The sequence below is a fragment of the Lynx canadensis genome, chromosome B4, assembly GCF_007474595.2.
Source record: "Lynx canadensis isolate LIC74 chromosome B4, mLynCan4.pri.v2, whole genome shotgun sequence".
NCBI lineage: Eukaryota > Metazoa > Chordata > Mammalia > Carnivora > Felidae > Lynx > Lynx canadensis.
In genome coordinates this window covers 98,538,005-98,602,342 of record NC_044309.1, presented here as the reverse complement: position 1 = coordinate 98,602,342, position 64,338 = coordinate 98,538,005, and the positions used below count along the sequence as shown (strand labels likewise).

Below are 64,338 nucleotides of genomic sequence, written 5' to 3'. Positions count from 1 at the left end.
AACATTGAAAAAAAAAAATTTAAAAAAAAAAAAAAGTGTGCTTTAAAAAATTATGATGTACACAATTGAAAGCAGCAGACCTCACAAGACGGTTTCATTCATGCCATTATGCTTTTAATAAATATTTAGTACCAGGCAGTGTGTTAAATAGTTGAAAAAGACCCAGACTCTGCTTCCAAATAGCCTGCAGTTTAAGAGAACTAGCAAAGTGGTAACTCTTATATCATGTGGTAAAAACAAAACCAAAATGCTAATGCAGCATGTATGGGACAACTAACACCCTTTTTGAAGACCATGGAATCCTTTTTAGAGAATGTGACATCAAGAAGGTGAAGCATACCGGTGACAGAGCACATTCTGAACAAAGGCAAAAAGCATGTAAATATACCAGGAGGTCTGGAAAGGCTAACAGTGTTTTCATACGACCAGAGCCTATTTTAGGGGTGAAGGTGGCCAGTAGTAAAAGATGGAATTCCTTTATTGTGTTGGTACTGTTTACGAAAATTGCTGTATTAAAGCACAAGATACATAATGCAATCTTAAATTAGGAAGAAATTTTAGACACTTATACTCATCCCATGTATTTGACGTGTGCTTTGACACATCATTAGTAGGTGATCATTATACCTCTGCTTAAATAATTACACTAACGAGGAAGTCACTGTCTCTTAGGTAACCCATTCTATTGAGCTGGACACCACACTCAGTAGTATTTCTTTAGGACCTCCTATGGTGTCTGAGTCCACGATAGGTATTAGAGCTACAAATGCTGAACAAGCCAAATATGTCATCTATCCACATGAAGTTTTAGTTAAAGGTGATACAGACAAGTCATCAAATAATTATAATGCAGAGTAGTAAATTCTATTTTTAGTTTATTTCAAAAAATCCTTTCTATGTGTCAGGCATTATTTTATTTTATTTTTAATTTTTTTTTATTGTCATAAAATAGACATTAACATAATCTTTACCATTTTAATCATTTTTAGTGTAAAATTCAGTGGCAGTTACATTCACAGTGTTGTATAATTGTCACTACTGTTTTCAGAAATATCTAGCGCTATTTTAAAAGCTTGGAGAATATCAACTCATTTAAATCATAAAAGCCTTAAGAAACTGACGCTATTATTATCTCTGTTTTACAGATGGAAAAATTCAGAAAAAGAGGTCAAGTAATTTGTCTAAAGTTACCCAGCCAGTAAATGGTAGAGCTAGTTTTCAGACCCAAGTGACTCAAATGGAAGTACAGAGGAAGGGCACAGGAAGGCATCTAGTTTGTGTAGAAAGAAGTTGGGTTTGAGGAAGATGTTCTGCAAATATTCAGTCTTTCAGATATGTGAATGAATTGGTCCACATCATGTATTTTATATAAGAAGTATTTTATTTTTTTATTTTTTTATTTAGTTTTCTTTTTTTATTTTTTATTTAGTCTTCTATAAGAAGTATTTTAAATGCATTACATTCTAAATACATTTTTTTCAGAAATTATAAGGTGGCATGTAATATTTGAGGATTATTTAATCATTGTTTAACATTCTATGTATTAAAATCACAGATTGTGATTACAGTATATCAGTACTGTAGGGGCCAAGGGCACACTGCCCCAAGATGGGCCACTTGGCATGAAGACTACTTTGAATTAAAAAGCAATCAAAACCCAGTAGATTCAGGAAAAGCTGTTTACCCCCCCCCCCCCCCCCCCGCCCCGGCCCAACAACTCCCTAAAAAGAATTTAGATGGAGGACCTTCTCTAGGAAGAGTTATCACTGTAGATTACTACATTATACTGTGAACTAGGTATGGTAGACAGGGCCTGTTTTTTTTGTTTTAAAATTTTTTTTTAATGTTTATTTTTGAGAGAGAGAGAGAGAGAGAGAGAGACAAAGTTTGAGTGGGGGAGGTGCAGGGTGAGAGGGAGACACAGAATCTGAAGCAGGCTCTAGGCTCAGAGCCCGACACGGGGCTGGAACTCATGGACTGGACCCTAAGATCATGACCTGAGCCGAAGTTGGACGCCCAACCAACTGTGCCACCCAGGTGTCTCAAGCAGGGCCTCTTTGATCAAAGTCCTCTATGTCCCATTGTTTCTGAAAGGCCCAGCAAACATTTATCAAGCATTTACTCTTTTCCATTTTCCTGTGAATTGCATTCCTTCTCTTTGAGATCCCAGATCTCTATTTCTTCTTAGTTCAGAATGACATACATATCTCATTTTGCCTGACTGTCTTTGGAATTCCTATGTCTGTTTGGATACCCCATACATACATAATTAAGTTTGATTTTCACCTGTTAATCTGTCTCATATCATTTTGATTCTTAGTCTGGCTAGAAGGACCATGAATAGGAAAGGAAATCTTCCTCAACAGTACCAAAAGATGTGTGTGTTTTCTCCTCAGTTCTTACAGTTTGTGACTTTTTGAAATTTGAAATTTTGGCCTATTAATCTAGCACTCAAAGAAGTTTTAACTTTCTTAATTTTGAAAGTGGTGATATAATTTAACACATTAAACTTCTTGAAGGCACTGGAATTGTTAGAGGATATTGACAGAATCATCTGTTTCTTTCCAAGCAATGTGAAAAATAAATTACCACTAAGATTTTACTAAAATTCTGCTGCAGATGTTCTTTTTGAGTACCCATTTACTTTTCAGTTGTGTCTAACAGAGATATTGCCTTTACTTGAAAAATATGAGCAATTTTAGGATATAGACTTTAAGCTTATCTCAGATGACTTTGGACTTAAGTTTTCACTTTCTGTACACTGTGCTTGAAATTTTAGGGAAATAATGCTCTAATTCTGTACTCGGATTTTGATAAGAACTAGCAAGTTTAAACATACATTTTTATGTACACCTAAGGAGAATGATCATGCATTATGGCTAAAGCTATGATGTATGTTATTTTGTTGTCTGTAAAGATGTTACTGGAAAGACACTGTTTTTACTTTACTCTTGCTCTTTCACTTTTCTGTCACCTTCACTTGATTGATCTTTTCTATAACCCAAAAATTCAAATTATGATAATCGTGTGTGAGAAGTGTTATAAGAGAAAACCAAAATGATGGTACAAATAAAATTCAACATTTGAAATGGAAAGATGGACTTTAGTTCATGAAAATCTAAATAAGGGACAACTGAGAAAGATATTTGCTAGATAAATGTCAAAAGATTAAAATCAGCAATGTGCCATAAGGCACATTTAAGAATCACTTAAAATTCCTAAGAAAATGAACAGCACCATTAGAAAAATAGATGGAGATGAGTAGGCACTTGACAAAAACAAAACAAAACAAAAAAATGGAAACTCTAGGGGAAATATTCATGCAGCATCTATTATTTTCACATGTAGGTGAAATTTGTAAAACCAGATTCCAGGTTGAGTTTGGGTCTCAGGAACCAAAATAGTTTGCCTCTATCTAAAAGTCAAAGCCATAAAATTGAATATAAACCTGGTAATATTTACATTAAATTTTGACTCCTAAATTTATATAACTTCTGTATTCTTGAGGTCAATATTTATTGAGAGTGGTTAAATGTATGCAATAACTCCTAGGAATCCTTGACCAAAGGACAGCATTCCTCATGCTGTCTTAATAACTCTCAAAAAGTATATTTGTAAGTCTGAATGCAGTTAAAAAATATGTTTAAATCTACTAGTAGTTCAAGAAATGAAAACTGGGGCAGCGGGGTAGCTCAGTTAAGCGTCCGACTCTTGGTTTCAGCACAGGTCATGGTTTTAAGGTTTGTGGGATGGAGCCCCACATTGGGGTCCACACTGATGAGCCTGCTTGGGATTCTCTTTCTCCCTCTCTCTCTGCCCTTCCCCCTCTCATGCTCTCTCACTTTCTCAAAATAAAGAAACATAAAACAAAGAAATGAAAATAGCATCTACCTCACAGGATTACTGAGAGGATTATGTAATTGTTATATGTGAAGCACTTAATGCTTGACACATTGTAAACATTACTTAGTACTAGGCATTATTATTATTAAGTTAATATTATTAATAAATACTATCTCATTTTTATTTACATTGACAAGGACTAAAATTAATTTTTAACAGCATGGTGTCAGACATGTTATGCATTTTTAATACATATTTATTAAAATATTTTTATAAGGAACAAATCTAATATGTACAACTCCACGTGAGTTCTTGGTGCTTTTTGGACAGGGGACATTGGCAAAGTGGTGCATGTCTTTCCTAAGGAGAAATGGATATTCTACAGGAGTGATGATTATGGGATTTGTTTATTTCTTTTGTTGCAATGTATGAACCTGGGTAGATTTAATTACAGAATATATTACCTGGTTTTAACTAAGCTAGCCATTACAAAATGGTCATATGTTTTGCTGAAAGGAAACTGTAGACTGATTATAGTTGTAAAGATACAAGCAAGCAAACAGTATCAGTTGTTTGATTATTATTATATTCCTGGCATAATCATCTCTTTAGCATTAATTAAAAAAATTTTTTTTAACAATTATTCATTTTTTTTCCAATATATGAAGTTTATTGTCAAATTGGTTTCCATACAACACCCAGTGCTCATCCCAAAAGGTGCCCTCCTCAATACCCATCACCCACCCTCCCCTCCCTCCCACCCCCCATCAACCCTCAGTTTGTTCTCAGTTGTTAAGTTTCTCAGGATCCACATAAGAGTGAAACCATATGGTATCTGTCTTTCTCTGTATGGCTTATTTCACTTAGCATCACACTCTCCAATTCCATCCATATTGTTACAAAGGGCCATATTTCATTCTTTCTCATTGCCACGTAGTACTCCATTGTGTATATAAACCACAGTTTCTTTATCCATTCATTAGCTGATGGACATTTAGGCTCTTTCCATAATTTGGCTATTGTTGAGAGTGCTGCTATAAACATTGGGGCACAAGTTCCCCTATGCATCAGTACTCCTGTATCCCTTGGATAAATTCCTAGCAGTGCTATTGCTGGGTCATAGGGTAGGTCTATTTTTAATTTTTTGAGGAACCTCCACACTGTTTTCCAGAATGGCTGCACCAATTTGCATTCCCACCAACAGTGCAAGAGGGTTTCCATTTCTCCACATCCTCTCCAGCATCTATAGTCTCCTGATTTGTTCATTTTGGCCACTCTGACTGGCATGAGGTGATATCTGAGTGTGGTTTTGACTTGTATTTCCCTGATGAGGAGTGACGTTGAGCATCTTTTCATGTGCCTGTTGGCCATCCGGATGTCTTCTTTAGAGAAGTGTCTATTCATGTTTTCTGCCCATTTCTTCACTGGGTTATTTGTTTTTCAGGTATGGAGTTTGGTGAGCTCTTTATACATTTTGGATACTAGCCGTTTGTCCAGTATGTCATTTGCAAATATTTTTTCCCATTCCGTTGGTTGCCTTTTAGTTTTGTTGGTTGTTTCCTTTGCTGTGCAGCAGCTTTTTATCTTCATAAGGTCCCAGTAGTTCATTTTTGCTTTTAATTCCCTTGCCTTTGGGGATGTGTCAAGTAAGACATTGCTACAGCTGAGGTCAGAGAGGTCTTTTCCTGCTTTCTCCTCTAGGGTTTTGATGGTTTCCTGTCTCACATTCAGGCCCTTTATCCATTTTGAGTTTATTTTTGTGAATGGTGTGAGAAAGTGGTCTAGTTTCAATCTTCTGCATGTTGCTGTCCAGTTCTGCCAGCACCATTTGTTAAAGAGGCTGTCTTTTTTCCATTGGATGTTCTTTCCTGCTTTGTCAAAGATGAGTTGGCCATACGTTTGTGGGTCTAGTTCTGGGGTTTCTGTTCTATTCCATTGGTCTATATGTCTGTTTTTGTGCCAATACCATGCTGTCTTGATGATTACAGCTTTGTAGTAGAGGCTAAAGTCTGGGATTGTGATGCCTCCTGCTTTGGTCTTCTTCTTCAAAATTACTTTGGCTATTCAGGGCCTTTTGTGGTTCCATATGAATTTTAGGATTGCTTGTTCTAGTTTCGAGAAGAATGCTGGTGCAATTTTGATTGGGATTGCATTGAATGTGTAGATAGCTTTGGGTAGTATTGACATTTTGACAATATTTATCTTCCAATCCATGAACACGGAATGTTTTTCCATTTCTTTATATCTTCTTCAATTTCCTTCATAAGCTTTCTATAGTTTTCAGCATACAGATCTTTTACATCTTTGGTTAGATTTATTCCTTGGTATTTTATGCTTCTTGGTGCAATTGTGAATGGGATCAGTTTCTTTGTCTTTCTGTTGCTTCATTATTAGTGTATAAGAATGCAACTGATTTATGTACATTGATTTTGTATCCTGCAACTTTGCTAAATTCATGTATCAGTTCTAGCAGACTTCTGGTGGAGTCTATCGGATTTTCCATGCATAATATCATGTCATCTGCAAAAAGCGAAAGCTTGACTTCATCTTTGCCAATTTTGATGCCTTTGATTTCCTTTTGTTGTCTGATTGCTGATGCTAGAACTTCCAACACTATGTTAAACAACAGCGGTGAGAGTGGACATCCCTGTTGTGTTCCTGATCTCAGGGAAAAAGCTCTCAGTTTTTCTCCATTGAGGATGATGTTAGCTGTGGGCTTTTCATAAATGGCTTTTATGATCTTTAAGTATGTTCCTTCTATCCCGACATTCTCGAGGGTTTTTCTTAAGAAAGGTTGCTGAATTTTGTCAAAGGCCTTTTCTGCATCGATTGACAGGATCATATGGTTCTTATCTTTTCTTTTATTAATGTGATGTATCACATTGATTGATTTGCGAATGTTGAACCAGCCCTGCATCCCAGGAATGAATCCCACTTGATCATGGTGAATAATTCTTTTTATATGCTGTTGAATTTGATTTGCTAGTATCTTATTGAGAATTTTTGCATCCATATTCATCAGGGATATTGGCCTATAGTTCTCTTTTTTTACTGGGTCTCTGGTTTAGGAATCAAAGTAATACTGACTTCATAGAATGAGTCTGGAAGTTTTCCTTCCCTTTCTATTTCTTGGAATAGCTTGAGAAGGATAGGTATTATCTCTGCTTTAAACGTCTGGTAGAACTCCCCTGGGAAGCCATCTGGTCCTGGACTCTTATTTGTTGGGAGATTTTTGATAACCGATTCAATTTCTTTGCTGGTTATGGGTCTGTTCAAGCTTTCTATTTCCTCCTGATTGAGTTTTGGAAGCATGTGGGTGTTTAGGAATTTGTTCATTTCTTCCAGGTTATCCAGTGTGTTGGCATATAATTTTTCATAGTATTCCCTGATAATTGCTTGTATCTCTGAGGGATTGGTTGTAATCATTCCATTTTCATTCATGATTTTATCTATTTGGGTCATCTCCCTTTTCTTTTTGAGAAGCCTGGCTAGAGGTTTGTCAATTTTGTTTATTTTTTCAAAAAACCAACTCTTGGTTTCGTTGATCTGCTCTACAGTTTTTTTAGATTCTATATTGTTTATTTCTGCTCTGATCTTTATTATTTCTCTTCTTCTGCTGGATTTAGGCTGTCTTTGCTGTTCTGCTTCTATTTCCTTTAGGTGTGCTGTTAGATTTTGTATTTGGGATTTTTCTTGTTTCTTGAGATAGGCCTGGATTGCAATGTATTTTCCTCTCAGGACTGCCTTCGCTGCAACCCAAAGCGTTTGGATTATTGTATTTTCGTTTTCGTTTGTTTCCAATTATTTTTTAATTTCTTCTCTAATTGCCTGGTTGACCCACTCATTCGTTAGTAGGGTGTTCTTTAACCTCCATGCTTTTGGAGGTTTTCCAGACTTTTTCCTGTGGTTGATTTCAAGCTTCATAGCATTGTGGTCTGAAAGTATGCATGGTATGATCTCAATTCTTGTATACTTATGAAGGGCTGTTTTGACCCAGTATGTGATCTATCTTAGAGAATGTTCCATGTGCACTTGAGAAGAAAGTATATTCTGTTGCTTTGGGATGCAGAGTTTAAATATATCTGTCAAGTCCATCTGATCCAATGTATCATTCAGGGCCCTTGTTTCTTTATTGACCGTGTGTCTAGAAGATCTATCCATTGTTGTAAGTGGAGTGTTAAAGTCCCCTGCAGTTACCACATTCTTATCAATAAGGTTGCTTATGTTTGTGAATAATTGTTTTATATATTTGGGGGCTCCTGTATTCGGCACATAGACATTTATAATTGTTAGCTCTTCCTGATGGGTAGACCCTGTGATTATTATATAATGCCCTTCTTCATCTCTTGTTACAGCCTTTAATTTAAAGTCTAGTTTGTCTGATATAAGTATGGCTACTCCAGCTTTCTTTTGACTTCCAGTGGCATGATAAATAGTTCTCCATCCCCTCACTCTCAATCTGAAGGTGTCCTCCGGTCTAAAATGAGTCTCTTGTAGACAGCAAATAGATGGGTCTTGTTTTTTTAACCATTCTGATACCCTATGTTTTTTGGTTGGCCATTTAGTCCATTTACATTCAGTGTTATTATAGAAAGATACGGGTTTAGAGTCATTGTGATGTCTGTATGTTTTATGCTTGTAGTGATGTCTCTGGTACTTTGTCTCACAGGATCCCCCTTAGGATCTCTTGTAGGGCTGGTTTAGTGGTGACGAATTCCTTCAGTTTTTGTTTGTTTGGGAAGACCTTTATCTCTCCTTCTATTCTAAATGACAGACTTGCTGGATAAAGGATTCTCAGCTGCATATTTTTTCTGTTCATCACATGGAAGATCTCCTGCCATTCCTTTCTTGCCTTCCAAGTTTCAGTAGAGAGATCGGTCACAAGTCTTATAGGTCTCCCTTTATATGTTACAGCACGTTTATCCCTAGCTGCTTTCAGAATTTTCTCTTTATCCTTGTATTTTGCCAGTTTCACTATGATATGTCATGCAGAAGATCGATTCAAGTTACGTCTGAAGGGAGTTCTCTGTGCCTCTTGGATTTCAATGCCTTTTTCCTTCCCCAGTTCAGGGAAGTTCTCAGCTATTATTTCTTCAAGTACACCTTCAGCACCTTTCCCTCTCTTCCTCCTCTGGAATACCAATTATGCATATATTATTTCTCTTTAGTGTATCACTTAGTTCTCTAATTTTCCCCTCATCCTCCTGGATTTTTTTTATCTCTCTTTTTCTCAACTTCTTCTTTTTCCATAATTTTATCTTCTAGTTCACCTATTCTCTCCTCTGCCTCTTCAATCTGAGCCGTAGTTGTCTCCATTTTATTTTGCAGCTCATTGATAGCATTTTTTAGCTCCTCCTGGCTGTTCCTTAGTCCCTTGATCTCTGTAGCAAGAGATTCTCTGCTGTCCTTTATACTGTTTTCAAGCCCCATGATTAATTTTATGACTATTATTCTAAATTCACTTTCTGTTATATTGTTTAAATCATTTTTGATTAGTTCATTAGCTGTTGTTATTTCCTGGACGTTTTTCTGAGGGGAATTCTTCCATTTCATCATTTTGGATAGTCCCTGGAGTGGTGGGGACCTGCAGGGCACTTCCCCTGTGCCGTGGTGTATAACTGGAGTTGGTGGGCGGGGCCGCAGTCAGTCCTGATGTCTGCCCCCAGCCCACCGCTGGGGCCACAGTCAGACTGGTGTGTGCCTTCTCTTCCCCTCTCCTAGGGGCAGGATTCACTATGGGGTGGCATGGCCTGTTTGGGCTACTTGCACACTGCCAGGCTTGTGGTGCTGGGGATCTGGCGTATTAGCTGGGGTGGATCGGCAGGGTGCACAGGGGCAGGAGGGGCAGACTCAGCTCGCTTTTCCTTCAGAGATCCGCTTAGGGAGGGGCCTATGGCACCGGGAGGGAGTCAGACCCGCTGGAGGGATGGATCTGCAGAAGCACAGTGTTGGGTGTTTGTGCGGTGCAAGCAAGTTCCCTGGCAGGAACTGGTTCCTTTTGGGATTTTGGCTGGGGGATGGGTGAGGGAGATGGCGCTGGCGAGTGCCTTTGTTCTCCACCAAGCTGCGCTCTGTCGTCCGGGGCTCAACAACTCTCCCTCCTGTTGTCCTCCAGCCCTCCTGTTCTCGGAGCAGAGCTGTTAGCTTATAACCTTCCAGATGTCAAGTCCCACTTGCTGTCAGAACACACTCTGTCCGGCCCCTCCGCTTTTGCAAACCAGACTCGGGGGCTCTGCCTGGCTGGCGGGCCGCCCCTCCGCCCCGGCTCCCTCCCGCCAGTCCGTGGAGCGCGCACCGCCTCGCTGCCCTTCCTACCCTCTTCCGTGGGCCTCTCGTCTGCACTTGGCTCTGGAGACTCCGTTCTGCTAATCCTCTGGCGGTTTTCTGGGTTATTTAGGCAGGTGTAGGTGGAATCTAAGTGATCAGCAGGACGCGTGCGGTGAGCCCAGCGTCCTCCTATGCCGCCATCTTCCCAGGATCCAACATTTATTCATTTTTGAGAGACAAGAGAGAGAGCACGAGGAAGAGAGGGAGACACAGAATCTGAAGTAGGCTCCAGCTCCTAGCTGTCAGCACAGAGGCCTACACGGGGCTCTAACTCACAAACTGCGAGATCATGAACTGAGCTGAAGTTGGTCGCTCAACTGACTGAGCCACCTTGGCACCCCTCTTTAGCATTAATTTTTAATTCATTATTATGTCATCCTTTTCAGGTTCAATTATTGTGTGTTTTAAGATATATATTGCTTTATTATAAAAATACATATGATGCATGTAATTAAATGATACATATATACTTTTTTTTTAAAAGTAGGCTCCATGCCCAATGTGCAGCTTGAACTCATGACCCTGAGATCAAGAGTTGGATGCTCCACAAACTGAGCCACCCAGGCTCCCCAATACATTTTTACTTTGATTCAAGTTTAGGGTTGCCAACTTCCTGGTTTGTTAGGGAATTCCCTGGGTTTAGTGTGTTTTTCTGTCCTGGAGAATTCTTCAGTCTTAGTCTTTTTTTTTTTTTTTACTCAGAAGGATGCATAATCAAAAAACTATAGAGACTACTGTCTAAACCATTTGTTCATGATTGTTTCCAAGGGGTAAGGATGGAATAAACCTGGCCCAACTAAGACTGATGAGTGTGATCACTTTACCTTTAAGTGATTAGCCAAATTTGTTTAAAATCAAACATAGACTAGTAGAACAAGAGGATCCCCAGAAAACAATACACTGTTTAAATCCTAAGTTAACTGCCCTCAGTAATTTGAAAAGGCCAAACCCACAGGAGTTTGTCTTGTAGTTGCAAACTGAGTGAAATAGGAGGGTTATTTAAGGTCACAAAAGATCCTGCTCAGAGTAAAAGAACTGCTGTGATGTCAGGCCTCCCAAGATGCCCTATGAAGAGTCTGTGGTTGTGATCATAAGGAATAGAAGAAACAATTCCTTGACCGAGAATTTTTTCTTCTTGCCAATGAGGGGAAGCCCCACTAAGTAAGACAGGGTGTACTCCATTTACCCAGCCTCAGTGTAGATAGAGAACTCTGCAAATAGCCCCTTTTCTGAGAAATCCCACTACTTACAAGTTCCTATAGCAGAGCCAACTTAATGTTCTGACAAATATTTCTTCAAAATCAGTGAATATGATTCTATAAAAATTCATTTTTTTATGTGTTCTGTAGAATTTAAGTTAATCTGATTTAAGGAGACAAGATTTTGGATGAATAAGGTATCTGCAGAAGTAAGGAGGTGATTATATTAAAAATCAGAGGATAGTTTTAATTATTTATGAGAAAGTTTGATTAAAAAAATCCATGAGGGGGGCGCCTGGGTGGCTCAGTTGGTTAAGCACCTGACTCTTGATAATGGCTTAGGCCATGATCTCATGGTTCATGGGATCTGTGCTGTCAGCACAGAGCCTGCTTGGGATTCTCTCTCTTCCTCTCTCTCTGCTCTTCCCCTGCTTACTCTTTCTCTCTTTCTCAAAATAAATAAACATTTAAAAAATCCATGAAGGCAACATAATAATACAACAGATAGTTAAGTATATGTGTATGTGTCAGTTTACCTTTAGTGTATTTCAAACTGCAAGTTAATTAATTATGGATTTGAATCTTAACAATGCAATAGTTAAACAAACAGCAATAGTTTACTAAAAAGATGATGATTCATTTAATAGTTTACTAAAAAGATAATGATAATTCATTTTTTTATTTAATAATTTATTTTCAAACGCATGATGTCAAATAGCAGTGTGATGGTTAATTTTATGTGCCAGTGTGGTTAGACTATGGTGGCAAGTGTTTGGTGAAACACTAGTCTAGCTATTTTTATAAAGGTATTTTTTAGATGTGATTAACTTTACAATCAGTTGGCTTTAAATTTTTTTTTTTTTTCAACGTTTGTATTTATTTTTGGGACAGAGAGAGACAGAGCATGAACGGGGGAGGGGCAGAGAGAGAGGGAGACACAGAGTCGGAAACAGGCTCCAGGCTCTGAGCCATCAGCCCAGAGCCCGACGCGGGGCTCGAACTCACGGACCGCGAGATCATGACCTGGCTGAAGTCGGACGCCCAACCGACTGCGCCACCCAGGCGCCCCTCAGTTGGCTTTAAGTAAAGCAGATTACCCTCCATAATGCGAGTGGGCTGTTTCCAATCAGTTGAAGGCCTTTAGAGCAAAGACTGAGATTTCCAGAAGAATGAATTCTGCTTTTAGATTACAACATAGAAATCTGTCTAATTTCACAGACTTCAGGCTCAAGACTGCAACAGCAACTCTTACTTGCCCTGCCAGCTTGTCCTATAGATTTCAGAATTGCTAGCTACCCCAATTGTGTAAGCCAATTTCTTAAAACCTCCCCTCTCTCTTGGTCTCTGTCCCTGTCTCTGTCTTCCCTGTTGGTTCTGTTTTTCTGGAGAACCCTGACTAATACAAACAGATTTGAAATATAAGATCACTTTGTTTTTTTTTTTTTTTAAAGAATAGCAACAATCATCCAGCTATATGGAGATTCTTAGGTATTTGGCAATATAAACAACTATTAGTCATGTTAAAAATATATTTCAAAATGGTTTTTAATACCTATAGCTGAGGAAAGTCAGCGGTTGCTTTAGCTGAGAAGAAAAAGATCTAGATAGTTTAGTCCACAGGAGTGAACAATTCAACATAACTGATTTTTAAAACCGAATTAATTGAATAATTTTTTTTTGTCTTCAGACAAAAGAAATGCTGCAATTGACTAATTCTTTGGTTTGTAGAAGTGTTGTTAACTGTATACTACAGTTGTATAGATTTAAAAAGGTATATTATTTTATACAGGACACATTTTAAAATAAAATCTCTAAGGGCTTAAAATTTAATCGATTTCCCTTTAAAAAATTTTTTTTTCAACGTTTTTTATTTATTTTTGGGACAGAGAGAGACAGAGCATGAACGGGGGAGGGGCAGAGAGAGAGGGAGACACAGAATTGGAAACAGGCTCCAGGCTCCGAGCCATCAGCCCAGAGCCTGACGCGGGGCTCGAACTCACGGACCGTGAGATCGTGACCTGGCTGAAGTCGGACGCTTAACCGACTGCGCCACCCAGGCACCCCTCGATTTCCCTTTTAGTTTAATCTGTTCTCATCCATTTCCCTAACTATTGATTATGCCCATAATATGACATTATACACTATCTGATACTTTCCTTAATAACATTTTGTTTCTGAATAATGTTGATGGTATTCTTAAAGAAAACTACTGGTGTATGAGGAAAATATCTAATATCTGAAATGTTCTTTAAGTCTACTGTAACTAAAATGACAATCTAGAAAATTAGAGAATGGAACTTTTTTGGTCCAATGTAAAATTGTAATTTTTATTTTTTATTTTTATTTTTTGTTTTCTGAATATAATTTATTGTCAAATTGGCTTACATACAACACCCAGTGCTCATCCCAACAAGTGCCCTCCTCAATGCCCATCACCCATTTTCCCTCTTCCCCACCCCCCATCCACCCTTAGTTTGTTCTTTGTATTTAATAGTCGCTTGTGGTTTGCCTCCCTCACTCTCTGTATCTATTTTTTTTCCCCTTCGCTTCCCATAGTCTTCTGTTAAGTTTCTCAAGATCCACATATAAGTGAAGCATATATCTGCCCTTCTCTGAGTGACTTATTTCACTCAGCATAATTTTTTAAAAAAAACTTTTTTTATTGTAACCCTTCTATACTACAATACGCTGTTGTTAAAATCAGACATTAAACTCAGATAACAAACAAAAGTATAGAAATTTTAAGAATTAAACTGATGAGAGTTACATTTAGCCATAAACTATTCGTTTATTGTCATGTCTGAGAATTTTTCTTGTATGTAAATGATGATTAAAATAGTCTCAGAAGAACAGAAACTAGGCACAATGAATTACATGATATCTGCTGAGGTGCCTTCCCTTGTGGACTCCAATTTGGATATTCTGTCAATAAAACACAACAGTTAAAAGCTCCATTTAGTTTCAGGGGGAGGAAGTAATTGAATCAATATTGAAATAGTTTGATACGTACTTTCAGGCTTATCAAGTTCTTTATTACCTAAGATAGAAAAAATATTAGAGAATTAAAGACATTCACTTGCTTTTCTGGCCTTTTAAGTAAGATAATAAACTTAGGAAACTTGGTTTAGCTTTAAACTTAATTTAACTTAAGAAAATGAAAGCTTCCTCCCCCAATCCCACAGTGGTTAAAAATCTATATGGTATCCCTGCCAGCAGTCATGTCAACAGATATTTCTAGAGCAGCTCTCATGTTGAAGGCAAAAAAGCCTAAACTCAACTATATAAAGGAGTTAACTTTACTTGTGGCACTCTGCCATGGCCTTTATTCCCTGAAAAAGAATGTAATTCTTTCATGTTGACTTTTTAGTACCCAGAGCCCTCCATTAAATATTTCATTCCTTTCTGGTGTGGCTCTTGTTCCAAAATTTGCTCTATGTCTTTCCCTCATCATTTTTTCTTTTCCCTGTCTTTAACAAGATCCTGCATTTTTTAGGAATTCATTTGTTTATTTTTTATTCATTCATTCACTTTTTCAGTGTCTATTATGTATCGAACATAATTATAGGCTTTGGGTATAAATAGTTATCAGGAAAAAATAAAGTTTCCTTACAGAAAAGTAAGGGGAGAAAAATCTATCATCAATTTTAAAATAAATAAATAAAAATGAATAAAATTTATCATTGCAGAGAGTGATTAGTGCTATGAAAAACACAAACTAGGTCAAATGATAGAAAATAATGAGGCCTTAACTATAATAGTAGCCAAAGTTTATTGAGAACTTCTTTAACTTGGGGACAAATCACTCACCTTCTGAGTTAAGCCATCTGACTCTAAGACCTATACATTTAGCCCTTATGCTATATCTCCTCCTGTCTCTCAAAAAGGAAGTCAGCAAAACTAAAAATTGAGTTTATATAAACACTGATCAACATAAAAGAGAAAAGGCACAAATCAAAAATCATAGGCTTTAAACAAGTGGAAACCAGAGCAAAGATGTTAATTCTTTCCCAATTTATCTATAGATTCAATGTAATTCCAACCAAAATTTCAAGGTCTTCTGTGGAATTGATAAGCTTATCCTAACATTAATTTGCAAGAGCAGAGGTCCAAGAAGAGCCAAGTAATTTCTGAATAATTTAGAAAAGAAACAAGTTGGGAAAACACCTCCTACCAGGCAGCAAATATTAACGTAGACTTTGAAGCTGTGTGGTGCTCTCTTGGAGACCCATTGTTAATAACTGCTGGAATCTTGGGATGTAGAAATGTATGACAGACAAAAGTCCTTATTAAGCACAACTAGAAAATCCAGATAAAGTACAACAAAAAAGTGTTTAAGAGCCTCAGAGATTTCCTAAAGCAACAAAGACTGGAGGGTCAAGATTTTAGAGATGTAGATCCACGGAGAGATGGGCTGGTGTTATGAAAGCTGTTTTTTTCTCTGGAGCCATTTGTTCATTTGGGGCACAGGTATAGGGCTAAAAATCTGGGCTTTGCCCAGACAGAGGTTGATGTTTGGGAAATAGAACCAGCAGAACTTTTGTTAGTCTTGTAAGACTAGAGAGAGAAAATTGGAGAATTGAGTAGTTCAAGATCCAGGTGAAAGGTAAAGGTGGAGGAGAGGAAATGAGCCAAAGAGATGGCCATTTTGTATTCAAACTATTTGTTTAATTTGGAAGCTATGAGGGGCAGGAGGCTAAAATCCTAGGGTGAAATTTTCTGGAAAGCAAAGCAGATTTTTCAGTAATTTCAGAGTGCTAAAGCAATAAGTATTGGAATTCAGAACCCATTGGGAAAAGGCAACATTGAACACACCAGTGTCTCAGTGGAAAGTCCTAGAAGTCTACACCCTTAGAACAGGGTCAAACAGGGGCGCCTGGGTGGTGCAGTCGGTTAAGCGTCCGACTTCAGCCAGGTCACGATCTCGCGGTCTGTGAGTTCGAGCCCCGCGTCGGGCTCTGTGCTGCCTGCTCAGAGCCTGGAGCCTGTTTCCGATTCTGTGTCTCCCTCTCTCTCTGACCCTCCCCCGTTCATGCTCTGTCTCTCTCTGTCTCAAAAATAAATAAACATTAAAAAAAATTTTTAAAAAAAGAACAGGGTCAAACAGTGGAAAGCCCTAGAAGTCTACACCCTTAGAACAGGGCCAAACCCTTACATGAATTCTAAGCCAGCGTTGACTAAGTTGTGTTTGGATTAAGGTGAACAACCCCGACTCTTTCTGTTCAGCAGAGGAAAAGGAGAACTCTACATTTTTGTTTTACACGTGTTGTTAGATGTTTAAAAGAAACTTAATAGGCGTACACCAAGGCGTACATTTCTGGAAATGCTGGGAGCTTCCATCAGAACAAAAACCTAAGTTGCCAAGTCTCCTCTAAAGGGTAGGCCCAGAACTGGCACAACATGAAGGCCTTATTCAAGGGGAGGAGAAATAGTCTCCACTTTTTGGGGAGGAGTGGCATATGTATAAGGAGGGGAGGAATCATTATTGGCCATCTTTAAAGACAATTCACCACACCAACAAACAGAGCATATTACCAAAACCAAGAGAAAACAAAACAAGCTTGGAACTAGAAGCAGAACCACAGGTGATCCAGATGCTGGAGATTTCAGAAAGAGGATGGAGTATTTGCAGGTGGTATTTATGGAGCTTAGTGTGTCAAAGGGAGGATAACAAAAAAATGGTAGGGGAGAAAAGGAAGAGCCAGAACGATCATGCCTGGGCTTGTTGACCTTGGAAGACAGTCATATTTTTCTCTAATTGGAGTAAGAAGAAATTGAGGAATTTTAAGAAAAGTGATTTGATCTCGATTTTCTGTAACACAATTTGGAGAAGAAGAGAAGTGGGAAACTACTAGTTCAGGCGAGAAATAACAGTGGCCTAGATACTGGACAGGAAGGAGAAGTAAAAAAAAAAAAAAAAGAGAAAGTGCCAAATTATGGAAAGAGTCCAAATGTCCATCTACTGATGAATGGATAAAGAAGATGTGGTATATGTGTGTGTATATATATATATATATATATATACACACACACACACACACACACATATATATGTATATGTATACGTATGTATACGTATATACATATATATACACACATATATATACATATATATATTTATATACACATATATAATGGAATATTACTCGGGGATCAAAAAGAATGAAATCTTGGCATTTGCAACAACATGGATGGAACTGGAATGTATTATGCTAAGTGAAAAAAGTCAGAGAAAGGTAAATATATGATTTCACTCATATGTGGAACTTAAGAAACAAAACAGGCACATAGGGGAAGGGAAGGGAAAATAAAATAAAAACAGAGAGGGAGGCAAATCATGAGAGACTATTAAATACAGAGAACAAACAGGCTTGCTGGCCGGGTGTTGAGTGGGAGGTGGGATAAATGGGTGATGGGCATTGAGGAGGGCACTTGTTGGGCAGAACACTGGGTATTAAATATGTAACGGATGAATCACTAAATACTACTCCTGAAACCATTATTACACAATATGTTAGCTAACTTGAATTTAAATGAAATTTGAAAAAGAAGACTGTATCATTGTTATTTTTATGCCCTTTTAATTAAAAAATATTAATTTTCAAATAGGAGATATATAATCAATTTATGTTTTAAACTGCTTTGAATGAAATTTAAAATTGGAGGGGCCATACTTCCGACTCATTGTTTAACTGATGTATAATATGAATATGGAAGCATGCGTACCTCATAAATGGAAAGATTGATATATTACTACAAAGTGAACAGATGTAGATCACCGTAGCATAGGTGTAGAAAGTCATTCTTGCATCCTCTTCTACTCAGCTAACTCCTCTTTCCTCTCTAAAGGTAACCATATCCTGACTCCAAATGCCAAAGGTAGGTTAGTTTGGCTGATTTTTGAACTTTATAGAAATGAATCATTTAATATGCATTCTTTTTGTGTCTTCTTTTGTGGCACCAAATCTTCTCTTCCTACTCCTCTCCTTCCTAATCCCCCTCCTCCTCAAATTTTCAGGTCATCTCTCTTCCCCTGTTTCACTCAAAATTCTTTTTCAATCCAGAGTATAGGCACTTATCCTTAAAAAAATCTCTGTTGTGAGAACCAAAAGGCTGATAATGGAAGAGAAACATAGTAGCTTTAAATCGCAATTCATTTGGGCATTGGTTAATGCATTACTTCTGAATGAGCCACTATTTTAACAATAACTAATAAAAGGAGGTGATTAGAAGCAAATACAAATATACCTCAACGAATAGTTATTTTGAGTATAGTAGCAAACTGGATCATACTTATATCTTACTCCTTTCTGTCCTTTAGCTTGAAAGGAAAAATAATCAGTGAAGAAAGGAGGGATCATCTGAATTTTAAATATGATAATTAGTTCATGGGACACCTGGGCGGCTCACTAGGTTGAGCTTCTGACTTCAGCTCAGGTCATGATCTCACAGCTAGTGGTTTCAAGTCCCGCATCGGGCTCTGTGCTGACAGCTCAGAGCCTGGAGCCTGCTTTGGATTCTGTGTCTCCCTCTCTCTCTGACCCTCCCCCACTCATGCTCTGTCTCTCTCTCTCTCTCACTCTCTCAAAAATAAACATTAAAAAAATTTAAACATAATTTATGACGAATGATTTATATCATCATATAGCAGCAATCAAATCTTATCAATAATTCTATATACACTTGAGGATCCAAATTTTAAAATACAATTAATTCATGGAAACTTTGTTCTCAGAATAAAATGAAATTTTTTTTCCTTTTTGCTTACGGCAGAGCTTGTTTTCGCAGGTTTCTTCTTTTGCACACAAAGAACAGGATACTCCTTTAGTGTAAGGGGGCCTATTTGGAAAATTTCCTCTGTAAAAAAAGAGAATCATTGGTTAGCCAAAGGGCTATTAATTTCTCTCAATTTGTGCATGAATTTATGCACGTTGTTTTGGTCACTCACTCATGAATGTTTAAAAGGAAAAATAACAATTTTTGTCCCAAGTTTATGCTCCTTTATTTTGTAAAATGAAACCATTAGAACTGTTCTTTACAGATGTCCCTAATCCACACAACAGTTATATTCTTGAATATTCTATAGAATACAAATTAGGTGTGAATCCAATATAATTATGCATGGGATAGCCACAAAGTTTTTGTAGTAAACACTGTGATTATCTCTTGATTTTATAAATGGAATAAATACAATTTAAATTGCAAGTGGAAACATGCTTTATATACAATACACTGGTTCTCACGTAGTTCAGTTTGATGAGGTACCAAAAAGATGTGCAACTATTATGCCTGCTTTTCAGTAAGGTAAATTGTTACATTTAAGAAACCTCTTCTCCACCCCACACCCATCTCTGTATCTGTGGAAGACTTTGAAAAGTATTACGTACCTAGAGTACACAAAGAAAAACATTAATAACATGAGTAGTAGTATTCCATTAAAGAATATGCTGCAATTTATTTATTCATCTGTTGATGGACATTTGGGTTATTACAGATTTTGACTATTACAAATAAAGTTACTGTGCACACTTTGAACATTCTTCTACAAGTCTTTATGTGGACCTACGTTTCCTTGGATAAATACCTAGAAGTGAAATGAATAGATCATGTGCTAGGTGCATATTTAACTTTTTATGTAACTACCACACAGGTTTTACAAAGTAGTTGTAACACTGTATATTTTTACCAGCAGTCTTGAGAATTCTAATTGCTTTACTTCCTTGTCTGGATTTGGATTGGCCAGTCCTTAGCCATTCTAATTGTGTAGTGGTATTCATTGTAGTTTTAATGTGTGTTTCCCTAATGATTAATGATGTTGAGAATTTTTTCTTGTGCTTATTTGCCATCTGCATTTCTTCCCTGTTAATCTTTTGTCCATTTAAAAAAAATTTAAATTTTAAGTTTTCCTAATACTGAATTGTGAGAGTTCATTGCATATTCTCAATATAAGACCTTTATTATAGATGCTTTACAAACATTTTCTCCCTGAGGCATGTTTTTTCATTTTCTTACCAGTGTCTTTGAAAAACATTAATTTTAAATGTTAATTAAGCCCAACTTATCAATTTGTTCTTTTATGGATCATGGTTTTGATGTGATAGCTAAAAAAAATTGGGGGCTATCTTAAGGTCACAAAGGCTTCATCTGTGTTTTCTTCCAACAGTTTTGGGTTGGAACGTTTAAGTCTATGATCCGTTTTGAGTTCATTATTATAGGTTGTGTGTTTTATAGATCTAAGTTTATTTTTGTTTGTTATATATGGATGATAAACTGTTCCAGAACCATTTGTTTAAAAATCTTTTTTACATTGCATTGTCTTTGTGCATTTTTGGAAAATTAGTTGAACATATGTGAACAACCATGTATGGGGTTTATTTCTGAACTCTACATTCTGTTCCACTGATCTATTTAATTTTACATTAATATCACAATGTTGTGATTATTCTAGCTTTAATAATTCTGGAAAACATAATGTTAACTCTACAATTTTTTTCAGCATTGATTTGGCTATTCTAAGTCCTTTTCATTTCCATAAAAATTTTATGATCAATCTGTCAATTTCTACAATAAAAATCTGGAATTTTTATTGGGATTGTACTGAATTTATAGGTCAATTCAGTGAAAATCACATCTTGACAATATTGAGTCTTTTAATCCATTAATAAGGTATAATCTCTCCCATTGTTTCTTTGTTAATTTCTGTCATGAATATATTTTTTTAAATGTTTATTTATTAATTTTGAGAGAGAGCACATGCACATTGCACAACCAGGGGAGTGGGAAGAGAGAATTATAAGCAGGCTCTGTGCTCTCAGTGCAAAGCCCAGTGGGGGGGGCCAATCCCACGAATGGTGAAATCTTGACCTGAGCTGAAATCAAGTGGGACACTTAACCAACTGAGCCACCCAGATACCCCTGTCATGAATATTGTGTAGTTTTCAGTGTATAGGTCTTTTGTATCTTCTGCCAGGTTTATCCCTAGATAATTTATATTTTTGATGCAGTTATAAATGGTAGTTATTTTAATTCAATTTATGATTGTTCACTGCTAGTATATGGACATGTAATTGAGTTTTTGTATATTGATCTTATATCCTGAAAAATTGCTAAATTTACTTAATATAGTTTTAGAAGAATTTTCATAGATTCCATTAGATTTTTTTATATAGATCTATAGACCAGAAGTCAGCAAAGTATGACACATAGGCCAAATCTGGCCTGCTTTTGTGTAGTCTGCAAGCAAAGAATTGTTTTGTTTTTTTTTAATTCTTAATGGACTTTTTAAAACAAAATAAAAACAAAGATGAAGGTAACAGAATGTATATGGCATGCAAAGCCTAACATATTTACTCTTTGGTACTTTGTGGAAAAGTGTTTTACTATTGGTATAATACTATATATAGGTTTTTCACAGATGCCCTTTATTAGGTTTAGGAAGTTCCCTTCTGTTTCCAGCTTGCTGAGAGCTTTTATCAGGAATGAATGTTTGGCTTTTTCTCAATCTGTTGAGATGATCATGTGATCTTTATTTTTAGGTTGATTTCTATGGTGAATTACAGTGATGGATGTATTTAGAATGCTACATCACCCCTATATTCCTGGAATAAATTCTATTTGGACAAGGTGTATTATGCTTTTACTATATTGTTGGATTCAAATGCTAAATTTTGTTTATAATTTTGTACCTATGTTCATAAGAGATACTGCTCTGTGGTTTTTCTTGATTTCATTTATCCTTTGCAGTTTGTGTTCCTGGAGGAACTTTTCCGTTTCATTCAGGTTGCTTCTTGATTAACCCCACTGTCATTTTGAAACGACCTTCTTTATTTCTGGTATTATTCTTTGCTCTATAATCCACATTATCTGTTATTAGTATAGATGCTGCTGCTTTCTTTTAACTAATGTTAGCATAGTAAACCTTTTTCCATTCTTGTACTTTTAATCTATTTTTGTTTGTTTTTTGATTTATTTTAATTGTATTTATGTATGTATGTATGTATGTATGTATTTATTTATTTATTTAAATTCCAGGTATAGTCAACATGCAGGGTTATATTAATTTCAGATGTATAATATAATGATTCAACAATTCTATACATTACTCAGTGTTCATCATGAAAAGTGTACTCTTTTAATTCCTTCCTATTCCCATTCCTCCACCTACTTCCCCTCTGGTAACCATTAGTACGTTCTCTGTTGTTAAGAATCTGTTTTTTTGGTTTGTCCCTTTTTTTCTTTGTTTTGTTTCTTAGATTCCATATATGTGAAATCATATGATATTTTTCTTTCTCTGGATGACTTATTTCACTTAGCATTATACTGTCTTAATCCATCCATGTTCTTGCAAGTGGCAACATTTTATTCTTTTTTATGGCTGAGTAATATTCCATTATATATATATGACTTCTTTATCCATTCATCAATTGATGGACAGCTGGGTTGCTTCCATAATTTCGCTATTGTAAATAATGCTGCAATAAACATAAGGGTACATATATATTTTTGAATTACTGTTTACATGTTCTTTGGGTAAATACCCAGTAGTGCAATTACTGGATCATATGGTAATTCTGTTTTCCACAGTAGTTATAGCAGTTTGCATTCTCACCAACAGTGCATGAGGGTTCCTTTTTCTTCACATCCTCACCAATACTTGTTGTTTCATTAGTTTGTTATATTAGCCATTCTGACAGGTGTGAGGTGATACCTCATTGTGGTTTTGATTTGCATTTCCCTGATAAGTGATGTTGAGCATCTTTTCATATGTCTGTTGGACATGTATATGTCTTCTTTGGAGAAATGTCTATTCATGTCTTTGACCCATTTTTATTTTTGTTAATGTTTATTTATTTTTGATAAGAGAGTGCGTGCAAATGCACACACAAGCAGGGGAGGGGCAGAGGGTAGGGGGACAGCGGATCTGAAGTGGGCTCTGTGCTGACAGCAGAGAGCCTGATATGGGGCTAGAACTCTAGAACTCACAAACTATGAGATTATGACCTGACCTGAAGTTGGATGCTTAATTTACTGAGCCACTCAGGTGCCCCTGTTTGACCCACTTTTAATCGGATTATTTGTTTTTGTGTGTGTGTTGACTTGTATAAGTTCTGTATACATTTTGGATACTAATCCTTTATCAGATATGTCATTTCCAAATATCTTTCTCCCATTCAGTAAGTTGTCTTTTAGTTTTGTTGATTATTTCCTTAACTGAGCTGAAGCTTTTTATTTTGATATAGTTCCAATAGTTTATTTTAACTTTTGTTTCCCTTGCCTTGGGAGACATATCTAGAAAAATGTTGCTATGACCAATGTCAGAAAAATTACTGCCTGTGTTCTCTTATAGGATTTTAATGGTTTCATGTCTCACATTTAGGTCCTTAATCCATTTTAAGTTTATTTTTGTATATGGTGCAAGAAAGTTGTCCAGTGTATATATATATATTTTTTGCATGTAGCTGTCCAGCTTTCTCAGCACCATTTGTTGAAGGGACTGTCTTTTTTCCATTGCATATTCTTGTCTTCTTTGTCAAAGATTAATCGACCATATAATCATGGGTTTCTTTTGGGGCTCCCTAGTCTCTTCTATTGATCTTTGTGTCTGTTTTTGTGTCAGTACCATGCTGTTTTGATTATTATAGGTTTGTAGTAGATCTTGAAATCTAGGATTGTGATACTTCCATTTTTATTCTTTTTCAAGATTGCTTTGACTATTTGATATCTTCTGTGGTTCTGTACAAACTTTAGCATTATTTGTTCTACTTTTGTGAAAAATGCTATTGGTATTTTGATAGGGATTGCATTAAACCTATAGATGCTTTGGGTAGTATAGACATTTTTAACAATACTTGTTCTTCCAATTCATGAGCATGGAATATCTTTCCATTTATTTCTGTTGTCTTCGATTTCTTTCATCAATGTTTTATAGTCTTTCACCTCCTTGGTTAAATTTATTCCTAGATATTTCATTATTTTTGGTGAAACTGTAAATTGGATTGTTTTCTTAATCTCTCTGCTACTTTATTATTAGTGTATAGAAATGCAATGAATTTCTCTACATTGATTTTGTATCCTGCAACCTTACTGAATTCATTTATCAGTTCTAGTAGTTTTTTTGGTGGAGTTTAGGGTTTTCTATATATAATATCATGACATATGCAAATAATGAAAGTTTTACTTCTTCCTTACCAATTTGGATGCCTTTTATTTCTTTTTCTTCCTGGTTGCTGTGTCTATGTTGAATAACAGTGGTGAGAGTGGACATTCTTGTCTTGTTTCTGATCTTAGGGGGAAAACTCTCCGTTTTTTACCATTGAGTATGATATTAGCTGTGGGTTTTTCATATATGGCCTTTGTTATGTTGGCATCTGTTCCCTCTAAACCTACTTTGTTGAGGGTTTTTTATCATAAATGGATGTTGTACTTTGTCAAATGTTTTTTCTGCATCTATTGAAATGATCATATGTTTTTCATCCTTTCTCTTATTGATGTGATATATCATGTTAATTGATTTGTGAATATTGAACCACCTTTGCATCCCAGGAATAAATCTCACTTGATCATGAATGATTTTTAAATGTATTGTTGGGTTTGGTTTGCTAATATTTTGTTGAGAATTTTTGCATCTGTGTTCATCAGAGATATTGTCCTACAGTACTCTTTTTTTGTGATGTCTTTATCTGGTTTTTCTATCAAGGTAATAGCCTCATTGAATGAATTTTAAAATTTTCCTTTTTCTATTTTTTGGAATAGTTTGAGAAGACAAAGAATTACTTCTTTAAATGTTTTGTAGAATTCACCTGTGAAGTCATCTGGTTCTGAACTTTTGTTTTTTGGGGGAGCTTTTTGATTACTGATTCAATTTCATTGCTGATAATCAATCTGATCAAATTTTCTCTTTCTTCCTGATTCAGTTTTTGTATGTTATATGTTTCTAGGAATTTATTCATTTCTTCTCGGTTGTCCAATTTGTTGGTATATAATTTTTCATAATATCTCTTAGAATTTTTTATATTTCTATGGTATCATTTGTTATTTATTCTCTTTCATTTATGATTTTATTTGAGTACTGCCTCCCTCTCTTTTTTTTTTTTTTCAATGAGTTCAACTAAAGGTTTATCAATTTTGGTTATCTTTTCAAAGAACCAGATTCTAGTTTCATAGATTTGTTCTATTGTGTGTCTTTCTTTCTTTCATTCTTTTTTTCTTTCTTTCCTTTTTTTTTAGTTTCTATTTTGTGTATTTCTGCTCTAATCTTTATTATATCTTTCCTTCTGATGTTTTGGGGTTTTTTTCTTTTTCTTTTTTAAATGTTTATTTATTTATTTTGAGAGAGAAATAGAGAGTGTGAGTAGGGGAGGGGCAGAGAGAGAGAGGGAGAGAGTCCCAAGCAGGCTCCAAGCTCAGCACAGAGCCTGATGCGGGGCTTAATCACACAACCCTGGGATCATGACCTGAGCAGGAATTATGAATCAGATGCTTAACCAACTGAGCTACCCATGTGCCCCTGTTTCTTTTCTTTTTGAGCTCCTTTAAGTAAAGGTTAGGTTATTTATTTGAGATTTTTCTTGCTTCTTGCAGTAGGTTTGTATTATTATAAATGTCTCTCTTAGAGCAGCTTTTGCTGCATCCCAAAGGTTTTGGACTGTTGTGTTTTCATTTTCATTTGTCTCCATGTATTTTTTGTATTTCCCCTTTGATTTCTTATTTGACTCATTTGTTGTTTAGTAGGGTATTATTTAACCTCTGTATGTTTATGTTCTTTACAGACTTTTTCTTGTGGTTGATTTCTTGTTATTTCTGTCTTTATATTTCAAGTGTGCTTTCATAGGGGTGCCTGGCTGTGTCAGTCAGTGGAGCATGTAACTCTAGATCTCAGGGTTCTGAGTTAGAACCCCACATTGGGTGTAAAGATTACTTAAAAGTAAAATCTTAAAAGAAATAAAATGTGCTCCTGCAGGCAGAATATAATTGGTTCTTGAGTTCTTATCCAATCTTGCAATCTCCTCCTTTTACTTTGGGTATACCATTTACATTTGATGTGATTATTGATTCAAGTTAAGTTGAGGCTATCATTTTATTTATTCTGTTTGTCTCATCTGTTTGTTGTTCCCTTTTCCTCTTTTTCTGCCTTTCTTTGTATTAATTGAATATTTTGAAATCTATTTTTACATGCTTTGCTGGTGTCTTTGCTATAGCTGTTTGTTTTATTATTTAAGTAGTTACTTTAGGGTTTATAATATGTATCTTCTACTTAACACAGTCAAGTTAAATTATTGCACTTAATGTACAGTAGAAGAACCTTAATATACTTCCATTTTTCTCTTTTAACCTTTGTGCTACAGTTCTCACATATTTTAATTTTGTGTAGTTGTAACTCTCACAATATACTGCTGTTATCTTTAATTAAATAATTATCTTTGAAAGAGAGTTAAATAATAAGAAAAACATCCTATATATTACCCATGTGGTTACCATTTCCAATGGTTTGTTAATTTTGAAAGATTTTCAAAAGATACAAAATTTTCAGTGGACAGTTTTTTTTTCTTCCAGTATTTAAAGATATTGCTGTTCTGTCTCTGACATTATTTCCACTGAAAAATCTATCATCGTTATCTTTTCCTCTGTATGTAACATGTCTTAGTTGTCTGGTTGCTTTTAAAATTTTCTCTTATTAGTGGTTTTGAAATTTTTTATTTTAAGGTGAGTTGGTGTAGTTTTCTTTCTGCAGATTTGGGATTTGTTAGCCTTCTTGGGTCAGTGAGTTTATAATTTTCCTTAAGCTTGGACAGTTTGGGGCCATATTTCTTCAAATATTTTTCTGTCCCTGTGTCTTTCAGGAAACCATTTCTCCCTAAACTTATCTCACAGATAACTGATGCTCTTTTTATCTTTTTTGGATTCTTTTTTCTCTGTGTATTCTATTTTGAATGGTAATAAATAAGCATTCAGTGGTTCTGCAATTTCTCTGGTATTTATAAAAATTGTACTCTGCCCCAAGTTTTAAGGGTGTGTATTTGTCATTCTTGTTTTTATTTTTAACTGAGAGAGAACCATAGAAAATACAGAAAGAGATGTACACATTTTGTACCTCTCCATAGCAATTTTTGCACATATCAGATTGTTTTTGCAAATTATATATATTTATTCTTTGCCTGCATTTTCATTTTTTGTACATTTGTTTTTAAAATTTTGTTTGTTAAAAGAGTTGAACTACTAACTGATTTTTATCTTCTTTCATGTTTCTATGTATTGGGATAAGAGTTCCAGAATGTCATTGTTTGGGATTCCCCTTAGGCTAATGTTCTATTTCCATTTAGATATAAAGTTATCAGCAAGGCAATTAAAAATTATGATATTCTTTTCCTAGAAAAATATGCTTTTCACTGTCATTCTCAATCATTTACCCATCCCAAGTATGTTACACTAGATAAGCCTCTGCCACCCTATTTTGTGTTCCAAATATTTAGATATTACTGTGACAATGTATTTTGTTATCTTTTTTTTTTAAACTTTAAAGTTTCCATAATGTTCACTCTCAAGTTTAATTATTTCATGACAGGTATAATGTTTTTACATAAGGTAATATTCTCTCACCACCTTCCATTTTAATGTATTTCTTTTGAGTAGTGTTATAGAGAGAGACTTCACTTAATCAATTTTAGTATATGTGCTGCCGAAGCGAGCACGAGACTTCACTTATCAAAAATATACTTGTCTCTTTAGTATAAGGTTCTATTTTGGAAACAATTCTTAACATGTATTTTAATTTAAAATATTTTGAATAGCAAAATAACTTACGCAGGTCCATAGTTGCATACATATATGGCAGTTTCATGGTTTCCAAGTGTAGGACACATTGTAATTGCACAACCGACTTTATATGAATTGGCCCAAACTACCTATAAGGAAAGGAATTTTAAAATAAAATATGTAAAACAACTTTATGGAAACAATGCATTATGAGAACAGGTCTAATCTTTATCATGCTATCAAAAATGAATGCATGCTATTTATTGTGTTTTTTTCCTTAATTTTTACTATTAAACAACTATTTTGTTAAGTCTGCTCTCCTGAGGGCTAACTAGTTTTTCCTCAGTGTTAATTCTCATAAATCAAAAGGAGAATATAACATAAACAGTTATATTTTTTAGATGACTTATGAAATATATTTAAATTTTCTCCATGGGCATATCATACAAATGATATTAAAATCATAATATAAGGGAAAGCAATAATGAAATTTTCTTTCTTTTTATCAGAAATATTCTACTTCATTTATGATCACATTTCAAATTTTGTGGTCTTAACCATATTCTTACCTTTGTTAAGTCACAAGAGACAGACAGGGATAGAGATTAAGGACATAATGAGTTCACTGAAGAAAGATGCCTGACACAGATGTGGTGAATCTTTATTTTTGTCTAGTTGCAAAGAATAGCAAAGTTATTCAAAAAGAAGAAGACTCCTATGGAAAACCAGACATGGGGAGAGAGAGAAAAAAAGTGAAGCAGATTACTATTTCTTTGTGACAATGATAGAAGGGAATTTTTCTCTATTTCCTGAATGAATTAAGGGAATGAATTAAAATCCTTCAAGGAAAGTTAAAATAGATTTTGACAACATAAATGAATTTTCTGAATTCATTTATTTTATAATTCGGTTAACAAAATTTATTAACATATTTTATAAACTGATGTGTTAGTCACTATTTCCCATGGCGTAGGTGTAGCCAGAATCAACAGTTTTGCAAAATATATTTTAAAGCCTCTTTGGTTGCCTGAGAAAAAGCAAAGTGTAATAAAAAGGACAGTGAACTGAGAATTAAGAAATGAGTTTTGCTTCTAACCATGTCTGTGGCTTTAGAGACTGACAGATAAATTCTGACAGATAAATTCTAGTTTCCTATTTAATAAAATGAAATTAAGTTAGATCCAAAAGAGATCCTTTTCCTTTTGAATGTTTCAAAAAGTTAATAAGCTATACAACTGCAAGCATGTATATATTTTAGGAAACCATGTCTAAAAATTTGGTTCACGAATAAATGACAACTCCATAAAATTCTGTTTGTTTAATGTATCTAAGTTGTGATTCTGTTTTGGCTTTGGGAATGGTAAAAGTAAATATTGACTATGTGTAGGTTTAAAATGTATTGCTTTCATTAAAGGGACTAGATGTGACAATGCAAACACTGGTTGTAACTTCAGTATGAATATCTGCAATGGTAAATGCAAGAAATTTTTGGCTTATTTTGTTTAGAACATAAGCAAGATATAGTTGTTGAACACATAGGAAGAATGCACCCATTCCTAATTACCTAAGCATATGTGTAAATTAGCCAGTGAGGAGTGAACTTCCAATTCTGATGCAGCAATGCTAGGGGAGGAGGGTTATTTGGGAAAAGGTTCCTTTTTTCTGGAAACAAAAGAGAGAGAGTCAAAGGATTATATAAAGGTTGTAACTTGGTCTTGATGCCATATTAAGGATATTGCATTCTGCTTGTTATCAGTACACCTGACATTTGGATTCTATTCTTTCAATTTTCCCAGCAGTAGCCAAACTATATTCTTTGCAGACAACATCTATCCTGAGAAGAGTGTCCAGACTTACAGTGTCCTGTTATTGGGCAAAGGGTGAATAGAGGGGGAGCATGGAAGCTGCTAACCTCTTTGTTCAGTGCTTCTCGATAAAAATGACTTGCTTTGAGTCATTGTATACATCTTATACAGATGAGTAAGTTTGGAGAAGACAGCCCTTTCTGTCACTCAAATGAGGCTTCATAGGAGCTCAGTGCCATTTTCAGGATTGGCTTAGCTTAAAAGTGACCTCTACTTCTCACCAAAAATTCCCACTGAAACAACCAGAATACTTGGAAAAATAACAGGAAATAATGTTTTCAAGGTACTAACATCAGGCAACTAACATCAATGCCCGCTGTGGTTTGAGAGGAAAAGATTCAGGCTGTACAATTGTTCCAGATTATTGCTGTGAGTTTCCAGGTCATGGCTGGGGAGGTGGGGGTTGAGGTGTGGGAAACCAGGAGAAGCTTAATGGATTCACACAGCTGAGAGGCAGAGCTGAAAATGTGGGGAGACCAAGGAGGCAGGAACATAGCACCGGGGTGGTAAAAATCGTACAGTGACACAACTATAGCGATCTACAAGGAGTCCTCACCATCAATTCAGCAGAGCATTAATCAGCATGCATGTGAAGAAACTACCCTAGGTCTGGAAAAGAACTACCTATAAAAACTAGAGGAAAGAATGCTAAGACTTAAACAGGGCTAGGAAGGGAGCCTATTTCTACTAGCCACACTGGAAAATATCAATTTCTGGGGCATTGGGTAGAATCTGCATAAGAGTCTTGCCTTACAGGAACCAATTTTCAGATGATGTAACTATCCCAGAAGACAGTTCAAGAATATTTATAGTTATATAAATAAATGCAGCATCCAAAAAGGCAAAATTTACAAAGTTGAAAATATAATAAAATTTCTCCAGTGGGGTAAGAAGCAGGAAAATTTGACCCATAACGAAGAGGAAAAATCAATCCATTTAAACTAACACAGAACTAACATGGATGGTAAATTAGGAGGGAAAACGTTAAAATAGTGACTATAACTGTATCCCATGTGATTAAAAAGCTAGATGAAAGATTAAACATACTAGATACAGTCATTGATGATATTAAAAGAGGAAAAAATAATGAACTTCAGGTATAGCAATAGGACTCTCTGAAATTAATCATAGAGGGGAAATAATCAAGAGAGAAGAAAACATCAGTCAACTATGGAAAAACTTCAAGTGGTCTCCTACATGGGTAACAACTCTGAAGGGAGGAACAAGTGAGAATGGTAAATATTTGAAGAAATAATGGCAAACATTTTTCAAAATTTGATTTAAACCATAGACCTACAGTTCCCAGAAGCTTAGTAAACGGCAGCACAAAAAGCATGAAGAAAACTGCAGTGCATTATTATGAAACTGCTGGAGACCTGTAATAATGGGAAACGGTTTAAAGGCAGTCAGAGCAAAAAGACACATTAAGTACAAAGGAATAAAAGATTATAGTAGATTTCTAGTTGGAAACAATGCAAGTGAGATGACAGTCTCACTTTTTAAGATTTTTAAACTCAGAAAAACAAAACAAACAAATACACAAAAAAATCAGCACATAGAATTCTATTCCCAGTATAAATAGCTTTCAAATAAAGGTGTATTTTTTAGATACTCAAAAGACACTTAAAAGAAAATGCTCAAAAAGTTGTCTTTTGATCGAAATGTGCATAAAGAAGAACTAATCAATAAAATATCAAATATTTACCTGTGTGTAATGGCCACAAACTTTGGAACATGATAGGGCATTATAATCATAAAATGCAGTTTCATTAAACCAAGCAATAACAGCCAATCTTGGTGAAAATATGCTGAATCCACCTAGCCAGATATTTTCTCCAACATATTGAAAAGTCGGATGACATCCATAGGATTTTGATAAACAGGAGTTGTGTTTGAACTTGCACTTGTTTGCCCACGCTTTAGCAACCTGCGCTAAACCATCATCCCAAGTCTGAAAGATAAGAATTTAAATTCAATTGTGCATGTTTGCTTGGATTAAAGTTATTCTAATGATTGTAATCAATTCAACTTTTTAAAAATTTATTTTAATAAAAAATAGATTTTTTTTGTATTGTTTGTAGTTAGTCATTATTTTTAGTATATGTGCTGCCGAAGCGAGCACAGTTAGTCATTATTTTTAGTTCTGCTTCAGAAACATTTAGTACCCATTCTATGACAGTTTATCTTTGTATTTCCAATACCTCGCAGATGGCCTGGTACAGTAGAGGCACTCAACAAATATAGTTGAATGTGATTTAAATAAGCCAAGAGTTCTTGGTTTAGTAATTCAGGTCATGAAAATATATCATAAGTGAAAGATGAATACCCATTCATAGTTAAAAAGAGAAAATGCCTCTTAGAATGCTAGGAATAAAATGTTTTTAATTTGATTTAAGAATATCTACCAAAACCAAAAACAAACAAAAAACTCTTCCATGGGCATCAAGATATAATGGTAAGATATTGAAAGCTTTCCCCCCAAATTGGGAATGTAACAAGATGTCTCATTATTTTTATTTAAAATAATACGAGGGACAGGACACCTGGGTGGCTCAATTGATTGAATAATCAGCTATTGATTTCAGTTCAGGTCATGATTTCGAAGTTCGTGACATCAAGCCCTTCATCAGGCTCTGAACTGACGGTGTGGAGCCTGCTTGGGATTCTCTTTCTCTTTCTCTCTGCCCCTCCCCTGCTCTCTCTCTCTCTCAAGATAAATAAACATTAAATTTTAAAAAAATAATAAAACAAAATAATAAGGGGGTTAGGTGGTATAATAAAATATGTGAGCTATAAATACATAATAAAAAGATATGAAATGTATAATTATTGGAATCTATTATTATTCATACATAACAAGACTGGGTTACATAGAAAATTCAAGTGAATGCACCAACAATACTGTATGAAAAAAGTGAAATTATCAATTCCAAATACTAGGAAAATACACAAAATTGTATTTCCATATATACTTTAGAAACAAATAGCTTCAAAGATAACAAATATATAAAAATATATGCAATAAATGACATAAAAAATCTGTACGCTGAAAAACTACAAAATATCACTAAGATAAACTTGTAAAGACTTAACTAAATGAATAGATATAAAATGTTTATGAACTGGGACAGTTAATATTAGAGACGATTGGATATTGAAATTTAAATCATTTCTAATGAAAATCCACATAACTTTTTCTTTTTTGGTGGAAATTGATTTCAAAATTCAAAGTAAGTCTTTGAATAAAGACAGTATTTTTTTAATTTAATTTTTTATTTTTTAAAATTTACATCCAAATTAGTTAGCATATAGTGCAACAATGATTTCAGGAGTAGATTCCTTAGTGTCCCTTACCCATTTAGCCCATCCCTCCTCCCCCAACCCCTCCAGTAACCCTCAGTTTGTTCTCCATATTTACGAGTCTCTTCTGTTTTGTCCCCCTCCCTGTTTTTATATTATTTTTGTTTCCCTTCCCTTATGTTCATCTGTTTTGTCTCTTAAAGTCCTCATATGAGTGAAGTCATCTGATTTTTGTCTTTCTCTGACTGACTAATTTCACTTAGCATAATACCCTCCAGTTCTATCCACGTAATTGCAAATGGCAAGATTTCATTCTTTCTGATTGCTGAGTAATACACCGTTGTATAGATATACCACATCTTCTTTATCCATCCATCCATCTATGGACATTTGGGCTCTTTCCATACTTTGACTATTGTTGATAGTGCTGCTATAAACATGGGAGTGCATGTGTCCCTTTGAAACAGCACACGTGTATCTTGTGGATAAATGCCTAGTAGTGCAATTGCTGGGTCGCAGGGTAGTTCTATTTTTAGTTTTTTTGAGGAACCTCCATACTGTTTTCCAGAGTGGCTGCACCAGCTTGCATTCCCAGCTAAGACAGTCTTTAAAAAGTAGAACAAAGCTAGAGGACTTACTGTACCAGATATCAAGGCATCATAAATCTACATACATACTCTATATAATTTCAATTGTCCTGAATTTGTTATTTTCATTTTATGGCTCAGAATATGGCCAATTGTGGTTAATGTTCCAAGGCACTTCCTAAGAATGTATATTATTTAGTTGTTAAGTGGAGTGTTCTTCTGTAAATGTCAGTTAGATCCTAGTTGGTTAATGGTATTAGGTTCTTCTACATTCTTGTTGATTTTCTGTCTGCCTGTTGAGAGAAGAGTGTTGAGATTTCCAAATATCATTGGGAACTTTTCTATTTTTCAAGTTGTATCAGTTTTCCTTCCTATAGTCTAAAGGTCTGTTTTTTAGGGCATATAAAACTTTAATTAAAATTTCTTTAATGGATTGATTGTTGTATCATTATGTAATGTTGTTCTCTGGTAATTTTCTTTGCTCTGAAATCTACTTTATCTGATATTAATAAAGCTACTCCTACTTTCTTTTTTTAAGAAAATTTTTTAATGTTTTTTTATTTCTGAGAGAGAGAAAGAGAGAGAGCATGTGCGTGCACAGAGAGAGGGGAGGGGCAGAGAGAAAAAGAGACACAGAATCTGAAGCAGGCTCCAGGCTCTGAGCTGTCAGCACAGAGCCCAAGGCAGGGCTGGAACTCAGGGACCTTGAGATCATGACCTGAACCTAAGTCGGACTCTTAACCAACTAAGCCACCCAGGCGCCCCTATAAAGCCACTCATGCTTTCTTTTGATTATTATTTATATGACATGTCTTTCTCTAACCTTTTGCTTTCCACCTATCCAAATCATTATATTTGAAGTGACTTTCTTGGTTATAGCATATTGTTGGCTCACATTTTTAAAAACCCATTCTGATAATCTGTTTTTTAGTTGATGTATTTGGACTATTTTACATTTAATGTACTTATTGATAAGTTAAAGCATAAGTTTACTATTTTATTGTTTATTTTTTATTTGGTCCCATTGCTTTTCATTCACTTGTTTCACTTTTCCTGCCTTCTTGTGAACTATTTGAACATTTTTTAGAATTCCACTTTGATTTACACATACTTCTTTTTAGTATGTGTGTGTGTGTGTATATATATATATATATATATATATATATATGTAATTTTTAGAGGTTGCTTTAGATATTACATAACTTATGTAACTCGTCACAAACTACTGGTGTCAGCATTTTACCAGTTTGAGTGAAGTATAGAAATATTACTTCCATTTAGGTTCCTTCACCACTCAGTCCACCAATACTATAACTGTCTTAAATATTTTTTCTAAATGCCTTAAGAACCATATCAAACAATATTATAATTTTTGCTTCAACTGTCTAACGTAATTTAGAAAACATTAAGGAAAAATAGTTTCTTATATTTACCCATACTTTTACTTTTCTTTCTTCACTCCTGATGGTCCAAGAGTCTTGTTTCATCATTATCTTAGTGTTTGAAGAATTTCCTTAGCTATTCTTTTAGAGTGGGTCTGCTTATAACAAATTATCTTAGTTCTCCTGAATCTGAGAGTATTTTAATTTCACCTTCATTCCTGAAGTATATTCTCCCTCTGGGTAGGATTCTTGGTTGACTATTCTTTGAAATTGAAATTGAAATTGAAAATGTTGTGCCACTTCCTTTGGGCCTCCATGGATTTGGATTAGAAGTTTGATGACCTTGAAATTGTTGTTTTCCATTAGGTAATGCATTGCTTTTTTCCCACTGCTTTAAACATTTTTCCTTGTCTTAAATTTTCTAAAATTTGATTATGATGTATCTTGGCATGAACTTCTTTGAGTTCATCACATTTGGGCCTCACTCAGATTTATGTCCATGTTTGTACCCAAATTTTGGAAGTTCTCAGCCATTATTTTTTAAGATGTTTTTTTCTCCCCCTCCCTATCTTTCTCTATTCCTTTTGAGACTCCAATGACACACATAGATATTTTGTTCTTGCATTATAGATCCCTATCTGTTCACTTTTTCCCTTTGGTCCATTTTCTCTCTGTTGGTCAGATTTTGTAATTTCTATTGTTCTATCTTCAAGTTTACTGATTTTTTTTCTTTTGTCATTTTCATTCAACTGTTGAGCCCATCCAGTAAGTTTTTTTTTAAGTAATCTCTACACCCAACATGGGGCTCAAACTCATGACCCCAAGCTCAAGAGTCTCATGCTCTACTGACTGAGCCAGCAGGTACCCATCCAGTGAATTTTTTATTTTGGTTATTATATTTTTCAGTTGTAAAATGTCCATTTAAATATTCTTTATAATTTCCATTTCTTTGCTGATACTTTCTATTTTTTCATTTGTTTTAAGCATTTTTATAATTCCTCTTTGAAGCATTTTTATGATGAGCCCTTTAAAATTCTTGTGAGATAATTCTTATGTCTCTGTCATCTGGGTATTGGGGTCTGTTGTCTTTTCTTATTCATATTGAGATTTTTCTGGTTCTTGGTATGATGAGCGATTTTTCATTGTGTGCTTAACTTTTTGAATTTTATGTTATGAGACTCTAGGTTTTATCAAATCATCCTGTTTTCGCAGGTCTTCACTAAAACTGCTCCAGTGGGGGAAAAGGGACACCACCTCTTTATCACTTGATTGGTGGGTGAAAGTCCAGACTCCCCACTCTTACTAACCCTGTAGGAGGGATACCTTGTTATTACTGGAAGGAGATGGATATCCAGGTTCCCCTTTTGCTTTTGCTGACATCATCATCCCACTGGGAGAGTAAGGGTTGCCTTTTTATTACCAGGTAGGATGAAAATCTAAGCTCCCTACTCAGCCTCCACTAGCACCATGGGGAGGTGGTTATGAGGGACACTTCATTACTTCTGTGTGGTAGTGAAAGTCCAGGTTCCATAATTGGCCTCTTCAGATACCATCCTGGCTGGGAGGGAAGGGACACCATATTATTGCCTCATGAGGGCAAGAAACCTCCTCTGACACAACACTGGTAGAGAGGAGGTGGGAGGGGTCCCTTACTAGCATCGGTCAAGGATGATAGTCTAGGCTCTCCACTTAGCCTTTGCTAAAAAAGATAGGAGGATTGTTGCTTCCCCTCCCCATCCCCGTGTTATTTGTCCAAAGTCGGATGGTTATCAAAGAAAAGAAAAGAAAAAAGAAACATTTCTTCCTGACTAGGTTGCCCTTTTTCTTTGTCAAGAGAGAGCAGACTTTTCTTGAGGCTTTTATTTTCTGTATCCATTGGCATTTCTGGGATTTAGGCTTCTGTCATATCTAGTCCAATATATACAGGAGTCAAAGAGGAAATACATGGAGCTCACTTTGTGTCATTTCTTGAGTCTGGAGTCTCTGGCTACTTTGCTTTTTTATCTCTCCAACTTTAAGAGTCTTCTAGGGGCACCTGGGTGGCTCAGTCGGTTAAGCATCCAACTTCAGCTCAGGTCATAATCTTGTAGTTTGTGGGTTTGAGCCCCACATTGGACTCTGTGCTGAGACCTCAGAGCCTGGAGCCTGCTTCGGATTCTGTGTCTCCCTCTTCCTCTGCCCCTCCCCCACTCACCGTTTTTCTCTCTCTCTCTCTCTCTCTCTCTCTCTCAAAAATAAAGATTTAAAAACATTAAAAAATATGTCATATATATGTCATATATAATATGAGGTTTTTATCCATATTTAATGGGAAGGATAGTGCACATGGATATACTCCATCTTGTTGGTAAGATGATTTCTTAAGTTTTTTTGCTCATTGTATGTTCCATTCCTATCTCCATAATTCCAAAAAGGCATTCCAAGTAGGTAGACAGACATTCTGTAATTCTTTGCCTCAAGATTTTTGGCATGCCAGAAAGCTTAAGTAGCTAAAAATAAAGGGGTGCCTTGGTGGCTCAGTCAGTTAAGACTCCAACTCTTGATGTGGGCTCAGGACATGACCTCACAGTTCCTGGGACTGAGCCCTGCATCAGCCTCTGCACTGACAGTGTGGAGTCTGCTTGGGGTTCTCTCTCTCCCCCTCCCTCTCTTTCTACCCCTCTCCAGCACTCCTTCCTCTCAAAATAAATAAATAAACTTAAAAACAAAAAAGGAGCTAAAATTAAAGGCTACTGCCAGTATTACATGCCTTTAGCATACAGCAAGATTTCAGATGGTAGCATGGTGGCCTTTGGAAAGTAGAATATCTAACATGGTTCTCCCAGCCTCCATCAGTATTTCTGTGTCATTGGACTGTGTTGGGAGCATGTCCAAACCTGGAAGGGTAATGATATTGGCATCTCAATGATAATTTGGAAGGATAATAATGATTATTGACTTGATTACTTAAGATGATTCACCTATCTTTTGGAACAAAGACCCCAGGTTTTTTGCTTTTTGTTTTTCGTATAACAATAGGGGGAAAGGAGTCCCCAGAATGTTTAAGATCACATTTTTAATCCCCTTGTCAATGTGAGGACTAAACATTACAATTAGGGTAATTTAATGGTAATAAATAAATGACATTTCATTTTCACTTTAAGATTGTAGATTTAAATTCATACTACTAATTTCATTGGTTAACTTCCTACATTTCTTGACACTTTAATCACTCATATTCCTTCAAACTACAAAAATTGTTATGTGAAAAAGTTTGTTTACAGTAGCCAAGAGAGACTTCAGCAGTTCTCAGAGGACAGATCATAATTTACTCTTCTGAAAAAATGACTAGACTGAGTGATGAGTTCTCATATACCACCCTTCACCAAAAATTATACATACTTGAAAGAGGCAAGATACCACAAGGACAGAGCCTCTATTTTTCTCACAGCCACTATAAGACAGATATAATTACAGAATCAAACAAACAATAAATCGGCAATAGCAAACAAATGTTTTCAAGCCAGGCCTTCTCACTTATATTCCTTGCTAGAAACCAATTCATTCCTTTTCCGAGATATTTCAGTTTAGCTATAAACTCTGGAAAGCTTTATCTCCTCTTATGCCTGTGAAAATCCTTGTCTTTTACCTGAATCATTGAGAGGTTTCTCCATTTTAAAAGAAAAGGAAAAAAAAAAAAAAAAAGAAAAGACCAGCTTAAATCTGGTATATATTTTTAAAGAAAATATATTAGTTAAAACCTAGTTCTAATGTAGAATAACTTGTATCAAGTCATCCCCTACCCAAAGTATGGTACAAGTGAAAATTATTCTATCATTCTAATTAAGACCTAGTCTTAATATACAAATGCTTTGGGATGAGGACTGGGTGTTGTATGGAAACGAATTTGACAATAAATTATATTAAAAAAATACATATATATATATACACACACACAAATGGTGAACACAACAGCTTTGAAAGAACAGGAATTAATATCTGATGGCAAAGGAATTATATGCATTTAAAACATGTATTGCAAGCCAGTTCAAACATGCATAGTATGTGTATAAATTGTAATTATCTAGGTATATGTATAACTGCAAAAATCTAGTTGCATTTTGGAATTCTCAGGGACTCTTTGAGGCCCATTTTTTCCCCTGATTGAACAGCATAATTAAAAATCTTTCTAAAAAAATATTTTAAAAGGGGCGCCTGGGTGGCTCAGTCAGTTAAGCGTCAGACTTCGGTTCAGGTCATGATCTCATGGTCCCTGAGTTCCAGCCCCACATTGGTCTCTGTGCTGACAGCTCGGAGGCTGGAGCCTGCTTCAGATTCTGTGTCTCCCTCTCTCTCTGGCCCTCTCCACTCATGCTCTGTCTCTCTCTGTCTCAGAAATAAATAAACATTAAAAAAAATATTTTAATGACACCTTAGATCTGGTAATGCTTTCACCTAAAACTAAATTGCTACTAAGTCTCTAGTTCTATGGGAAAATTTTTATTAATATTCTGCCTTAACTTGTAAATAGAAGACTTTGACATGCTTGTAGACACAAATTTTAAAAAGCCCAATCACCTGTTTTCTGCCTAGCCTTAACTCCAGTACACTCTGCAAGCTCTCCTGACCACAAGCCCTCATATTATGAAGTCCATCCATATCACAGAAGCTCCTCTACACAAGGAAGAATAAGAAAACCTACTAAGAGATTCTTCCAAATATAAACTAAAAACAAAGAGAATTATAATAGTTTCATATGGAGAGTTCCCACACTATCTTTTTAAAAATATGCGTATAAAAACATGATGCTTCTACTAGTGCTATGGCAAGAAACAGTATATTGTGCATAAAGTTGAGGGTGGGAGAATGCCTGGATGTTGCAGTGTGCTACTGAAGAATTTATGCTATATATGGATGATATAAAAAAGAATGATACTGAGTAATACAAATAGTATAACAGTCAATGTTCAAAATTCCTGAAAGGATTATAAGAAATGATGCCCATAACAAAAATAATACTTTATAAAATCAGATTTATTGAGGTATAATTGATATGAAAGAACTTTACATATTTTATGTGTACAGTTTGATGAGTTTGGACATATGCAAACACCTATGATAGCATCACCATAATCTGGGTAAAAGACATAACCAACATCTCCCAGAGTTTCCTTGTGTCCTTTTGATGTTGTTTGTTTGTTTTTGTGGTAAGAATATTTAACACAAGAGTTACCTTCTTCACAAGTTTTGAAGTGCCCCATACTATATTGCTAACTATAGACACTATGCTATATGGCAGATTTCTAGAACTTATTCAACTAACATAACTGAAACTTTATACCCTTTGAATAACAATTCCCCAATACCTCAACCACCTCACCCCCAACCCCAGCATTGTCAGCACAGAGCCCAACGTGGGGCTCAAACCCACGAACGATGAGATCATGACTTGAGTCTCAAATCAAGAGTCAGACGCTTAACTAAGCCACCCAGGCACCCCAGGACTTTCCTTTTTTATGGCTGAATAATATCCCATTGCATGTATATACCACATTTTCCTTTTCCATTCATCTATTATGGACCCTTGGGTTGTTTCTATATCTTGGCTATTGTGAATAGTACTACAGTGATCATGGAAGTGCAGATACCTCTTCAAAATCTTGATTTCAATTTTTTGGATATACACCCAGAAGTGGGATTTCTGGATCTTAGGGTAGCTCTACTATAATTTATTAAGCAATCTTCATACTGTTTTCCAGAACGGCGGCACAATTTTATATGTCCACTAACCATGTACAGTGTTTCCAATTTCTTTACAACCTCACAAACACTTATCTTAAATTTTATTTGTGTTATTACTAGTTGCCTCTAGGATAAAGATCTGCAATTAATAAGAAATGCAATTAATAAGATCTGCAATTAATAAGAACAGTGGTCTGAATATAAATGCCATATTAATTCAACAAAAAAAAGGGAAGAAATGAGAAAAAAATAACCTCTTACTTTATAATAGCAAGAGAATCAATAGATAGCTATTCTTCACATTGGTAAAGCAATTATCCAATGAATGACTTTGGAATCTCTGGTAATATTGCAGGTCAATGAGCTAACCAGGGTAAGGGTCATAGCAAGGGACCCAGGGTCTTGTCTCAGCAAGAGAGGTTGAATCCAATTCACCTTCTCTCCAACTTGTGCCACTAAGGAATTAAATTGTTAAGCCACTAAAATTTCAGGGTCTATTTTATAGGACAGCCTAGACTAGCTTCATAAAACTTACTACTCAAAGTAGAGTGAAGCCATAATAAAAATCTAAACTTAAACCACCCTGAGACCTAAGTAGGAAGGATTCCTGCTGTGGGCCCAGATTTTATAGGACATCACATATTACACACACACACACACACACACACACACACACACACACAGGGTATTATAAAATGAAAGATTCTTCTCATTTTAACCTTACCACATGTTCAGTGTGACCCACGACACCGACATGTTTTTAAAACAAAAGGCATTTATATGTGAATGGTAAAATAGTTTGTGAATATTGTTGCTGATGATGTAAGAGACAGACACTGCTTCAGAGTCCAGGGAAGATTTTAACTATGTTAACTCTTAGGTAAGAGAAAAGATCAACTTGTCAAATCTTTTAAAGCAACATGAAAGCAGTGGAATCTTACATAATATAATATTGTTTAGCAGAACTACTGAAGATCTATTTCCTTCCTTCTCTCTTCATATTCCCATTTTTGGGGTAAGGAAGACATTTTTCAATGGTAACAATTTCCATCACTGTTAAGTAGGGGTAAATGTAGATCTGTATGTTACCTAAGTGAAGCATGACATCAGTTCTTTACATTGGCCACTAGATGGACATGATCACCAGAATGGTGAATTTTATATTTATACAAATATACAAGACTTAAATTTTCCAAAAAAAATTTCAATACTTAAAATCGTTATTCACCCATTAAACTTTGCCTTTTAATTTTAATAGTTTTGATTATTTCAGAAGAAGTAAAAATTTAGTTACTGATTATATAAATGAAAATGAGCAAAATTATTCTGATTAAATCCAAATCTGAGCAAGGTAGGTGAAATCCCTGAAACCATGCATTCTTTACTAAATAAAGATTGAATTACTGAGCAAACAATGAGATTGTATGTAGGTTTCCATTTTTATTCTTCCTTTAGCCCACAAATGTTGGTGGAAGCTTGCCTGAACCGTGTGGGGGAATTTAATAGTTAGCTGGCAAGCAGTGAGGAAACTTATGTCAGAGGCAGGAATAACAGCAATCCATGTGATGCAGGGCCAAAACATCTGAAAAAATGTGATCTATAACTCAGAATCATGAGTCCACTGAACTTGAAGCTCTAAGCAGAGATTGGAAAACAAAATAGTGGTTGTTGGTTGTGGTATGGGTTGAACAAAATATTTTAAGAGTAAAAAACTGGCCAACTTGGGGAAAGAAATGAAAGCTAGAGTCAAGAAATGTGGGGCTTTTGAGGCATGGAAAAGAACTGCTTCTATATAGCATATAATAAGATATGAGAACTTAAAAAGACTTTGAGAGACTAATGTCATATAACTTTTGTGCGATTAGGACAAAGAGGAGATGAAGAATGTGACTCCAAGGATATCTTTTTAAGTGATTAAAAGGTCCTTAGCAAATGAACAGATGAGGATGTACCCTTTTCTCCAAAAGTCATATTTCAAGATAACTGGCATTAAGGTGAACAAGAAAAGCACCAAAATGAGAAAACAAAGAAAGGTTTGAAAATTTCTCCAATTGGTACTTTAAGTGTGGGTATTGGTATTTGGAATTGATTGGGGGCATATAGCTGAAAGACCTTCAGATTTTTTGAGACAGATGTATTCCCAAAGATATTGTAAACTTGTTATGAAAAAAGCCTATAAATATCTTGGATCTTAAACTTCCATGGGCAGAAAGCAATCTGAGAAGGTTATTGAAGGGGTGGACCTATGCTGGCCGACCATGTCTCCTCCCCTTGAGTAACAGGACTCCGACCCTTCCCCAGCCAATCGACTGAGGCCACAGCCATTACCTCACCAACTGCCCTTAGGCCCCAATAAAACCTTTGTCCTTTTGAAACTCGCTCTCTCTCCCCGATATCTCACCGCTGTGTCGGTGCAGGTAGGAGATTGAGCTCGAGCTAGCTCGAATAAAGGCTCTTTTGCTTTTGCATCGAACTCGGCTCCCTGGTGGTCTTTGGGGATCACGAATTCTGGGCATAACGGTTATGGCTCAAAGATGGTATATTTCCCAATGCCCAATTCATTTTGGCCAAGGAGGATGATGAATAAGGAAGAACATTTTAGAGGGAGAAGATAGATACCACAGAAAACAATGGACAAGGGAACTCCTACTTCCTTAATCAAAAAAACTTTTCTGACCTCCAGTATATTAGGTATGAATACTGTCTACTATCTAAAGATTTCATAATCACTCTGAACCAACAATTGCTGTGTGGTTCCTATTCTTCCACTTTCTCAGTAGAAGTGTTTGGTACAGTTATCTTGTCTTGTGTTGCCTTTGAATATTGTTTGTGTGGAGGACAGATAGAGGCACTAGGCCAAGAGTGTTCACAACTGACTTTGTTGGGTTGTTGCATTCTACTCAGAGATATTAGATTCTGATTCAGTAACTAAACAGGATATTGGGCTTATCCTTTGGAGGAGGCCTTGAACTTATTCTGTTTATGGGATGGAAGGAATAAGTAAATATCTGATGACCATAAAAGCAGTCTGTGCTAGTGATAGTTAATGCAAGCATGCTAGGGTCATCAGACTAATTCTGGCCAGAGGGACCTGAGTGGGAATGACATATATCACCTCCAGGTCTGATTATAAAAATACCTGTACAGCCCTCTAGCTTTCTCAATGGTGACTCTGAAAAACATATGTTGGCATGATGGAACCAAAATAAAATCAGCCCATGGCACTGCACGAAGAAGTGATGTGGAGAGTGGTCCAACCAGTATTGGACTTTGAGTGAGATACTAAACCAATATTGTTTAAAGAATTATGCTAAGTGAAACGAGCCAGACAATGAAAAAACAAATACTGTATGATCTTACTTACATGTGGAATCTAAAAAAACAAACTCATACATACAGAGAATAGATTGGTGGTTTATGGATATGGGGGGGGGTGAAATTGGTGAAGGAAGTCAAAAGGTGAAAACTTCCAGTTTTAAGGTAAATAAGTTCTGGGGGATGTACAGTAAAGCATGATGATGTGACTATATGCAACCATACTGCATTGTATATTTTGAAGTGGCTAAGCTATTAGATCCTAAACATTCTCATTACAAGAAAAAGAAATTGTAACTATGTGAGGTGATGGACATTAACTCAATTTGTGGTAATCATTTCACAATATACATATATTGAATCATGTTGTATACTTAAATACAGTGTCATGTCAATAAAAAAATGGGGAAAAAACCGCCTGTGAGCTTTCAGGTTTCATTTGTTAACACAATATAATAGTCTATCATTTCCTGATAAATATAGAAATTGATATGAGAAATGAGGTGCTTAGTTTTCTTTGATGATTCAGTAGTGGAAGACTGGAGAAACTCCTATTAAAGTCCCAGCCAATAGTTAGCACTTCTGCTTCTGCCCAAGATGGAATAACAGGACTAGATTTACTTTCCCACTTGAAACAATAAAAATAAAATATATGAAACAACAGGTGTCGGCACACATAACATCAAGCAAAGAAAGACCAGTGCTCCCTGACAGGGAGACCAATAAGCTAAACTTCAGCCTACTGCCTTGAGAGAATTTTCAGGCTATCAAGAGTACCAGGTAAGAGAGACTTGCATAGAGAGAGAACTCCAAAGATGTTCAAAGGGTCCGGCTTGGATATTTGGCAGAGTAGTGATTAGCACATGCATATGAGGAACTTACCCAAGACCAGGGAATGAATCACTCAAAAAGATAAGGGAAATATTACCTAATGCTCACCCAGTCCTGGGAATAGTGCCTTTTTTCACTAGCCAGACTGGAAAAACCTCATAATCTTGGGAATTATGTAGAGTACTCAGAAGGATCTTGGCTTAATTGTGGGGGATATTTATCCTAGTCTAAACTATGGCTTTTGTGCAGCCCAACAAATCTTAAAAACGAGTCTAAAATGGATCAAAATGCCAAGTAACATGAATGCATGCCAGGAAAAAAATCCAGAATATTTATAGAAATACAAAAATAACCATCACCCAACAAGGTAAAATTAGCAATATCTGGTACCTGATAAGAAATTATCTGCATAGAGAGATGCAAGAAAATACAAGCCAAAATGAGCAGAAAAATCAATCAATGGAAATCCAAACAGAACTGACACAAATGTTAAAGTTAGTAGAAAAAGCAAGAATGAGAAAAAAAATAATGAAAAGAGCATCAGTGAACTGTGGGAAACTTCAAATGGTATTGAAAGGGCGGGCCTACGCCGGCCGACTCCATCTTGTTCTGTGTCCTTCACCTTGACCACACCTCCTCCCCTTGAATAACCCCCCCTCACCTGCTGAACAGGACTTGGACCCTTCCCCAGGACCCTTCCCCAGCCAATCGGCTGAGGCCATAGCCATTACCTCACCAACTGCCCCCAGGCCCCAATAAAACCTTTGTCCTTTTGAAACTCGCTCTCTCTCTGGTATCTCACCGCTGCGTCGGTGCAGGTAGGGGATTGAGCTCAAGCTAGCTCGAATAAAGGCTCTTTGCTTTTGCATCGGACTCGGCTCCCTAGTGGTCTTTGGGGATCACGAATTCTGGGCATAACAGTATAATGTATGTGTAATTGGAGCCTCTAATATTTTAATAGATAATGCGTAAAATTTTTCTGTTTTAATTAAAATCTGCAGATACAAAAAGTTCAATGAACCCTAGGAAACATGAACAATGTGACACTAGGGCACCTCAAATTGCTCAAAACCAAGGATGAAGAGAAATTCTTAAAATCAGCCAATGGAAAAATACATATGATGTATATGGGAACCAAGAGAATGATCCAGCAGATTTCTCATCACAAATAATGTGAAAGAAGATAGAAGACGGTGCAGCAACATCTTTAAAGTTAAGCTTAGAATCCTACACACAATTATAATATCTAGCAAAAATTAAGGAGATTGAGAGTTGTCAAAAGATGCAAACTTCCGGTTATAAGATGAGTAAGTACTATCCATATAATGTACATGATTGATGAGGAGAACAAAGGCAAAAGAAATGTAGCTAAATTTAAATTACCTTACAACTTGCAGCCCATCAACAAATACTTGAGACAGAGCAGGACTTTCCTCTTAAGAACTCACAATTGTCTTAATATTAATGCTTTGCCAGAGGCAAGAAACAATTTTAGCTTGACAATAGCCAGATCTCCAGGATCCCGGAAATCTTTAACATATGAAAATCCTTTTGGAAATTTCCTTTGTCTTTATCACCGACCCCCCCCACCCCTCCCCCCAACTTAGATGTATATAATCAATTGCCTTTACAATCCTAGCCCTGCTCTTTCTGCCCATGGGTCCTGTCCCCGTGCTTTAATAGAAACACGTTTTTGCACTAAAAACGTCTCAAGAATTCTTTCTTCACTTTTTGCTCCTGGCTCACATCACATCACGATGACTATAGCTAACACTGCTGTATGATATATAGGAAAGTTAAGAGAGTAAATCCTATGAGTTCTCATCACAAGGAGAAATTTTTATCCTTTCTTCTTCTTTTTTTTAAAAATTATTTTTTACGTTTATTTATTTTTGAGAGAGAGAGAGGGAGAGACGGAGACAGAGTGCGAGCTAGGGAGGGGCAGAGAGAGAGGGAGACACAGAATCCGAGGCAGGTTCCAGGCTCTGAGCTGTCTGCACCGAGCCCAATGCGGAGCTCGAACCCGAGAACCATGAGATCATGACCTGTGTCAAAGTCAGATACTTAACTGACTGCACCACCCAATCGCCCCTTCTTTTTATAAACTGTATCTGTATGAGAAAATGGACATTAGCTGAACCTATTGTGTCATTCATTTCACAATATATGTAAAGCAAACCCTCATGCTGTATGCCTTAAGTTTATACTGTGATGTATGCCAATTATTTCTCATTCGACTGGAAAAAATATACAGTTAATGCAATCGCCTAATAGAGAAAAATATAAGGAGAAATAAAGACTTTTATAACATAAAAAGCTGATACGATTAAAAACCAACAGACTGAAGCATGAGAAATGTTTATGTCCCTTAAGCAGAAGGAAAATGATACCAAGTGGAAATATGGATCTAAACAATGAAATGAGGGGCACCTGGGTGGCTCAGTCGATTGAGCGTCCGACTTCGGCTCAGGTCATGATCTCGAGGTTTGTGAGTTTGAGCCTTGCGTCAGACTCTGTGCTGACAGCTCAGAGCCTGGAGCCTGCTTTGGGTTCTGTGTCTCCCTCTCTCTCTCTCCCTCCCTGCCCCTGCTCACACTCTGCTTTCTCTCTCTCTCAAAAATAAATAAACATTAAAAAAAAATTTCTTAAAGAAATAAAGAGCACCAGAAAATGTAAAGGGTTAAATAACAAAAACGTTTACATGTTTACAAACTCAAACATAAAACAAGGTAAATGCAAAGAAGGCTGGTTTCCATTCAGGTCTTCTCTATCCTATTCCTTTCTTCCCTCTTGCCTTCAGCTAGCTATTTAAATTTAAACTAATTTTATGTATATCTTTTTATTATTTCCTTTGGAAACCAAAGCATATATATGTGTGTGTTTATATAGAATGCACATATATGTAAACATATACACATATATATAAATACCATCTTAATGACATAAGATAGTCCTTAAAAAAATATATTCAAATAAGTGTGGAGGAAATACTGTATAGCAAATCCATGTCATTGACCACCCTAACTTATTAGAGATTAAAGTACATATTACATATTAAAATATTTTAATAGTTCTGTATTAAAGAGATCAGTTTATTGTTGTTTAATCCAGCCCAGTGTTTCCCAAACCTATTTGAAACCTCTTCCCCCTCAAAAAATGCTTTCCCATGTAGCAGAATAGTGCAGTTGTTTTTTTTTTTTTAATTTTTTTTCAACGTTTTTTATTTATTTTTGGGACAGAGAGAGACAGAGCATGAACGGGGGAGGGGCAAAGAGACAGGGAGACACAGAATCGGAAACAGGCTCCAGGCTCTGAGCCATCAGCCCAGAGCCTGATGCGGGGCTCGAACTCACAGACCACGAGATCGTGACCTGGCTGAAGTCGGACGCTTAACCGACTGCGCCACCCAGGTGCCCCAGAATAGTGCAGTTTTAAATTGTGCTATTTGCTGAATGTGATCTTATAATACTTCCATTTTATGTACCTATTTAAAAAAAATTTTTTTAATGTTTATTTACTTTTGAGAGAGAGAGAGAGGCATGAGCAGGGGAAGGGCAGAGAGAGAGGGAGACATAGAATCCACAGCAGGCTCAAGACTGAGCTGTCAGCACAGAGCCCAACGTGGGGCTTGTACCCACGGACCGCGAGATCATGACCAGAGAAGCTGGCCACTTAATCGACTGAGCCACCAGGTGCCCCTATTTCCATTTTATTTTCTGTTGGATAGAAAGGAACAAAGCTGAAATAGATATGTTTTACAATGTAGCTATACCTGCATAGTATATAAGCAAAACTATGCTGTCAACATTTATATTCATAGTTTCATAATGACATCTACATGCAAGAAAATTTATAGTCAGACATTCGTTTAAAAACTGTAAATTCTATGAATTATTTTAATAGTCCAATGTTCTTGATGCTCATTCTTCAACAGAGTACTCTTTTTGCCTTAATGTCTATATGATGAAGGTCTACAAAAGACACCATCAGTTCAATGTTTTTGGAATTAAACTTCACATTCTATTTTTCATGGAAATGACAATCTGATATTGCTCAAATGCTGATTTCATTATTCACATCCTTGTAGAACATTTCTTAAAGATGAATACTACACATGTACTGCTGTTTCATCCTTGAGTTCATAATAAGAGATCAAGAGAATCTCGATCCCTGTGTTCTTTCTTTTATCCGTAGTATCCCAGTTATGCAGTTTGGGGAGTGCTAGCCAAAATAAGGGGACGGGGTGGGGAAACCTGTGCGAAGTTGCGGAAGTACGTCTATTACGCCTTAGCGATGAAGACCAAGCAACTCCCAAACACCATCCTTCCTGACTCCCCACCCTTCATCCTCCACCCCCACCCTCCATTCCCCTATCCTCCCTACCCCCCAATCCTTCCTATCCCCCCCGCCCCCCACTAAAGGGAGCTAAGCCTGGGCAAGATACAGGTTTAAGTTTTCCCTTCTCGTCCACGCCTATCACCCCCCTGAAGGATGATAGCCCGGCCAAGGTGTGATTCTTAAGTGCGCGCTGAAAGTCCAGACTGAATTCATACAAATGGCTGCATCCTATTTATCCGCCAGTTACCTTAGGATGAACCAGAGAAATAAGATCCCAGCCCGGGGTTCTTTCTCACCATGTGTTTCATGTCGGCCGCGGGGGGCCAGACTTTGCCGCGCATGTCGTTGTGCGCCTTGACGCTGCTGTCTTTAAAATTCGTGTCTGTGATGGAGGGAACTTTGGCAGACGATTTACTGGCTACCAGACAGAGGCCTAGCGTCCATAAGCAACTCAGTTTCTTCCTCAGAACCATAGCGGAATGCACAAGACGCTCTGACTGCGTGGACCAGTAACGGCTCGGCCAGCCAGTCCTCCGCGGCCCCGTGGGGACCACTCTCCGGGCTGGCTCCATCCTCCTGCACAAGCTCGAGCTCAGCGCGGGGATGCTCGGCTGGTTGCCCCCCCCCCCCCCCAGAGGGCTGCGCCAGAACCCGAGGCAGGACAGGCAGCAGGTAGCACGCGTCAAAGCGCTGCGCTACAGGAGAAAGCCTTGGGGGGCCCTCTGGTGCGTGGTTTTAACCATCCAGGACGCTGTCTTAATCATCCAGGACGCTGTCTGAGGACCCAATCCAGAATCACTGGGGAGAGCGCCTGAACTGCAATCCAGATTGCAAAATGTTGGCGACACGGTGTTATGTAAAAAGACAACCGTATTAGATGCTGACAGTGGACCAGGCCGGCACAAAACCCTATATATTAGTTACATAGCCTCGGTTTTCATATGTAGCTTTTTTTTTACTGTTTTAAATTAACTGCAGTGTCATACTGCCCATATCTCCAGAAACTGGTAATAACTCAAGAATGAGCATTTTGTGTACTCCACATAGTATGATCCTAAATTATTACTTGGTCAAACATTTAATAATTCAAAAATTTGCCTTTGTTTTCTCATTTGGAGACTGACCACCTAGAAAAGATAAAGATAGAGAGGTGTGGCTAAGTAGTTCCTCTTGACAAAATCTTACATTCTTGATATTTGAGTTTGAAACAGACCTATGGTTTGGTTACTAGTAAACTTCAGATAAAGGACCACTTTAGTTGGCATGTTAACGACTAAGACAGAATACATTTGGTTGCTTATTTTACCTATACTGCAATGTAAATCAACTTCATTTGTTATCCAATAATAAACCAGCATTTTTTGGTGACATTTTCCAGTATTTCTGTGTTCAAATAAATATCTTTATTTGATGATTTGAGGTTGTTTACAGTGCCATTTAATTCAAGTAAATACATATTTATATCTACTGACTATTCTAGTCAATAAATCTTGCCACTAAAAAAAAATCTTTGATGCAACTAGTTACCATTAAAAAAAATTTTTTTTTAAATGTTTATTTGAGAGGGGCAGAGCATGAGCAGGGAGGAGCAGAGAGAGAGAGACAGAGACACAGAATCCAAAGCAGGATGTAGGCTCTGAGCTGTCAGCAAAGGGTCCCACTCCGGGCTCAAACTCAGGAGCCGTGAGTTCATGACCTGAGCCGAAGACGGATGCTTAACTGACTGAACCACCCAAGTGCCCAGTAACCATTTTTAATAAGTAAAAAGTAGGGGTGCCTGGGTGGCGCAGTCGGTAGAGTGACTTCGGCTTGGGTCATGGTCTTGCGGTTCGTGGGTTCATATGCCACATTGGGCTCACTGCTGTCAGCATGGAGTTGCTTTGAATCCTCTGTCCCCTTCTCTCTATACCTCCCCTGCTTGCACTCTCTCTCTCTCTTTCTCTGAAAAATAAACTTTTTTTTTTAAGTAAAAAGTTAAACATTAGGGGGTGCCTGGCTGGCTCAGTCAATGGATCTCAGGGTCGTGAGTTCAAGCCCCATATTGGGTGTAGAGATTACTTAAACATAAAATCTTAAAAAAAGCAGAAAATTAAATTATAAAATGGGGAAAAATACAAGGATCCTAATGGAAATTCTTCGTAGCAGGAGAGACAATATTTCTCATCTGTCTCTGCTGATGGAGAATTGCAATATATGTGACTAGCATTACTTACACAGTCCAAACTGAACTTCTTACATCCCACACCCTAAAACGGGTCTTTCCACAATCTTCTCTATCACAGTTAATGACGGTTTTATCCTTCTGACGGCTCAGGCCCCAAACTTTGGAGGTTTGGGTCCCTTGACAAATTCTGTTGTCTTTGTATATTTTCAGAACTTGACTACCATTCAGCATTTGAAAGGGCACTCCTTGATTTCATGGATAATTGCAATGGCTTCCTGGTGGACCTTCCTGCTCCTGCTTCCTAACCTCCAATGGTTTATTCTCCAGACAGCAGTCGGAGTGATTGTACATAGTCTTGAGCATACTTAAGTACTTTCAGTGTCTACTAAGTTCTAAGCATTCTTCCTGGTGTTTGGGCTTACAACACAGGAAACAAAACAAAGCAATCTGGTTTTTTTGGAATTCTAGTGAAGGGACACAGGGAATAAATGGTGAGCATAATAAATTCTATGATTAAGAAAAACACCCTGATGATATGTATAGAAAAGATATAAATCGGGCTAAAGAATTTGGGAGCACTGGGGTGGAGGTGAGGGTGGCACGTTTGATTTCAAATAGAGTGATCAGTGTGGATGTCTTTGAGAAGGTGACTTTTGAGCAAATACTTGAAGGGGATGCAAGAGGGAAGTGTGTGGCTACTGGAGGAGGAGCGTTCAAGGAAGGAGTTTAAGTACAGGGTAGAACTATAATACTTGGCAAAAATCATGTGGAAGATGGGAGAGCTCAGTGGTTATAGTTGAATTATTTTAAAGTCCTTGTATTCCTGGAAGAAGGGTAGAAATACGGAGTGATTTTGACTTTATTAAGTGATACATACATGTTAAACATTAAAAAAAAAAAAAAAAAAACTATTAAAAAAAAAAAAGAATACCAGACCAGTAGAGGGAAAACAATTTTCTCAGCATTTCTAGGACTTCATTCTATTGTCTCTATGTATATTTATCTTCATATTCCAATATTTAAATACTAAGTCTCAACACAGCATCCAAAGTGATCCTACTAATATAAGTCAGATCACTCTTTTCAAAACCTTCCAACTGATGGCTTCCCATGGCACTCAAAGCAAAATCCTCACCGGCTATCCTCACAGATGAGGGAGCATAAGGCAAGCTGACGTCCCACAATCCCACCACCAACTCCCCCCCCCCACCTCCCCCAGGTGGGAAATGTGGGACATTCCTCAGGTATACTCCTGGATGCCCAAGAAGCAAGGAAAGGGAAAAACCAACAGAACTGATAGAGATCGTGTTCATGTAGCACAAGAGTCCCCATCAGTTTACAAATATCTTAGTAAATTATAAGAAAAAGGCAATCTTATCAATAGCCTAGCCTCCAGAAACCTATAGACTCAGTTTCCTGGAGCCCTAACATCACCCACCCCACCCATCACAACTCCCCTTGATGTGGGGAACAAAGGCAAAAAGGAAATGGTTGGAAAATTAAATTTCTTTATAACCTGCAGCCCATTGACAAATACTTGAGATAGGCAGAGTATAACATTTCTCCAGGAACTCCTTATTATCTTATTGTTCATGGTTTGCTAGAGAAAACAAAACAAAACAAAACACTTAAGCTTGACAATAGCTAGGCTTCCAGTATCTTTTGAGTCCTCTTAGCGTATGAATGTCCTTTTGGAAACTTCTTGCCTTCACCTCTCCCAACTCCCAAGTATATAATCAGTCACTCCTCACAACCCCAGTCCAGCTCTTTCTGCTCACTGGTCCTGTCTTGGTACTTTAATAAAATTGGGGTGCCTGGGTGGCTCAGTCAGTTGAGCATCCGACTTCAGCTCAGGTCATGATCTCGCAGCTCGTGAGTTCGAGCCCCGCGTCGGGCTCTGTGCTGACAGCTCAGAGCCTGGAGCCTGTTTCAGATTCTGTGTCTCCCTCTTCTCTCTGTCCCAACCCATTTGCATTCTGTCTCTGTCTCTCTCAAAAGTAAATAAACATTAAAAAAAAATTAAAAAATAAAATAAAATCAAGATGGGGCGCCTGGGTGGCTCTGTCGGTTGAGTGTCCGACTTTGGCTCAGGTCACCATCTCGTAGTTAGTGAGTTTGAGCCCCAGCGTCAGGCTCTGTGCTGACAGCTCAGAGCCTAGAGCCTACTTCAGATTCTGTGTCTCTCCATCTCTCGGCCCCTCCCCTGCTCATGCTCTGTGTCTGTCTCTCAATAATAAATAAACGTTAAAAAAAAAAATAAAAAAAAAATAACTTAAAAAAAATAAAATCAAGAATTCCTTCTTGGCTTGGGCTCCAGACCCCACCACTCCAAAACCACATCACTCACTGTAGCCTTCAAGGCCCTAAACAAGGAGACCCTTTTATGATCTCACCTCCAGCTTCTGTTCCCTTCCTTTTCACTCCTCTGATACTTGGGCCCCCTTGTTATTCCTTAAAAGAGTGGAAGGAACTGATGCCTCAGGGCACTTGCTCATTTCTTTTGCCTAGAACCCTTTCCCCCAGAAAGCTACATGACTTGTTTTTAACCTCTTTCAAGTATTTTCTCAAATTTCATCTTTTCAAAATACCTCACAGTGGTATTTTACATTACCCATCCTACACCTATCACTTCCTATTGTTTTTTTTCTGCCTTTAATTCCCCATAACCCTTATCCTCATATCATATGTAACTTACTTATTTAGATTATCACTTCTCCCCTCAATTGAATGTAAGCCCCATAAGGCAGGGATTGCTTATTAGTATTATTTTTACTACTGTATCCCCAGCATCTCAACAGAGTTCCATATTCAATGAACAAATTAATAAATGAATCCTATAAGATTCCATCATTAGTTCCTTTTATGAAGTACTCCAATTAGAAGGAATTGTCTGTCATTAAATTACCTCACGTTCCTATATCTTATTACTTTCTCTTTTCCCCTATTAGTCAGGGTTACCAGAGAAACAGAACTAATAGACATATATTCCCACCCACTCCCTTTTACACACACATGTACACCCATAGATTTTAAAGAAATTGGCTCATACAATTGTGGGGGCTGAAAAGCCTAAAATCTTTAAGGCAAGCTGACAAGCTGAAGATTCAGATAAGAGTTGATGTTGGAGTCTTGAGTCTGAAGGTTAGAAACTCAGGCAGAATTTCTACTCAGGCAGAATTTCTATGTTGCACTCTGGAAGCAGAGTGCTCTGGGAACCTTCTTTTAGGTACTTATGGAGGCTTCACCACAGAGGCAGGATTGATAAACTCCTTGGACTTGGATGATTAATTCAACTGGTAGCCCCCGTCCCCTTTTAGAAGGCCTGAGGGTGGGACGGAAACTTTCAACTCTAATCACATGGTCGGCTTCATTGGCAACTGCCCTCCATTCTTAGGTGCTTTCCAAGAGTCACGTCATCACCATAACAAAAGAAGTTTCCTTGTACTCACCATTTAAGAAAATTCCAAGGGTTTTAGGAACTCTGTGCCAGAAACCTGGAGGAAGATCAAGTATATATTTCTTACCATAAATCATAGTATCACAGCCTCCCCTCTTTTCAAAACCCTCTAATGACTTCCTGTCACATTTATAAAATCCAAATTCCTAGGTTTGGTTCAAAAGGCACTACATAATCTGACCATGGCTAATCTCTGCCCCCTATTCTACATTCTCCACTGGCTCCCTTGGCTTCAGCCACATCCATCAGCTTGGCAAGGATGCTCCACCCACAAGCATTTTGCACTTGCTGTTACTTTTGTCTGCAAAATTCCCCTCAATGAAGCCATACATGATCCTACAACTTCTATCTTTCAGTATTTATCCCAGTGTTTATCAGTGTTTATATTTTTCTTTATCACATTAATTGCTACTTGCGATAATAGTCTTTATTTAATGTTTATCGCCTCAGATTTTAACCTTCACTGAAACAGTGGTTTTATTTGCTTTATTTCTATATCTATAGCACCTAGAGCAGCTACTGAACCCACATGCCTTCAATAAATGTTAATTGACTGAATTAATGAGGAAATGAGCACTCCTTAACTTTCTAATAATGTATACAATTTTAAGCTATCTTATTCATCATATACATACTAGAGGCTCAATAAGTATTTTAGACTCAATTTAAAAGGCAATACTAGGTTGGCTTATAGACTTTACTTTTTCTAACACTGAATATATTTGCAGATAGTAGGTGTTCAGTGGTTGTTTGCTGACCTTCAAATGCAGGTTACTTTGGATCTGTCAATAACATAGTATAACATATGGTTAATGTAGTATTGTTTTGTGTATAAGGAAATTAACTGTCTGTAATAGCAACAGAACTTTTGTGAGGAACTGTTTTGAAAATTGGCAAAAAAGTGCAGTTTATATGTAGGGGCCAAAGGCAGGCCACCCCAAAATGTGCAACTTTGTTATATTGATTATTTTAAATAAAAGTTACTTAAGTAGTTAATGCAAGAGAGCACTCTGACCTGCTCCCTGCTTTGTCTCCTCTAAGCAAGAAATAAACTTCCCATGTGAAAGGTACTGTTCCTATACCAGGATGTAAGGTGACATCCTTATCCCCAGAGAAGAAATTAAGAGCCTAGAAGGGTATGTAAACAACCCTTGTTACTTTTTATTAATTTACTACCCCAGAGCAATCTGTTTAGAATAATTTACTAAACTCCCCAAATTCAGCTTTCTTTGTTCTTTGTTTTGTCAATTCTTCAGATTTATTGTCTCTTTGCATCCAAAAATATAAAAACTGCCTGCTTTGGTCATTTCTTTAGGTCAGTTTTATTATTGGACTCCTCCGTGGGCATACCTTGCTTGGAACCCAACAAATCTCTCAAACCAGAACTTTCCTTTTATTGATGAAGGGTTGATGCCCATAGACATTGTGTGCAGAGCAAAAAATAAATGAAAATTTCCTGATTCCTAGTTTTGTTCCCTTTCCATTGTATCGGTATTTTAATTTATATCTCCCTATATCCAAATATCTATGTACCTGTATGTATATATCTCTCTATAATACTATATTGCGTCTTGTCTTTTTAAATAATTGCAAGTTCTGGGACGCCTGCGAGGCTCAGTCCTTAAGCGCCGACTTTGGCTCAGGTCTTGATCTCTCGGTTCGTGAGTTCCAGCCCCATGTCAGGCTCTGCGCTTGCAAGCTCAGAGCCTGGAGCCTACTTCAGATTCTGTGTCTTCCTCTCTCTCTGCCCCTCCCCTGCTCATGCTCGGTCTGTCGCTGTCTCTTTCAAATAAACATTAAAAAATTTTTTTTAAATAAAAAAATAAATAATTGCAAGTTCCTTGACAGCGGGCATTATAACATAATTTTTTCCCCTCATAATATCTCTCTAGGATCTGAACTCCTGGTAGAGGCTGTATAAAATTTGTTAAAGAGAACTCACTTAAAAGAATTATATACAACACCCGTGGTGGATCCCGGCTGGGCTTTGGTCCCGTCTCTGCGCCTGAGAAGCCCATATATAAGTGAATCCTCTTCCACTTCCCCGCCGGGATTTAGAGGCACCCTGGAACTGGTCCCCGGATGAGACTCGGAGGCCCCCACAGGATTTCAGCAGCTCGCTCCCGCAAGTACCTCTGCGGGGTCGCTTGCTTCGCTGGCTGGGTTGGCCGAGGAAATACCCCACTCAGTATAGGGCAAGAGGTGGCGTGGAAGGAGCAAGGGATTTGGGCCGATCATCTTTTCCCTGCATTTGAGAAAGGGTTTGGAGGCCCAGCAAGGGGACGCCAGTTGCTAGGCAACCTGCAGACGCGGGCCTGGGCTTGGCAGAGTGTACTGGGAGCTGTGCCTTTCCAGCTTGTCTCAGCTGTCTCGGGGGAGTTCTCGATGGAATCGCCCCGTTGATACATACCTTTGCCATCCTTCCCACTCTGGACCTGCTCTTTACCTATCTTGTTGGGTCAATTCAGGTTGGCTGTCGTTGGCTGGTGTCACACCCCAGTCCTTGAATCTCCGATAGGAAGAGGGCGGAGCATTAGTTCAGGTACTTTGCGTTAATGCATAATCTTAACCTTTGTGTGTGTGTTGGGGGGGAGGGGTGTACCGACAATTACTGTTTGAACTTAAGAATGACGCCAGGTTCATTCAGATACTTGGGTCTCTTATCACCTGGGCTCCAAGATAAACTTGGTCCTCACTTGCATGGAGATTAAATACTAAATCTTTTCATCTTTTTCTTCTCTCCTTGATTATGGGATGGATTTGACCAATTTATTCTTCGCTTTCCATTATGTTCTGATTTGGTAGAAGCAAATTATAGTCACTAATATCACTAACCAAGAGGGAAATGGTGATAATTGCAATTGGAAATAATTATCCTTGAGAAATGAGAAGAGTGGGAGGTGAGTTCTGTTCTTTTTGGTAGCACTTAAGATAATGTGGTAAGACTTGGATCTGTTTGTTAACAACATTCATGACGTGCCAGCTATAATATCTCTTGACTTGTGGCAGTCCGGATGGAGACAGAGCCATTCAGAAGTACTTTTCCCTGCTTCCCGCCACCTCTCCTCCCCAACATACCCCAACTGAGTATTCCCGTCCGACATGGACAGACTTTGGTGTGCATTCCAAAGATCGGCTCACAGGCTATTTATTTGAAATTCTTTTGCCACCAGGTTTAGGTTTCTGGTGTTCTTGAGTCTCTAGCTAATTCTCCTCTCTTTCTTCTGACCTGTACCACCAGCAAGGGGGTAGTGTTAGAAAGAGATCTGAAACTGGTATAAATTCATGCTCAGTAATAACTGGCAAATAACTTGGCAAAGTAAAATCCCCCTTTTTTGGGTCACTGATTCCTCAGTTTGGAAATCAGAAGATTGAGCCATTTCATCTCTTCAGGCCTGTCCAAATCTTAAGATTCTTTGACAGAGGTGTCAGGAGCCTGACTGCTCCAATTCTGTAGATCCTGGAGTGTTCCCTGTATGATGGCACTGCCCTTTCCTACTCCTGTGATATCTGAATGAACCGTTTGTATGCTGCCAAGGTCTGAAATAACGCACATGTGAATTGACTGAATTCACCTATTCGGCAAATAGTTATTAAGTTCCTACTGTTTTCTAGGCTTTCTGCTAAGTGCTGAGATACAAGGTGAGCAAAACCATAGTCCTTGCCTTTGTGAGGCTTACAGTATAGCGTGAAAAATAATGATTACCATTCGTGCTTTGAATACCATATCTATTGTTTGAAGAACAGTATATGTAGCATGTGATCATGTCATTTATGTGCAGAGAAGGGAAACTAAGAATATGTTTAAAATGTGAACAGGTATTTGACTATGCATTAATTTATTGACTAAATTAATATTTATTATGTATCTGCTATATTAAGGACATGAAATCCAGCTTCATGGTCTTGACAGTTTATTAGAGACACGAAAAGAGTTAATTACAGTCAAAGCTAATGAGTGTTAAGCCTAGGGAAATACAGGGAGTAGGAAGTCCTGGAAAGAGTATTTACATTTTGTTGTTTTTGTTATTTGCAAATGAATTATGGCGATGTAACGTGACCTGTAGTGATTTGAAATGGCTGTAATGGTTTCTCAGGTATAGGTAATTGTGTGGTTGGTGTGGGGAGAAAATCACTTAGCTGATTGCTCAGCTTCTCTGTTTTAACTTGGGCTTGTTGGTTGCCAATCATCATGGCAAATACAACAGCTTTTGTGATGTGGTTAAAAGCAAACAACAGCCTCTTTCCCCCCACCAAAGCAATAACAACTTTAAGAAAGTTGCTTACTTGTGAAAGATAGCTCAGGAAAAAAAAGGCAAATTATTATCAAATCCAATATTGTGATGTTTTCAGAATATGTCTGCTGTTAGTTAATAAGTCTTCCTGATTTTACTCTTAACAGTAGAAATCTAGCCTTAGGTCATGGGGTCCTAGGGGAGGGGACTATGGAAATGGGGTAAAAGGAGCCATATAGATAAATTAGTGAAGAACTGGGATATCTCAGTAAGAGGATTTCATTGCAGTAAAACTACATTTTAATAATAATAATGATGGCTACCACGAATTGAATAACCATATTCCATATACATAGGAAGATGAGAAATGTAACATTAAACGCATTTTACAAATTAGAAATATTGGCTCGGAAAGGTTAAATTCTTACCCAAGCTTACATTATGGGAAAGTATCAAAAAAATGAGGATTTTAATATCAGTCTATATAACTCTATGCTGGCACTATGCCATGCCATCTTTCCTTAAAAATTAAATTACTATTAAAATAAATCCAAGTCTAATAATAGAAAAAGAAAGTATGAATTGTTAAACAACATATCCTCAGTATGATTAAGGTTGAAGTGTGAAATAAAATATTCAAAATTTGGGTGACTGAGGATTTTGGTTTTGTACAACTTTGCAAGTTGATGATTTTCAATATTTTCTTAACATGCGTTTTACCTGTCACCTCATAATTACTAATTGGACCATCCGCTCTGTTTTATTCTTTGTATTGAAGAATACTGTTTGCATAACAAGATTTTTCATTAGCTTACTCTGGTAAAGTCAAAACTCCTAAAGGTTTAGGAAAAGAGTAAAGAAAATAAATTTATACCACTTTGTGGTAGAGAAGTACAAGCATTAGTTTTCTATCACTACCGTGAAAAATTCCCACAAACTTAGTGGTTTGAAACAACATAAATTAACTCATTATTTATTATTTATTTTATAGTTCTAGAGATCAGAAGTACAAAAAAGAGTCCTACAGGGCTAACATTAAGATGTCAGCAGGGCTGGCTCCTCCTGGAGGTTCCAGGGGAAAATTCGTTCCTTGCCTCTTCTGACTTGTGGAGACTGCTCATGACCTCTCCCTCCACTTTCAAAGCCAGCTATATAGCATCTTCACTCCTCTCTGACCTGTGCTGTCTTTCTTACATCTTCTGTTTCATACTCTGATTATTCTGCTCCCTCTTATAAGGACCCTGATGATTACATTGGGCCCTGCAGATAATCCAGGATAATTTTCACACCTCTAAATCCTTTAGATAATCACATCTGAAAAGTCCTCCTTGTTGTATAGGGTAAACATATTCACAGGGCCCACTGATTAGGGCATGGACATCTTTGGGGGAGCACTATTCGGACTAGCATTTGCCCCACATAATGTAATCACCCACAAAAAGTTGATTTGAGTGAAAGAAGTAAGAATGATTAACCACATGATTTCTTTCCATGTAGTAGTAGTATGCAATTTTCATGGCTTGTTTAAAATTAGAGTAAGAATGACCGTTTTGTATGTTTTTACCCTTTTCAAAGTATACTGCAGGATAAATACGTGAACTTGGATGGATTTAGAGGTTAAAGGAGTTGCTACTTCTCCTACGAGTCAAACTCAGCCATTCTCTGGAAGAAAGCTGCTGCAAGTATGTGTGCTATATAGTTTTCCTCTTGTAGGATGATTCATTAAATAATTGCCTGATTATTCATTAAATGATTCATTAAATTCATTAAATGATTTATTAAATCATTGGCCATTTTCTTCATGTTTTTTATGACTACTTATACTTACAAATATTTAGGATCCGTATTTTCTAGATTTGAAGAAGTGAGTGGCCAGGATTGAAGATAATCAATTAAAAACTTGGTCATTGCTTGAATTAGTTTTATTTGTAAAAATCAAGCTTATTATTATTGTTTTCATATTATTATCTTAAAAATTATCTGTGTGTATCTGTAGAAAATGTAAGAAATAAGAATAGTAGAAAGAAGAAGAGAGTATCAGTATACATTTTGTATTAGGTAAGAAGAGAATCTGGGCTTCTATTAAGACCTTTATTCTTTGTAAACCTTCATAATATCACCCTTGTGTATATAAATCATTGATTAAGCACAAATTTACAGCTACTTTTCCCTTGTTTCCATCACAGAATTGGGTAAATATAAATTTTAGTTTAGAAATACATACAAGTGATGTATATTTATATTTCTTTATTCTTATTATTCTAAATATTGAATGCCTACTGCTTGTCCAGACACCATGATAAATGTTTCATTAACTTATATCACTTAATTCTTACAACACACCTTTGAGGTAGGTATTATTATTAACCTACTTTTAGAAGTGGAAGGACTGTGGGTCCTCGAGATTAAGTGACTTGCCAAGATTTTGAACTCCAGTTCTGACTTCAAGATCTGTGCTCTTTACTCAGATATCATTACAAACACCAACAGCTGGGAAATATGTGTAGGAGATAAGAATACAAAAACTTGTTCAGCCCCACTGATAATCAGGGGAATGAAAATTAGCATCATGATATACTTTTATGCCTCTATTAAATTAGAGGAAAAATGTAATATTGAAATACTCAGATTTAGAATCGGTGCATTCTTAACTGGTACCATGAGGGAAAGTGGGTGGGGAAATGGCTTAAACAGGTGATGGGGATGAAGGAGAGCACTTTTGATGAGCACAGAGTGACGTATAAAAAAAACCTGACCAAAACATCAATGATAATTCACAGTATTAACTGATTATAATTTATATGAATTGATTTCAATTTACATTGTAATAGTGACATTAGAAAAATTAGTGTATAGAGTTTTGAAAATACAAAAGTTTCTTTATTAATAATGACTCATGCTGCTGTCTTTAAATCTGCTTTGTTAACTTTTTGGCCTTTGAAATAATTAGAAAAGCAGGATATTACATAGAAATCATCACCTCTTTGCAAAGCTTTCAGGAGTTGAATTTCTGGAATGCAGAGGCATTTGATTGTAATGTGTATATTATGTTCTTTAGAAAATGACTAGTCTAAATTGAAATTCTACAGAATCAAATATAAGAAAACCCAAAAAACAAAACAAAACAAAAAACCCTGGTACCACATTCCTGGAAACAAGATTGGTGGTGTGTATTGACCTATAAAATTTTTCAAGTGATTTGATGCAAATAAAATCCCTGGAATCGGGGCGCCTGGGTGGCTCAGTTGGTTAAGCGTCCAACTTCAGCTCAGGTCACCATCTCGGGGTCCATGAATTCGAGCCCCGCGTCGGGCTCTGGGCTGATGGCTCAGAGCCTGGAGCCTGCTTCCGGTTCTGTGTCTCCCTCTCTCTCTCTGCCCCTCCCCCGTTCATGCTCTGTCTCTCTCTGTCTCAAAAATAAACGTTAAAAAAAAAAATCCCTGGAATCTATTCTATGGAAATAATTTTAAATATAGAAAAACTCAGATGAAAACAAAGGTATTTTTTAAAAGTGTGTGTTTTTTTAATAATGAAAAAATACTGGAAAAGTATGTAGCAATTGAGAAATACTAGATGAACATGATTTAAGGAGTAACATGGAAGTTGCTTAAAATAAAAGGGGAAAAAGACAGTATGCAAGCCATTACAAATTTGTCTAAATCTATAGAATACACACTAAGAGTGAGCTCTAATGTAATGGATTTTGAGTGATGATGATTTGTGAATGTTGGTTTATCAATTGTAACAAATGTACCACTCTGGTGAGGGATATTAATAATGGGGAAGGCTATGCATATGTGTGGTCAATAGGGTTTTTTGGTGTTATGAGCACCCTGTTTCAATTTCAACACCTTCAACTAGCAATGCTCTGACGCAATTGGGTGACCTACAATTCAACTCAGTTTTGACACTATCAACCCAGAGATAGCATCAGGTTCCACAGGTTAAGCGTTCAGTTTTAAAGACTGCACACCTTCTCCAACTTCAAACAAGCCCAGGTTGTTACCTGTGCTTCTGGCTACAGGCTGGAGTTGACACTCAGATACTGGTACTTCTGACCGACAAGCTATGTAAGTCAGAGGTTCCCACAGCCTCCTCCTTGAGTTTGATTAATTTGCTAGAGTGGCTCACAGAACTCAGAGAAACATTTTATTTACTAGATTACCAGTTTATTATAAAAATATGTAACTCAGGAATAGCCAGAGAGAAGAGATGGGTATGGCAAGGTATGGGAGAAGGGGCAGGAAGCTTCCATGCCCTCTCTAGGCATGCCACTCTCTCAACCTCCACGTTTTCACCAACCCAGAAGCTCTCTGAATGCTGTCTTTTTGGGATTTTATGGAGGTTTCATTACATAGGCAAGGTTGATTAAATCATTGGCCATTGGTGATTAATTAAACTTCTAGCCCTCTTCTCCACTCCCTGGAGGTCAGGAGGTGAGAGTGAAAGTCCAACCCTCCAATCACAGGGTAGGCTTTATTGGCAACCAGCCGTCAAGTTTAGGAGCTTTCCAAAAGCAACCTCATTAACATAACAAAATACATTTATTTCTCTTAACTTTAAAAAAAATTTTTTTTTAACATTTATTTATTTTTGAGACAGAGAGAGACAGAGCATGAACAGGGGAGGGGCAGAGAGAGAGGGAGACACAGAATCTGAAACAGGCTCCAGGCTCTGAGCTGTCAGCACAGAGCCCGACGCGGGGCTCGAACTCATGGACCGCGAGATCATGACCTGAGCCGAAGTCAGACGCTCAACCGACCAAGCCACCCAGGCGCCCCTATTTCTCTTAACTTTGAGAAAACTCCAAAGATTTTGGGAGCTGTAACCCAGGAACTGGACAAGACCAAATATATATGAGAAATCTGTTTTGGTCATATGAATGTCCAAATGTATATTTCTTACAAATCATAATATCACAGGGGATATACAGCAAATATCTGTATCTTCCACTCAATTTTGCTATGAACCTAAAACTCCTAAAAAATAAAGTCTATTTAAAAAAAAAAGGACAGGGTATAGCCA

At 36.9% G+C, this 64,338-nt stretch overlaps 2 protein-coding genes across 2 annotated transcripts in view; one reads left to right on the top strand and one right to left on the bottom strand.

Moving 5' to 3' along the window:
• Positions 1 to 14,169: 14,169 nt before the first annotated feature.
• On the bottom strand, positions 14,170 to 50,052 carry GLIPR1L1 (GLIPR1 like 1). The gene is made up of 6 exons (XM_030321931.1): positions 49,754 to 50,052; positions 31,689 to 31,934; positions 28,167 to 28,267; positions 19,135 to 19,223; positions 14,380 to 14,406; positions 14,170 to 14,291 (listed from the first exon to the last, which is right to left on the bottom strand). Exons 1-6 carry the CDS (start codon positions 50,027 to 50,029, stop codon positions 14,200 to 14,202), a joined length of 831 nt encoding a protein of 276 aa, XP_030177791.1. The 5' UTR covers positions 50,030 to 50,052; the 3' UTR covers positions 14,170 to 14,199.
• Positions 50,053 to 57,076: 7,024 nt separating this feature from the next.
• CAPS2 (calcyphosine 2) overlaps positions 57,077 to 64,338 on the top strand; it is a 51,313-nt gene continuing 44,051 nt past the window's right edge. The window contains exons 1-2 of the mRNA XM_032594012.1: positions 57,077 to 57,620; positions 60,889 to 60,995. Of these exons, the coding sequence (XP_032449903.1) occupies positions 60,918 to 60,995 (78 nt within the window). The 5' untranslated portion in view covers positions 57,077 to 57,620; positions 60,889 to 60,917. The remainder of the gene's footprint in view (positions 57,621 to 60,888; positions 60,996 to 64,338) is intronic.

What these genes read in the sequence shown, in the direction of transcription:
- GLIPR1L1 (XM_030321931.1), bottom strand. Translation starts at nt 50,029, where the DNA reads ATGGAGCCAGCCCGGAGAGTGGTCCCCACGGGGCCGCGGAGGACTGGC. An exon ending in TTTGTGGCCATTACACACAG is followed by an intron (nt 28,268 to 31,688) that starts GTAAATATTTGA and finishes CTTTCCTTATAG; the next exon opens with GTAGTTTGGGCCAATTCATA. An exon ending in CTGCGAAAACAAGCTCTGCC is followed by an intron (nt 14,407 to 19,134) that starts GTAAGCAAAAAG and finishes TTTCTATCTTAG; the next exon opens with GTAATAAAGAACTTGATAAG.